At 49.4% G+C, this 72,089-nt stretch overlaps 1 long non-coding RNA gene across 1 annotated transcript; it reads right to left on the reverse strand.

Annotated features, from left to right (window-relative positions):
- Window positions 1-13,779: 13,779 nt before the first annotated feature.
- LOC148453548 (uncharacterized) lies at window positions 13,780-42,785 on the reverse strand. The gene is made up of 2 exons (XR_015874925.1): window positions 42,566-42,785; window positions 13,780-14,059 (listed from the first exon to the last, which is right to left on the reverse strand). It is a non-coding gene; the product is annotated as an uncharacterized LOC148453548 (long non-coding RNA).
- Between the last annotated feature and the right edge of the window lie 29,304 nt (window positions 42,786-72,089).

Raw genomic sequence — 72,089 nt, forward strand, 5'->3', positions numbered from 1 at the left:
AGCTACGCTGCCCGACTAGTGAAAATCTGCAGCAGATCCTGTGGGCCTGTTTTGATGGGGTACCTGGAGCTGCATTGTTAATCTGGCCCTGTCTGTAGGGGCGGGCTGGGATGGGGGCCCTGTTTCCAGTGCCTTGAATGGACCGTGCGCTGCCATTCAGTTCAGTCACTACCTTTTGCTGTGCCCATGTACAGCCCTGCCCACCAAGCTCTGCACAATGTATATTACAGTACTAGAGTTGTATTTACCATGATTCAGACTATTTGCTAGGTATATGGGAAGCTATTATAAGCATTTGCCATTTAATAAAAACAGGAATCTGAACCATTAGACCATAATTAATGGTCTTGGTGACCTTGTACTGGATTATCTGGCATATTTTTGTGTTGCAGAGACAGTTGTCACTTTTCCATTTCTATTGTTTTTGTGTCTCATTTTATCACACGTTTAACAATTATACAGGATCCTGGAGAAAAACTTTTGAGAATCAGCGAGATCTACTGTCTCCTGCTTATTTATCAGGCTGCCATGTTTAAAAATGTTTCTGCTTTGTCAAATCAAAATACATTGAACTGAGTGGGCAAATTATTATAACCACCAAGTGATGTTATACAAAGTAGCTATTCCGCAGGTAATGCTGACGTAGGATGTCCATAAGAACAGAAAGGCGAAGGTCTACAGAGAGTAATGAAGTGCGTCACTCGTGCAATAACGAATAAATTACACGATCTGACAGACTTTGAACGTGGAATGATTGTTGGGGCACAGAGCAGCAATGTGAGTATTGGCACAACGGCTGCACTGGTGAATTGTTAGAGGACGACACTTGTGTACACAGAGTGGACCAGCAGACAAAAAACTGGGTATTAGCACAAGGTCTGTGCTCCTAAACATATCCTGCGTGTACAAGTGGAACGGAGAGTGGACAGAATTGTTCAGTCCCATAGAAAAGCAAGAGAGCATCAAATTACAGATAATCTGATTCAGGGAGCAATTCAAATGGCCTCTCACAGTATATTACATGGCATGGGCTACAGAAGCAGGCGGCCTCTCACAGTGCATTACATGGTATGGGCTACAGAAACAGGCGGCATCTCACAGTACATTACATGGCATCGGCTACAGAAGCAGGCGGCCCCTCACAGTACATTACATGGTATGGGCTACAGAGGCAGGCGGCCTCTCACAGTACATTACATGGCATGGGCTACAGAAGCAGTTGGCCTCTCACAGTATATTACATGGCATGGGCTACAGAAGCAGGCGGCCTCTCACAGTATATTACATGGCATGGGCTACAGAAGCAGGCGGCCTCTCACAGTGCATTACATGGTATGGGCTACAGAAGGCGGCCTCTCACAGTACATTACATGGCATGGGCTACAGAAACAGGCGGACCCTCACAGTACATTACATGGCATGGGCTACAGAAGCAGGCGGACCCTCACAGTACAGTGTATGGGCTACAGAAGCAGGCGGCCTCTCACAGTACATTACATGGCATAGGCTACAGAAGCAGGTGGGCCCTCACAGTACAGTACATGGTATGGGATACAGAAGCAGATGGCCCCTCACAGTACAGTGTATGGGCTACAGAAGCATGCGGCCCCTCACAGTACATAACATGGTATGGGCTACAGAAGCATGAGGCCCCTCACAGTACAGGATATGGTATGGGCTACAGAAGCAGGCGGCCCCTCACAGTACAGTACATGGTATGGACTAAAGAAGCAGGCGGACCCTCACAGTACATTACATGGCAAGGGCTACAGAAGCAGGCGGACCCTCACAGTACATTACATGGCAAGGGCTACAGAAGCAGGCGGACCCTCACAGTACAGTACATGGGCTACAGAAGCAGGCGGCCTCTCACAGTACATTACATGGTATGGGCTACAGAAGCAGGCGGCCTCACACAGTACATTACATGGCATGGGCTACAGAAGCAGGCGGCCTCTCACAGTACATTACATGGCATAGGATACAGAAGCAGGCGGCCCCTCACAGTACAGTACATGGTATTGGCTAAAAAAGCAGGTGGACCCTCACAATACATTACATGGTATGGGCTACAGAAGCAGGCGGCACCTCACAGTACATTACATGGTATGGGCTACAGAAGCAGGCGGCCCCTCACAGTACAGTAAATGGTAAGGGCTACAGAAGCAGGCGGCCCCTCAGAGTACAGTGTATGGGCTACAGAAGCAGGTGGCCCCTCATAGCACATGGTATGGGCTACAGAAGCAGTAGGCCCCTCACAGTACATGGTATGGGCTACAGAAGCACGTGGCCCCTCACAGTACATTACATGGCATTTGCTACAGAAGCAGGCGGCCCCTCACAGTACATTACATGGCATGGGCTACAGAAGCAGGCGGCCCCTCACAGTACATTACATGGTATGGGCTACAGAAGCAGATGGACCTCACAGTACAGTACATGGTATGGGCTACAGAAGCAGGCGGACCCTCACAGTACAGTACATGGTATGGGCTACAGAAGCAGGCGGACCCTCACAGTACAGTACATGGTATGGGCTACAGAAGCAGGTGGCCTCTCACAGTACATTACATGGTTTGGGCTGCAGAAGCAGGCGGGCCCTTCACAGTACAGTACATGGTATGGGCTACAAAAGCAGGCAGACCCTCACAGTACAGTACATGGTATGGGCTACAGAAGCAGAAGGCCTCTCACAGTACATTACATGGCATGGGCTACAGATGCTGAAGGCCTCTCACAGTACAGTACATGGTATGGGCTACAGAAGCAGACGGCCTCTCACAGTATATTACATGGTATGGGCTACAGAAGCAGGCGGACTCTCACAGTACAGTACATGGTATGGGCTAAAGAAGCAGGCGGACCCTCACAGTACAGTACATGGTATGGGCTACAGAAGCAGGCGGACCCTCACAGTACAGTACATGGCAAGGGCTACATAAGCAGGCGGCCCCTCACAGTACATGGTATGGGCTATAGAAGCAGGAGGCCCCTCACAGTACATGGCATGGGCTACAGAAGCAGGCGGCCCCTCACAGTACATTACATGGCTTTTGCTACAGAAGCAGGCGGCCCCTCACAGCACATTACATGGCTTTTGCTACAGAAGCAGGCGGCCCCTCACAGTATATTATATGGCATGGGCTACAGTAGCAGGCGGCCCCTCAGAGTACAGTACATGGTATGGGTTACAGAAGCAGGCAGCCTCTCACAGTACATTACATGGCATGGGCTACAGAAGCAGGCGGACCCTCACAGTACATTACATGGCATGGGCTACAGAAGCAGGTGGACCCTCACAGTACAGTACATGGTATGGGCTACAGAAGCAGGCGGACCCTCACAGTACATTACATGGTATGGGCTACAGAAGCAGATGGCCTCTCACAGTACATTACATGGCTTTTGCTACAGAAGCAGGCGGACCCGCACAGTACATTACATGGTATGGGCTACAGAAGCAGGCGGCCTCTCACAGTACATTACATGGTATGGGCTACAGAAGAAGGCGGCCTCTCACAGTACATTACATGGTATGGGCTACAGAAGCAGGTGGCCCCTCACAGTACAGTAAATGGTATGGGCTACAGAAGCAGGCGGCCCCTCACAGCACATGGTATGGGCTACAGAAGCAGGAGGCCCCTCACAGTACATGGTATGGGTTACAGAAGCAGGCGGCCCCTCACAGTACATTACATGGCATTTGCTACAGAAGCTGGCGGCCCCTCACAGTACATTACATGGTTTGGGCTACAGAAGCAGGCGGACCCTCACAGTACTATACATTACATGGCATGGGCTACAGAAGCAGGTGGGCCCTCACAGTACAGTACATGGTATGGGCTACAGAAGCAGGTGGACCCTCACAGTACAGTACATGGTATGGGCTACAGAAGCAGGCGGACCCTCACAGTACAGTACATGGTATGGGTTACAGAAGCAGGCAGCCTCTCACAGTACATTACATGGCATGGGCTACAGAAGCAGGCGGACCCTCACAGTACATTACATGGCATGGGCTACAGAAGCAGGTGGACCCTCACAGTACAGTACATGGTATGGGCTACAGAAGCAGGCGGACCCTCACAGTACATTACATGGTATGGGCTACAGAAGCAGATGGCCTCTCACAGTACATTACATGGCTTTTGCTACAGAAGCAGGCGGACCCGCACAGTACATTACATGGTATGGGCTACAGAAGCAGGCGGCCTCTCACAGTACATTACATGGTATGGGCTACAGAAGAAGGCGGCCTCTCACAGTACATTACATGGTATGGGCTACAGAAGCAGGCGGCCCCTCACAGTACAGTAAATGGTATGGGCTACAGAAGCAGGCGGCCCCTCACAGCACATGGTATGGGCTACAGAAGCAGGAGGCCCCTCACAGTACATGGTATGGGTTACAGAAGCAGGCGGCCCCTCACAGTACATTACATGGCATTTGCTACAGAAGCTGGCGGCCCCTCACAGTACAGTACATTACATGGTTTGGGCTACAGAAGCAGACGGACCCTCACAGTACTATACATTACATGGCATGGGCTACAGAAGCAGGTGGACCCTCAAAGTACAGTACATGGTATGGGCTACAGAAGCAGGCGGACCCTCACAGTACATTACATGGTATGGGCTACAGAAGCAGGTGGACCCTCACAGTACATTACATGGTATGGGCTACAGAAGCAGGCGGCCTCTCACAGTACATTACATGGCATGGGCTACAGAAGCAGGCGGACCCTTACAGTACATTACATGGCATGGGCTACAGGAGCAGGCGGACGCCTCACTGTACATTACATGGTATGGTCTACAGAAGCAGGCGGACCCTCACAGTACATTACATGGTATGGGCTACAGAAGCAGGCGGCCTCTCACAGTACATTACATGGTATGGGCTACAGAAGAAGGCGGCCTCTGACAGTACAGTACATGGTATGGGCTACAGAAGCAGGCGGCCTCTCACAGTATATTACATGGGCTAAAGGAGCAGGCGGCCTCTCACAGTACATTACATGGTATGGGCTACAGAAGCAGGTGGACTCTCACAGTACAGTACATGGTATGGGCTGCAGAAGCAGGCGGACCCTCACAGTACAGTACATGGTATGGGCTACAGAAGCAGGCGGACCCTCACAGTACAGTACATGTTATGGGCTACAGAAGCAGGCGGCCTCTTACAGTATATTACATGGGCTACAGAAGCAGGTGGACTCTCACAGTACATTACATGGTATGAGCTACAGAAGCAGGCAGAGCCTCACAGTACATTACATGGTATGGGCTACAGAAGCAGGCGGCCTCTCACAGTACATTACATGGCATGGTCTACAGAAGCAGGCGGCCTCTCACAGTACATTACATGGTATGGGCTACAGAAGGAGAAGGCCTCTCACAGTACAGTACATGGTATGGGCTACAGAAGCAGGCGGCCTCTCACAGTACATTACATGGTATGGGCTACAGAAGCAGGCAGACCCTCACGGTACAGTACATGGTATGGGCTACAGTAGCAGAAGTCCTCTCACAGTACATAACATGGGCTACAGAAGCAGGCGGCCTCTCAGTACATTACATGGCAAGGGCTACAGAAGCAGGCGGATCCTCACAGTACAGTACGTTAAATGGCATGGGCTACAGAAGCAGACGGACCCTCACAGTACAGTACAGTACACTCTATGGGCTACAGAAGCAGGCGGACCCTCACAGTACAGTACATGGTATGGGCTACAGAAGCAGAAGGCCTCTCACAGTACATTAGATGGCATGGGCTACAGAAGCAGAAGGCCTCTCACAGTACAGTACATGGTATGGGCTACAGAAGCAGGTGGCCTCTCACAGTACAGTACATGGTATGGGCTACATAAGCAGGTGGACCCTCACAGTACATGGTATGGGCTACAGAAGCAGGTGGACCCTCACAGTACAGTACATGGGCTACATAAGCAGAAGGTCTCTCACAGTACATTACATGGTATGGGCTACAGAAGCAGGCGGCCTCTCACAGTATATTACATGGGCTACAGAAGCAGGTTGTCTCTCACAGTACATTACATGGTATGGGCTATAGAAGCAGGTGGCCTCTCACAGTACAGTACATGGTATGGGCTACATAAGCAGGTGGACCCTCATAGTACATGGTATGGGCTACAGAAGCAGGCGGACCCTCACAGTACAGTACATGGGCTACATAAGCAGAAGGTCTCTCACAGTACATTACATGGTATGGGCTACAGAAGCAGGCGGCCTCTCACAGTATATTACATGGGCTACAGAAGCAGGTTGTCTCTCACAGTACATTACATGGTATGGGCTATAGAAGCAGGTGGCCTCTCACAGTACAGTACATGGCATGGGCACTGCGATGAATACGCATATGCAGATTGCGAAAATCGGCCAACTACGAGCGAACGCTTCTTAGCAACCGGGTCTGAATCAGCTCCTAAGTGTCTTGTTTATTTCTACAACCTCATTGCTTTTTCTCCCATTTTGCATGGGTACCTCTCTCCACCTGTCTGCCCCTGCTCCATCTCCTGTGTGCACCTGTCCACATTGTGTGTGCATCTAAAATCACATGCAATACACCACCCCCACAAACCTATGCCTTGGCTTCCCGCTTCCTCTCACTTATTTACCCCACATCCTAATTTTCCCTCTTACCCTAGATCCTAACCTCCTCTCTTTCGACAACTTAATCCTAACCGCTTTTCTCCCCTACAGAAGCCTAACCTCATCTTTCCCCCCCTATCCTTCCCTCTTCATCCATGACCTAACCTTAATCTCACCTCTTCATCCATGACCTAACCCTAATCTCACCTCTTCATCCAGGACCTAAACCTAATCTCACCTCTTCATCCACGACCTAACCCTAATCTCACCTCTTCCTCTATGACCTAACCCTAATCTCACCTCTTCATCCATGACCTAACCCTAATCTCACCTCTTCCTCCACGACCTAACCGTAATCTCACCTCTTGATCCATGACCTAACCCTAATCTCACCTCTTCATCCACGACCTAACCCTAATCTCACCTCTTCAACCACGATGTCAGGACTGCGACTATTTCAGTACATAAAGATAGATTACTTTTTCCAAAGTTCCTTTGTGGTCGTTGGAGGAGCTATCCTGCTTGCTGGCGTTCTTCACATACATGGAATAGAGAGTTAAAGTGATCATCTGTTTCGAAGGTGTTGTCAGGTTGTGGGATTCCTAGATTGCTCATTATTTCAAACCTGATTCCATTTGGGTCACATGTTCTGAAACTTCCTATGGATCACAGACCTCTAGTATAAAGCCTGTTACTGTGTCTCAGTGTCTGTGCAACGTTACTTTCAGGTCTTTCTTGGACTCCTGCCAGATCTCTGCTGTGCCTGTGGGTTGCTGTGGACTTTGCTATATCTCCGTTCGTGTTCCAGCTTAACTTCTGATGCCAGTTACCAGCCGCACTACAGAGCTCAGCATAGCCATTGCCTAAGTATTGCTTTTTGCTCCACTGCTGTGGTTTCACCTTTTGCTGCACCATTTACTTTGCCTGTTGCCTCTCACTCCTGTGGACATCGAACCCATCTTCGTTACAGTTGTCAACTGCACAGTTACAGATATCATCACCGCATCACAGGGCTCAACCCTGTTCCGGATTCTAGTCACACCGCAGGGCTCAACCCTGTTCTGGAACACCTTCACAGGGCTCAACCCTGCTTCAACCTCATTGCATCACAGGGCTCAACCCTGCTCCGACCTCAAGATATCACAGGGCTCAACCCTGCTCCGACCTCACCGTATCACAGGGCTCAACCCTGCTCCGACCTCACCGCATCACAGGGCTCAACCCTGCTCCGACCTCACCGCATCACAGGGCTCAACCCTACTCCGACCTCACCGCATTACAGGGCTCAACACTGCTTCAACCTCACAGCATCACAGGGCTCACTCTGCTCAGATATCCATCACTACAGGGTTCCACCCAGGTGAAGCTCCTGTATACCATCCTGAGGTGCCTCATACTGGACTCGGGATTCCCTACCATATTAGCTCTTCTGTGTTAAAGACTATATATAGGAGGTTTTCTCCTTTACTCATTATTGCTTATGTGAACCTCAGTGTTGTTGAGACTTTGTGAGACATTGCTATTATATTTCTCCTGTGACTAAATTCCATTTACTTTTATTCCGTGCTATCGAGATTTCATGAAAAGATCATTCCTAAAGCCACCCCAGTTTATGGTGCCTAGTAAGCCTGCCTCCTCCCAGGAGTCTCAAGTGTCGGCAGCCGTGACACACGACCTAACCATAATCTTACCTCTTCATCCACGACCTAAACCTAATCTCTCCTCTTCATCCACGACCAAACCCTAATCTCTCCTCATCATCCACAACCTAAACCTAATCTCACCTCTTCATCCACGACCTAACCCTAATCTCACCTCTTCATCCATGACCTAATCTCACCTCTTCATCCACGACCTAACCCTAATCTCACCTCTTCATCCACGACCTAACCCTAATCTCACCTCTTCATCCACGACCTAACCCTAATCTCACCTCTTCATCCACGACCTAACCCTAATCTCACCTCTTCATCCACAAAATAAGACTAAAAATCCAGCAACAAATCCTGAGCAATTGTAGAAATGTTAATAATCGTATGTGGTTATTTGCACATAAGCATCACAAGTTTCCCTTACTAGGAAAGAGAGAAACAATCTTAAAACATAAAGAGTAAAACAATTTTATTCAAATAATTTCAGTCAACATAATCATGCAAGACAATGGGAACAGCAGCTCAGTATTGTGTCATTCTGCAGAGGCTCAAATACCAGTCACCACTCAAGATGGGATGGGTACGGGATGCCGGCACTATAGACCCTGGCGGTCAGAATCCCGAAGCCAGCGTCCCGACAGGGTTAGGATACCAAATCCTAACCCTCCTTCCACCCCTACCCCGCACCCTAGACCTAACCCTCCCCCCTTACTGCCTAACTCTAACCCTTCCCCTAACCCCAGTACTTACCGTTGGGATGCTGGCGCCGACATTCTAAGTGCCAACACCCGACTGTTGGTATTATGGCCGCATCCCCTCAGGATTTATGTACATAAGAACAGTTCCTGCATCATTCATGTATCACTTTTCTGGATTACAATAATCATTACATCTTGGCCAGATTGTCAGTATAAATGGCCATAACACAGCAGCAATCCAACAAAACCTGTTCCTGCCCCATTTGGAGTCTCTGTTGGGGTATATAATATACTATCCAGGATTAAGTATTTCCAGATATACTATAGCAGTGTTTCCCAAACTAATTTCTCAGGGAGCACTAACAGTGCATGTTTTCCAGGTCTCCCCACAGAATCAAAAGTGAAATAATTAGTTCCACTTGTGGATCTTATAAAAAGTGTCAGCCAGTAATAAGTACACCTGTATACCTGCTAGAAGATCTGGAAACCATGCACTGTTAGTGCTCCCTGAGGAATGAGTTTGGGAAACACTGTACTTTAGTAACCTTTGTGTTTCTCCTATAGGGAAGCCACATGCATTGTCCATCGCAGATTTGGAGCTTGTATCCTCAGTTCATGCACTCAGGGTACAATCCCAGCGGGGACCATGGTAACAGCCACTAATTACTACTAACTGTACCATTATGGAGACCGGACAGCTAAGCACTCAGGGTACAATCCCAGCGGTGACCATGGTAACAGCCACTAATTATTACTAACTGTACCATTATGGAGACCGGACAGCTAAGCACTCAGGGTACAATCCCAGCGGTGACCATGGTAACAGCCACTAATTATTACTAACTGTACCATTATGGAGACCGGACAGCTAAGCACTCAGGGTACAATCCCAGCGTTGACCATGGTAACAGCCACTAATTATTACTAACTGTACCATTATGGAGACCGGACAGCTAAGCACTCAGGGTACAATCCCAGCGGTGACCATGGTAACAGCCACTAATTATTACTAACTGTACCATTATGGAGACCGGACAGCTAAGCACTCAGGGTACAATCCCAGCGGTGACCATGGTAACAGCCACTAATTATTACTAACTGTACCATTATGGAGACCGGACAGCTAAGCACTCAGGGTACAATCCCAGCGGTGACCATGGTAACAGCCACTAATTATTACTAACTGTACCATTATGGAGACCGGACAGCTAAGCACTCAGGGTACAATCCCAGCGGGAACCATGGTAACAGCCACTAATTATTACTAACTGTACCATTATGGAGACCGGACAGCTAAGCACTCAGGGTACAATCCCAGCGGTGACCATGGTAACAGCCACTAATTATTACTAACTGTACCATTATGGAGACCGGACAGCTAAGCACTCAGGGTACAATCCCAGCGGTGACCATGGTAACAGCCACTAATTATTACTAACTGTACCATTATGGAGACCGGACAGCTAAGCACTCAGGGTACAATCCCAGCGGTGACCATGGTAACAGCCACTAATTATTACTAACTGTACCATTATGGAGACCGGACAGCTAAGCACTGAGGGTACAATCCCAGCGGTGACCATGGTAACAGCCACTAATTATTACTAACTGTACCATTATGGAGACCGGACAGCTAAGCACTCAGGGTACAATCCCAGCGGTGACCATGGTAACAGCCACTAATTATTACTAACTGTACCATTATGGAGACCGGACAGCTAAGCACTCAGGGTACAATCCCAGCGGTGACCATGGTAACAGCCACTAATTATTACTAACTGTACCATTATGGAGAACGGACAGCTAAGCACTCAGGGTACAATCCCAGCGGTGACCATGGTAACAGCCACTAATTATTACTAACTGTACCATTATGGAGAACGGACAGCTAAGCACTCAGGGTACAATCCCAGCGGTGACCATGGTAACAGCCACTAATTATTACTAACTGTACCATTATGGAGAACGGACAGCTAAGCACTCAGGGTACAATCCCAGCGGGAACCATGGTAACAGCCACTAATTATTACTAACTGTACCATTATGGAGAACGGACAGCTAAGCACTCAGGGTACAATCCCAGCGGTGACCATGGTAACAGCCACTAATTATTACTAACTGTACCATTATGGAGAACGGACAGCTAAGCACTCAGGGTACAATTCCAGCGGTGACCATGGTAACAGCCACTAATTATTACTAACTGTACCATTATGGAGACCGGACAGCTAAGCACTCAGGGTACAATTCCAGCGGTGACCATGGTAACAGCCACTAATTATTACTAACTGTACCATTATGGAGACCGGACAGCTAAGCACTCAGGGTACAATCCCAGCGGTGACCATGGTAACAGCCACTAATTATTACTAACTGTACCATTATGGAGACCGGACAGCTAAGCACTCAGGGTACAATCCCAGCGGTGACCATGGTAACAGCCACTAATTATTACTAACTGTACCATTATGGAGACCGGACAGCTAAGCACTCAGAGTACAATCCCAGCGGGGACCATGGTAACAGCCACTAATTATTACTAACTGTACCATTATGGAGAACGTACAGCTAAGCACTCACGGTACAATCCCAGCCGTGACCATGGTAACAGCCACTAATTATTACTAACTGTACCATTATGGAGAACGGACAGCTAAGCACTCAGGGTACAATCCCAGCGGTGACCATGGTAACAGCCACTAATTATTACTAACTGTACCATTATGGAGACCGGACAGCTAAGCACTCAGGGTACAATCCCAGCGGTGACCATGGTAACAGCCACTAATTATTACTAACTGTACCATTATGGAGAACGGACAGCTAAGCACTCAGGGTACAATCCCAGCGGTGACCATGGTAACAGCCACTAATTATTACTAACTGTACCATTATGGAGACCGGACAGCTAAGCACTCAGGGAACAATCCCAGCGGTGACCATGGTAACAGCCACTAATTATTACTAACTGTACCACTATGGAGACCGGACAGCTAAGCACTCAGGGTACAATCCCAGCCGTGACCATGGTAACAGCCACTAATTATTGCTAACTGTACCATTATGGAGACCAGACAGCTAAGCACTCAGGGTACAATCCCAGCGGTGACCATGGTAACAGCCACTAATTATTACTAACTGTACCATTATGGAGAATGGACAGCTAAGCACTCAGGGTACAATTCCAGCGGTGACCATGGTAACAGCCACTAATTATTACTAACTGTACCATTATGGAGAATGGACAGCTAAGCACTCAGGGTACAATCCCAGCCGTGACCATGGTAACAGCCACTAATTATTACTAACTGTACCATTATGGAGACCGGACAGCTAAGCACTCAGGGTACAATCCCAGCGGTGACCATGGTAACAGCCACTAATTATTACTAACTGTACCATTATGGAGACCGGACAGCTAAGCACTCAGGGTACAATCCCAGCGGTGACCATGGTAACAGCCACTAATTATTACTAACTGTACCATTATGGAGAACGGACAGCTAAGCACTCAGGGTACAATCCCAGCGGTGACCATGGTAACAGCCACTAATTATTACTAACTGTACCATTATGGAGAACGGACAGCTAAGCACTCAGGGTACAATTCCAGCGGTGACCATGGTAACAGCCACTAATTATTACTAACTGTACCATTATGGAGACCGGACAGCTAAGCACTCAGGGTACAATCCCAGCGGTGACCATGGTAACAGCCACTAATTATTACTAACTGTACCATTATGGAGAACGGACAGCTAAGCACTCAGGGTACAATCCCAGCGGGAACCATGGTAACAGCCACTAATTATTACTAACTGTACCATTATGGAGAACGGACAGCTAAGCACTCAGGGTACAATCCAGCGGTGACCATGGTAACAGCCACTAATTATTACTAACTGTACCATTATGGAGACCGGACAGCTAAGCACTCAGGGTACAATCCCAGCCGTGACCATGGTAACAGCCACTAATTATTACTAACTGTACCATTATGGAGAACGGACAGCTAAGCACTCTAGGACGAGAATTCAATTTTAATTGGATAGTTTTAAAATCAGGTTGCTCTGTCTATGGGGGAGATTCAGTTCCTGGTGAAATGCGCCTTCGTAATGGCAGATAAGACAGTCTGTGTCCATGTTCAGTATCTTTGGTCATTTATTCTCACACTCCATAGGGGAACGCAGGGATAGGAGCAACGATTCCTACTGTAATAAGTGGTAATGTCTGCAGTCACTGCTTCCTGCCAGCACAGCGTCCCCTATATGCAGTATTTCTTATATATTAACATAGAATTTAACTTCCAGATAATAACTATATAATACACTGCTGTAAACTGATGTGTACAATATTACAGGTCTCTCCTATAGGGAAGCCGCGTGCACTGTCCATAGCAATCCATGCAGATTCCCCTATAGCAGAGGTGGGGTAACACTACTAGAGGGGCAGAGAATTCACATTAAGGGATAAAAAAATGTGTATGTGTAATAAGGGGCGACTACTGTGTCATTAGAAAAATGGATATAGCATGTGCCATAGAGGAACAAGCAACATTAAATACTGTACAACATGGATACAATGTAATCAGGAATGTGAAGGAGGCTGCGGTTGGAGGCTGCGGTTGGAGGCTGCGGTTGGAGGCTAAGGATTTGTAAGCTAAGGATTTGGAGTAGGGTCAAGCAAAGTCCTGCTAGTGATTGTGATGTGGTAGGTGGAGGTATTAAGGGCTAATATCTAGGGAAGAGGGGCATTTAGGGACTCAGAGGGGCAGCAAGAAAAGCTGCTAAGAGCGCAGGTCACAGATACCAGAAACAATGACATTCAAAAGGCAATTTTACTAAATAGCAGATGGGGGAGGATAAAAATATTAGCTGGAACTGTATAAGAGAATCCGGAGTAAAGGTTGGAGGCCGGACGCTGGAAAAGGATAGCGGCAGATCGGTGGTCACTCCTTGGCCTTGCCAATTATAGCCAGGATGTAGAGGAAGATGTTAATGATATCCGTATACAGATTGAGAGCAGCAAATACATATTCTTCAGGGCTGAGAGATAACTGCTTGTTACCCAGGATCATCTGCGTGTCCACAGCCAAAAACTAGGGAGAAAGAAACAAATGAATCCATAAAGTTATGCTGAACATTATATCACATCTACTGCGCTGAGCATTATATCACATCTACTGCGCTGAGCATTCTATCACATCTACTGCGCTGAGCATTATATCACATCTACTGCGCTGAGCATTCTATCACATCTACTGCGCTGAGCATTCTATCACATCTACTGCGCTGAGCATTCTATCACATCTACTGCGCTGAGCATTATATCACATCTACTGCGCTGAGCATTATATCACATCTACTGCGCTGAGCATTATATCACATCTACTGCGCTGAGCATTATATCACATCTACTGTGCTGAGCATTATATCACATCTACTGTGCTGAGCCTTATATCACATCTACTGCGCTGATCCCTATATCACATCTACTGTGCTGAGCCCTATATCACATCTACTGCGCTGAGCATTATATCACATCTACTGCGCTGATCCCTATATCACATCTACTGTGCTGATCCCTATATCACATCTACTGCGCTGAGCATTATATCACATCTACTGCGCTGAGCATTATATCACATCTACTGCGCTGAGCATTATATCACATCTACTGCGCTGATCCCTATATCACATCTACTGCGCTGATCCCTATATCACATCTACTGCGCTGATCCCTATATCACATCTACTGTGCTGAGCCCTATATCACATCTACTGTGCTGATCCCTATATCACATCTACTGTGCTGAGCATTATATCACATCTACTGTGCTGAGCATTATATCACATCTACTGTGCTGAACATTATATCACATCTACTGTGCTGAGCATTATATCACATCTACTGCGCTGAGCATTATATCACATCTACTGCGCTGAGCCCTAAATCACATCTACTGCGCGGAGCATTATATCACACCTACTGCGCTGAGCATTATATCACATCTACTGCGCTGAGCATTATATCACATCTACTGCGCTGAGCATTATATCACATCTACTGTGCTGAGCATTACATCACATCTACTATGCTGAGCATTATATCACATCTACTGCGCGGAGCATTATATCACATCTACTGTGCTGAGCATTATATCACATCTACTGCGCTGAGCATTATATCACATCTACTGCGCTGAGCATTATATCACATCTACTGCGCAGAGCATTATATCACATCTACTGCGCTGAGCATTATATCACATCTACTGTGCTGAGCCTTATATCACATCTACTGTGCTGAGCCCTATATCACATCTACTGTGCTTATTACATCTACTGCGCTGAGCCTTATATCACATCTACTGCGCTGAGCCCTATATCACATCTACTGTGCTGAGCCTTATATCACATCTACTGTGCTGAGCCTTATATCACATCTACTGTGCTGATCCCTATATCACATCTACTGCGCTGATCCCTATATCACATCTACTGCGCTGATCCCTATATCACATCTACTGCGCTGATCCCTATATCACATCTACTGCGCTGATCCCTATATCACATCTACTGCGCTGAGCCTTATATCACATCTACTGCGCTGAGCATTATATCACATCTACTGCGCTGAACCCTATATCACATCTACTGCGCTGATCCCTATATCACATCTACTGCGCTGATCCCTATATCACATCTACTGCGCTGATCCCTATATCACATCTACTGCGCTGATCCCTATATCACATCTACTGCGCTGATCCCTATATCACATCTACTGTGCTGATCCCTATATCACATCTACTGTGCTGAGCCTTATATCACATCTACTGTGCTGATCCCTATATCACATCTACTGTGCTGAGCCTTATATCACATCTACTGTGCTGAACCCTATATCACATCTACTGCGCTGATCCCTATATCACATCTACTGTGCTGATCCCTATATCACATCTACTGTGCTGAGCCTTATATCACATCTACTGCGCTGAGCATTATATCACATCTACTGTGCTGATCCCTATATCACATCTACTGTGCTGAGCCTTATATCACATCTACTGTGCTGATCCCTATATCACATCTACTGTGCTGAGCCTTATATCACATCTACTGCGCTGAGCATTATATCACATCTACTGTGCTGAGCCCTATATCACATCTACTGCGCTGAGCCTTATATCACATCTACTGCGCTGATCCCTATATCACATCTACTGTGCTGATCCCTATATCACATCTACTGTGCTGAGCCTTATATCACATCTACTGCGCTGAGCATTATATCACATCTACTGTGCTGATCCCTATATCACATCTACTGTGCTGAGCCTTATATCACATCTACTGTGCTGATCCCTATATCACATCTACTGTGCTGAGCCTTATATCACATCTACTGCGCTGAGCATTATATCACATCTACTGTGCTGAGCCCTATATCACATCTACTGCGCTGAGCCTTATATCACATCTACTGCGCTGATCCCTATATCACATCTACTGCGCTGATCCCTATATCACATCTACTGTGCTGAGCCCTATATCACATCTACTGTGCTGATCCCTATATCACATCTACTGTGCTGAGCCCTATATCACATCTACTGTGCTGAGCCTTATATCACATCTACTGCGCTGAGCCCTATATCACATCTACTGTGCTGAGCCTTATACTACATCTACTGTGATAAGCCCTGTGGCTGGAGGCTGGCCCCACGTGTTTAGTGGCCGCCGTGGCACTGAAGGTGTTAACCCCCGTTCTGCGGCGCCATTTTTAAAGGGCAAGAGGGCGCTAGACACCATATTTACATGTATTAAAGGCGCTAGCACCCGAGTGTTTAAAAATTAAATGTATTTTATTTTTTAGGTTGCAGCAGCCGGGACCCGTTTCCGCGGCTATGTATTAAGCCCCGGTGTGCCGGGGGTAAGGGAGGCCTTTATGTGTGCTCCAGCTATGGGCCACCCCTGGAGACTGCCAGGCTATGTGCCGACTGCTGGGGATCGGGAGCAGAGCTCCTGGCACCTTAGTGTATCAAGGAGCTATTGCAGCTGGGACTCATGTCCTGGACTACAGGGCTGAGTGACACACAGGGTGACCGGCTAGCCGCCCCCGTGTGGTGCTGTGTGCTGTCCGCTAAGGACTGGGAGCTTAGCTTCCGGTGCTCCAGCTACACAGCAGGCAGAAGGGCTGTAAGATGTCTGCCGGGGACCGGGAGCAATACTCCAGGAACTCCAGGAAGCCGCTGCAGCTGAGACAGGTGCCCCTGACTGCGGCGCTATGTGCATACATGCGGGGGACAGGGAGGAGAGCACGCTCCCGGGACCACCAGCGCTGAGCTATATGCTGGGGACTGAGAGCTAAGCTCCCAGCACCATGGTAGCCAAGCCCAGCACTGAGCTACATGCTGGGGACTGAGAACTAAGCTCCCAGCACCTCAGCACCATGGTAGCCAAGCCCAGCGCAGAGCTATATGCTGGGGACTGAGAACTTAGCTCCCAGCACCTCAGCACCATGGTAGTCAAGCCCAGCGCTGAGCTATATGCTGGGGACTGAGAACTTAGCTCCCAGCACCTCAGCACCATGGTAGTCAAGCCCAGCGCTGAGCTATATGCTGGGGACTGAGAGCTAAGCTCCCAGCACCTCAGCACCATGGTAGCCAAGCCCAGCGCAGAGCTATATGCTGGGGACTGAGAGCTAAGCTCCCAGCATCTCAGCACCATGGTAGCCAAGCCCAGCGCTGAGCTATATGCTGGGGACTGAGAGCTAAGCTCCCAGCACCTCAGCACTGTGGTAGCCAAGCCTAGCGCTGAGCTATATGCTGGGGACTGAGAACTTAGCTCCCAGCACCTCAGCACCATGGTAGCCAAGCCCAGCGCTGAGCTATATGCTGGGGACTGATAACTTAGCTCCCAGCACCTCAGCACCATGGTAGCCAAGCCCAGCGCTGAGCTATATGCTGGGGACTGAGAGCTAAGCTCCCAGCACCTCAGCACTGTGGTAGCCAAGCCTAGCGCTGAGCTATATGCTGGGGACTGAGAACTTAGCTCCCAGCACCTCAGCACCATGGTAGCCAAGCCCAGCGCTGAGCTATATGCTGGGGACTGAGAGCTAAGCTCCCAGCATCTCAGCACCATGGTAGCCAAGCCCAGCGCTGAGCTATATGCTGGGGACTGAGAACTTAGCTCCCAGCATCTCAGCACCATGGTAGCCAAGCCCAGCGCTGAGCTATATGCTGGGGACTGAGAACTTAGCTCCCAGCACCATGGTAGCCAAGCCCAGCGCTGAGCTATATGCTGGGGACTGAGAACTTAGCTCCCAGCACCTCAGCACCATGGTAGCCAAGCCCAGCGCTGAGCTATATGCTGGGGACTGAGAACTTAGCTCCCAGCACCTCAGCACCATGGTAGCCAAGCCTAGCGCTGAGCTATATGCTGGGGACTGAGCGCTAAGCTCCCAGCACCTCAGCACCGTGGTAGCCAAGCCCAGCGCTGAGCTATATGCTGGGGACTGAGAACTTAGCTCCCAGCACCTCAGCACCATGGTAGCCAAGCCCAGCGCTGAGCTATATGCTGGGGACTGAGAACTTAGCTCCCAGCACCTCAGCACCATGGTAGCCAAGCCCAGCGCAGAGCTATATGCTGGGGACTGAGAGCTAAGCTCCCAGCACCTCAGCACCGTGGTAGCCAAGCCCAGCGCTGAGCTATATGCTGGGGACTGAGAACTAAGCTCCCAGCACCTCAGCACCGTGGTAGCCAAGCCTAGCGCTGAGCTATATGCTGGGGACTGAGAACTAAGCTCCCAGCACCTCAGCACCATGGTAGCCAAGCCCAGCGCTGAGCACAGTAAATAAAAACACACTGTGGAAAAAACACCAACACATAACTAGAAATAATGTTAAATAAAATGTCTAAAAGTATTTGACCCTGCATAGGCAGCACTGCAGCTCGGGATCTAAGTCTGATGCTGGGCACAGTCATGTAATGTAAATGTATGTAACCTTGTATAGGCAGCACTGCGCTGGGCACATAGATCCCGAGCTGCAGTGCTGCACTGTGTGCTAAGGGCCTGATTCAGACCCGGTCGCAAGCGCTGAGCGCTCGCAACCGGGTCGATGGTGGCCCACAGCGCATGCGCACGTCGGAGCCGGCTCCGTTGTGCGCATGCGCGAGACCCGGCTAGCGACGGGCAATCCGTCGCTCCGGGTATCGCACCAAAGGGGGCGAGCTGTCGATGTTGAGTGACAGCTCGCCCCTTTTGGTGGGCGGGCCGGGGGGGTGGCTGCCCAAATGGAGGCGTTCCCATGAGAACGCCTACCGTTTGGGGGCTCTGATAGAGTCAAAATCACTCCAGGGCTTGTGGCTGGGAAACCCTACCGCAGGGTTTCCGTCGCAAGTCCGATGGTCGCGATGGTCAAGACCATCGCGACCATCTTTTTGGACGCTCGTATATGCTGTGGGTGGTGACCCACAGCTATACGAGCGTCCAGGAGGACGCTCCTTCTTAATGGAGGAGGGCCCTGATTCAGAGCGAGTGCCCTGGTCAGAGCGTCCGGCTCTGAATCAGGGCCCAAGTCTGATGCTGGGCACAGGCATGAAATGTAAATGTATGTAACCTTGTATAGGCAGCACTGAGCTGGGCACATAGATCCCGAGCTGCAGTGCTGCACTGTGTGCTAAGACTGATGCTGGGCACAGGCATGAAATGTAAATGTATGTAACCTTGTATAGGCAGCACTGAGCTGGGCACATAGATCCCGAGCTGCAGTGCTGCACTGTGTGCTAAGACTGATTCTGTGCACAGTCATGTAATGTAAATGTATGTAACCTTGTATAGGCAGCACTGAGCTGGGCACATAGATCCCGAGCTGCAGTGCTGCACTGTGTGCTAAGACTGATGCTGGGCACAGGCATGTAATGTAAATGTATGTAACCTTGTATAGGCAGCACTGAGCTGGGCACATAGATCCCGAGCTGCATTGCTGCACTGTGTGCTAAGACTGATGCTGGGCACAGGCATGAAATGTAAATGTATGTAACCTTGTATAGGCAGCACTGAGCTGGGCACATAGATCCCGAGCTGCAGTGCTGCACTGTGTGCTAAGACTGATGCTGGGCACAGGCATGAAATGTGAATGTATTTAAAATGTATGATTTTAAAAGTAAAGATATGGTAAGAACTTACCCTTCTTATCTCTTTTTCTACAAGGTCCATAGGGTCCACAGGGTGACCTTGGGGTATAGGTGATGCAGATTCATCCGGGCACCTTACGCAGTAAATTCTTCTCCCAGGATGCAACGGTCTCCCTCTATACCCCGCCCCCGTCCAGAGGCACCACAGTTTCATAGCAAGCCAAAGGCCAGAGGAGGATAAAAGAGAGAAGAAAGTCTGGAACACACTAGAATCACATTCTCACACAGGAGACGCAAAACCGGTGACCAGAACGAAGCCTAACTGAAGCACAGGTGCGTCAGGGCGGGTGCCCTGTGGTCCCTATGGACCTCTTAGAAAGAGAGATAAAAAGGGTAAGTTCTTACCATATTTCTACTTTTCTACTTCAAGATCCATAGAAGGTCCACAGGGTGACCATGGGGATTCCCAAAGCAGTACCCTCAAGGACGCGGACTCTCATGTGCAGAAAGGAGAATCCGCCACCCGATGGAAACATCCTGAGTAGCAAATTTATCAAAAGAGTACTAGCTCAAAAAGGTCTGGATAGAAAACCACGTGGCCGCCTTACAAAGCTGTACAGCCGAGGCACCACGAATAGCTGCCCACGAAGGGCCCACAGACCAAGTAGAATGAGCAGTAACAGAGGGCGGGACTGGAAGGCCCTCATGAATGTAAGCCTCAGAGATAGTCATACGAAGCCATCTAGCCAAAGTTTGTTTATTGGCCGGCCATCCTCTCTTGTGGAAACCATAAAGTACAAACGAAGTCTGATTTCCGGAGAGGACTGGTACAATCCACATAAATCTTGAGGGCACGTACCACATCCAATGAGGCCTCCCCTGCCGAGAGGTCTGGGGAATTAAAGGCCGGCACAATAATTGCCTCATTAATGTGGAAACTACAGACCACCTTAGGAAGGAACCCAGGGCGAGTTCGAAGCATTGTCCTGTCCCTGTGAAAAACAAGAAAGGGGGAATGACAAGAGAGAGCCCCCAAATCGGAAACTCTTCTGGCACAAGCAATGGCCAAAAGAAAAACAAACGAACAGTCTTAGCAGTAAGCCATCTGAGGTCCACTGAGCCCAGTGGTTCAAACGAAGGGCCCTGGAGGGCACTAAGGACAACAGCCAAATCCCAAGGCGCTACAGGAGAGACAAAGGGAGGCTGGATATGAAGGACCTGCTGCAGAAAAGTGCGGATGTCAGGAAGAGGAGCAATCCTTCGCTGGAACCACACTGAAAGGGCAGAGATATGGACCTTGAGTGTAGCAAGGTGGAGACCAAGGTCCAAACTCGCCTGCAGGAAAGCAAACACTCTGGATATCCTAAACACCTGGGGTCATAACTTTTTGGATGACACCATTCAAAATAGGTATGCCATACCCTGTGGTAAATTCTAGCAGAAGCAGGTTTACGTGCTCTGAGCATGGTGTTAAACACAGAGTCGGAAAAACCCTTGGACTTTAAGAGGGATGTCTTAAGAGCCACGCCATCAAAGAGAGATGACCCAGATCAGGGTAGAGGCAAGGACCCTGAGACAACAGGTCTGGACGTTGAGGCAACAGCCAAAGAGTGTCGATGGAGAGACTCCGAAGATCTGAGTACCATGGACGTCGGGGCCATGCTGGAGCCACCAGCAGGACCATGCCTCCCTCTTGTTTGAACTTTCGAAGAACACGAGGAAGAAGGGAGATCGGAGGAAACAGGTACACAAACTGGAAAGTCCACTTGACTGACAGAGCGCTCTGGCGTCTCTTGTCCTGGACCCGTACTGTGGCAGTTTGTGATTGTGTCACTTGTCCACTAGGAGCTGAAACACTTCTTGGTGAAGAGACCACTCCCCGGGATGCACGTCGTGATGGCTTAGAAAGTCCGCTTCCCAATTCAGCACTCCTGGAAAGAACAGTGCCGTTATGGCTGGTAGATGGCCTTCTACCCATGTCAGAATGCGTGACACCTCTGTCATTGCCGCCTGACTTAGAGTTCCTCCTTGATGGAAAAGGTAAGCCACTGTCGTGGCGTTGTCTGACTTGCACGGGCTTTCCGTGAAGCAGCAGCCTGGCTTGTTGCATGGCCCTGAAAACTGCCCGCAGTTCCAATATATTGATTGGAAGTGCAGATTCCTCTGCGGTCCACCTTCCCTGAAAGAGTGTGGACCCGTCACTGCGCCCCAACCCCGAAGACTGGCGTCCGTCGTCAGAAGGACCCAGTCCGAGATCCAAAAGGGACGCCCCCTGGTGAGGTGGATCGTCTGTAGCCACCAAGTCAGAGATAGACGTACCTCTGGAGAGAGCATAATCGTTTGAGTCTGTATATGAAGGGGAAATCCATCCCACTTGGAGAGGATCGATTGCTGCAGAGGCAAGGAAAGAAACTGGGCGTACTCCACCATGTCGAACATCGGCCCTATAGATCCCAGTAACTGCATTGCTAAGTGGACTGACAAGGCATCTGCGTACACGCGTCTACAAAGTGGAGATCTTTTCTGCTGTCAGAAAAATCCTTTGCAGTTGTGAATCCAACAGGGCTCCCAGATGGAGCATCCTTTGAGATGGGATCAGGGAGGACTTCTTCCAATTTATCAACCACCCGTGTACCTGGAGCACAAATATCGTTAGCTGCAGGTGGTGGTGAAGTACCTCTGAGGACCCTGATAGTAGCAAGAGGTCGTCCAGGTATGGTAACAGGCAGATCCCCTGCAGCCACAAATACCGCCATGACCTTTGTAAACACCCAAGATGCAGTGGCAAGGCCAAATGGCAGAGCCTGAAACTGGAAATGTTGTTGTGGCACAGCGAACCTGAGAAAACATTGGTGAGCTGAAATAATTGGAATATGCATGTATGCATCCTGACTATCCAGGAATACCATAAAATCCCCAGGTTCCATAGCCAGTATCACTGACCGTAGGGTCTCCATTCTGAGGGAGACCCGTTGCATCCTGGGAGAAGAATTTACAGCGTAAGGTGCCTGGATGACACTGCATCACCTATACCCCAAGGTCATCCTGTGGACCTTATATGGATCCTGAAGTAGAAATGTACAGTCAGGTGCATAAATATTGGGACATTGACAGAATTTTCATATTTTGGCCTGTTCACCACCACAATGGCTTTGAAATGAAAGAAACAAGATGTGCTTTACCTGCAGACTTTCAGATTTAATTTGAGGGTAATTACATCCAAATCAGGTGAACGGTGTAGGAATTACAACGGTTTCAATATGTGCCTCCCACTTTTTAAGGGGCCAAAAGTAATGGGACGATCAACTCAAAAGTTATTTCATGGACAGGTGTGGGCTATTCCCTCGTTATTTCATTATAAATTAAGCAGGTAAAAGGTCTGGAGTTGATTCTAGGTGTGACATTTGCATTTGGAATCAGTTGCTGTCGACTCTCAATATGAGATCCAAAGAGCTGTCGCTATCAGTGAAGCAAGCCATCATTAGGCTGAAAAATCAAAACAAACCCATCAGAGAGATAGCAAAAACATTAGGTGTGGCCAAATCAACTGTTTGGAACATTCTTAAAAAGAAAGAACGCACCGGAGAGCTCAGCAACACCAAAAGACCCGGAAGACCACCGAAAACAACTGTGGTGGATGACAGAAGAATTATTTCCCTGGTGAAGAAAAACCCCTTCACAACAGTTGGCCAAATCAAGAACACTCTCCAGGAGGTAGGTGTATATGTGTCAAAGTCAACAATCAAGAGAAGACTTCACAAGAGTGAATATAGAGGGTTCACCACAAGATGAAAACCATTGGGGAGCCACAAAAACAGGAAGACCAGATTAGAGTTTGCCAAACAACATCTAAAAAAGCCATTACAATTCTGGAACAACATCCTATGGACAAATGAGACAAAGATCAACTTGTACCAGAGTGATGGGAAGAGAAGAGTATGGAGAAGGAAAGGAACTGCTCATGATCCAAAACATACCACCTCATCAGTGAAGCATGGTGGTGGTAGTGTCATGGCGTTGGGATGTATGGCTGCCAATGGAACTGGTTCCCTTGTATTTATTGATGATGATACTGCTGACAAAAGCAGCAGAATGAATTCTGAAGTGTTTCGGGCAATGTTATATGCTCATATTCAGTCAAATGCTTCAGAACTCATTGGACGGTGCTTCACAGTGCAGATGGACAATGACCCGAAGCATACTGCAAAAGCAACCAAAGAGTTTTTTAAGGCTAAAATGTTATGCAATGGCCAAGTCAATCCCCTGACCTGAATCCGATTGAGCATGCATTTCACTTGATGAAGACAAAACTGAAGGGAAAATGCCCCAAGAACAAGCAGGAACTGAAGACATTTGCAATAGAGGCCTGGCAGAGCATCACCAGGGGTGAAACCCAGCGTCTGGTGATGTCTATGCGTTCCAGACTTCAGGCTGTAATTGCCTGCAAAGGATTTGCAACAAAGTATTAAAAAGTGAAAGTTAGATTTAGGATTGTTTAGTTTGTCCCATTACTTTTGGCCCCTTAAAAAGTGGGAGGCACATATAGAAACCGTTGTAATTCCTACACCGTTCACCTGATTTGGATGTAATTACCCTCAAATTAAATCTGAAAGTCTGCAGGTAAAGCACATCTTGTTTGTGTCATTTCAAAGCCATTGTGGTGGTGACTAGAGGCCAAAAAAATGAAAACTCTGTCAATGTCCCAATATTTATGCACCTGACTGTATATTTTGTAAGTAAAATTCACTGGGATTTCTCTGGAGGGCCAGGGGATCCAGAGTTCTCAGTGGGCTGCTGGGTCCCCCAGCCCCTTCCAGAAATAAAATGTCCTCCTATGCAGCCTCATGCCTGGAAGTGGTATGAGGAGGTGCATGGAGAGCTGGCTAATGCAGCCAACTAACTGTGGCAGGGAGCTCCAAAAGAGCTTCCCTTCTGTGGCCAGGAGACTCGGCCCGGGGACCATGCTTGCCCACCTCTGGAGCTCACAGCGCAGCCCGTGCTGCGGCGCCATTTTTAAAGAGAAAAATAGGCGCTAGGCGCCCTGGTTTACATTGTATTAATGGCACTAGGCGTTTATTTGTATGCTGACGTGGCCTGGAACCTCTCCAGTGTTTGCAGCAATAGGTTACCCCCAGGCGTGCTGCACCGGGGGTGGGGGCTGCATCTAAGCACCGCAGCCACAGTTCATATCCGACGGCTGCGGCAAGTGCTGATGTAAGGAACCGCTGAGGGCTCCATGCTTGGCCCCCGGCGCCCCAGCTACATAGGGCTGAGGACCGCACGCATGGTGACCTGGCTACCCGGCTCCCTGTACAGTGGCTGCATGCAGACGTGTGTGCCGGATGCTGGGGATTGGGAGCTACCTCCCGATACCCGATCACAGCAGCGAGGTGATGCCGCTGTTAACCCCTCAGTGTGCGGCACAGGGGGGACGGTGCACAAAGAGCCGCTGTAGATGGGACATGATTGCTGCAGGGCTGTATGCGGACTGCTGGGGACCGGGAGCTCCTGGCGCCCAGGCACTACATATCTGTGAGCTTGCCCGCTGGGGGACAGGGAGAGCCCGCTCATCGGACCCCCATTGTTGAGGCAGAGACAGTAGGTTTAACCCTTGGTGCACCGCGCAGCACCAAGGGAGAGCCCCAGCAGTCCCAGACTGCAGGGCTAAGGGAGCTTGGTGCTGAGCACCGGGCACTGTGTGCTGGGGTCCGGGCACTGTGTGCTGGGGTCCGGGCACTGTGTGCTGAGCACCGGGCACTGTGTGCTGGGGTCCGGGCACTGTGTGCTGAGCACCGGGTACTGTGTGTGCTGGGGCTCGGGAGAGGAGCTGTCGGCACCGCCAGCAGTAAAGTGAGTAAAAGCCCAGCGCTGAGCACCGGGTACTGTGTGTGCTGAGCACCGGGTACTGTGTGTGCTGGGGTCCGGGAGAGGAGCTGTCGGCACCGCCAGCAGTAAAATGAGTAAAAGCCCAGCGCTGAGCACCGGGCACTGTGTGTGCTGGGGCCCGGGAGAGGAGCTGTTGGCACCGCCAGCAGTAAAGTGAGTAAAAGCCCAGCGCTGAGCACCGGGTACTGTGTGTGCTGGGGTCCGGGAGAGGAGCTGTCGGCACCGCCAGCAGTAAAGTGAGTAAAAGCCCAGCGCTGAGCACCGGGTACTGTGTGTGCTGGGGCCCGGGAGAGGAGCTGTCGGCACTGCCAGCAGTAAAGTGAGTAAAAGCCAAGCGCTGAGCACCGGGTACTGTGTGTGCTGGGGTCCGGGAGAGGAGCTGTCGGCACCGCCAGCAGTAAAGTGAGTAAAAGCCCAGCGCTGAGCACCGGGTACTGTGTGTGCTGGGGTCCGGGAGAGGAGCTGTCGGCACCGCCAGCAGTAAAGTGAGTAAAAGCCCAGCGCTAAGCACCAAGTATAACAAAGATACATTGTTAAACAAAACATATAAATGTGTTTAAAATGTTTGTGCAGATCTGAGCTAGGAAAGCAGGTCCTGGGCTGCAGTGTGTAACAGCCTGATGCTGTGCGCAGGCATATAGTGTAAATATATATATATTTTACAAATATTTAACATGATTTCTCTGGGAGACCAGGGGATCCAGAGTCCTCAATGGGCTGCTGGGTTCCCCAGCCCCATACAGAGAAATAAATTGTCCTCCTATGCAGCCTCATGCCCGATAGTGGTATGAGGAGGTGCATAGGATGCTGGTCAGGGCAGCCAGCTGATATGGCCAGGAAACCCTGCCCGGGGACCTTGCGCGCTCACCTCTGGAGCTCAGATTCAGGCAGAGGTGGCAGGCTTGGTCCCTTAGCAGATTCCTGGAAGTCAGTTTTGGAGGGAAACCGCCCCCGGCCATAGACAAGCCGACTATTGGGTGGCGACTAAAACACCAGGTAGGCTCGGGCATAGGGGAGTGACCACTCCCCTCCCTGTCCATAGGGGACAAGGTTAAACGTGCATGTGGCCCACACATGAATGGTCTCAGGATGCTTTACTGTTGGCATGACACAGGATGAAGACACTTGGAGAATGGCCTGGTGTCAAGAAGGGCAGCAAAGAAGCCACTTCTCTCCAGGAAAACATCAGGGACAGACTGACATTCTGCACGAGGTACAGGGATTGGACTGCTGAGGACTGGGGTAAAGTTATTTTTTCTTATGAATCTCCTTTCAGATTGTTTGGGGTAACTGGAAAATGCTTGTCCGGAGAAGGAAAGGTGAGCGCTACCATCAGTCCTGTGTCATTCCAACAAAAAAGCATCCTGAGACCATTCATATGTGGGGTTGCTTCTCAGCCAAGGGAGAGGGCTCATTCACAATTTTGCCTAAGAACACAGCCATGAATAAAGAATAGTACCAACACATCCTCCAAGATCAACTTCTCCCAACCATCCAAGAACAGTTTGGTGATGAACAATGCCTTTTCCAGCATGATGGAGTACCTTGCCATAAGGCAAAAGTGATAACTAAGTGGCTCGGGGAACAAAACATTGAAATTTTGAGTCCATGGCCAGGAAATTCCCCAGACCTTAATCCCATTGAGAACTTGGTCAATCCTCAAAAGATGGGTGGACAAACAAAAACCCAGAAATTCTGACAAACTCCAAGCATTGATTAGGCAAGAATGGGCGGCCATTAGTCAGTACGTGGCCCAGAAGTTGAGTGACAGCATACCAGGGCGAACTGCAGAGGTCTTGAAAAAGAAGGGTCAGCACTGCAAATATTCACTCTTTGCATAAACTTAATGTAATTGTCAATAAAAGCCTTTGACACTTATGTAATGCTGTAATGTTACCTCAGTATACCATAGTAACATCTGACACTTATGTAATGCTGTAATGTTACCTCAGTATACCATAGTAACATCTGACACTTATGAAATGCTGTAATGTTACCTCAGTATACCATAGTAACATCTGACACTTATGTAATGTTACCTCAGTATACCATAGTAACATCTGACCCTTATGTAATGCTGTAATGTTACCTCAGTATACCATAGTAACATCTGACACTTATGTAATGTTACCTCAGTATACCATAGTAACATCTGACCCTTATGTAATGCTGTAATGTTACCTCAGTATATCATAGTAACATCTGACCCTTATGTAATGCTGTAATGTTACCTCAGTATACCATAGTAACATCTGACACTTATGAAATGCTGTAATGTTACCTCAGTATACCATAGTAACATCTGACACTTATGTAATGTTACCTCAGTATACCATAGTAACATCTGACACTTATGAAATGCTGTAATGTTACCTCAGTATACCATAGTAACATCTGACACTTATGTAATGTTACCTCAGTATACCATAGTAACATCTGACACTTATGTAATGCTGTAATGTTACCTCAGTATACCATAGTAACATCTGACACTTATGTAATGTTACCTCAGTATATCATAGTAACATCTGACCCTTATGTAATGCTGTAATGTTACCTCAGTATATCATAGTAACATCTGACCCTTATGTAATGCTGTAATGTTACCTCAGTATACCATAGTAACATCTGACACTTATGTAATGCTGTAATGTTACCTCAGTATACCATAGTAACATCTGACACTTATGTAATGCTGTAATGTTACCTCAGTATACCATAGTAACATCTGACACTTATGTAATGCTGTAATGTTACCTCAGTATACCATAGTAACATCTGACCCTTATGTAATGTTACCTCAGTATACCATAGTAACATCTGACACTTATGTAATGCTGTAATGTTACCTCAGTATACCATAGTAACATCTGACACTTATGTCATGCTGTAATGTTACCTCAGTATACCATAGTAACATCTGACACTTATGAAATGCTGTAATGTTACCTCAGTATACCATAGTAACATCTGACACTTATGTAATGCTGTAATGTTACCTCAGTATACCATAGTAACATCTGACCCTTATGTAATGTTACCTCAGTATACCATAGTAACATCTGACCCTTATGTAATGTTACCTCAGTATACCATAGTAACATCTGACAAAAAGGTCTAAAAACACTTAAGCAGCAAACTTTGTGATAACCAACACTTATGTCATTCTCATAACTTTTGCCCATGGATGTATCTATCTAATATCTATCTATATATCTATCTCATGTCTATCTATCTCTCTCATATGTATCTCATGTCTATGTATCTCATGTCTATGTATCTCATGTCTATGTATCTCATGTCTATGTATCTCATGTCTATCTATCTCATGTCTATCTATCTCATGTCTATCTATCTCATGTCTATCTATCTCATGTCTATCTATCTCATGTCTATCTATCTCATGTCTATCTATCTCATGTCTATCTATCTCATGTCTATCTATCTCATGTCTATCTATCTCATGTCTATCTATCTCATGTCTATCTATCTCATGTCTATCTATCTCATGTCTATCTATCTCATGTCTATCTATCTCATGTCTATCTATCTCATGTCTATCTATCTCATGTCTATCTATCTCATGTCTATCTATCTCTCGTCTATGTATCTCATGTCTATCTATCTCATGTCTATCTATCTCATGTCTATCTATCTCATGTCTATCTATCTCATGTCTATCTATCTCATGTCTATCTATCTCATGTCTATCTATCTCATGTCTATCTATCTCATGTCTATCTATCTCATGTCTATCTATCTCATGTCTATCTATCTCATGTCTATGTATCCCATGTCTATCTATCTCATGTCTATCTATCTCATGTCTATCTATCTCATGTCTATCTATCTCATGTCTATCTATCTCATGTCTATCTATCTCATGTCTATCTATCAATCTCATATCTATCTATCTCTCATTATTATCTATCTATCTCATATCTATCTATCTCTCATTATTATCTATCTATCTCTCTCATATCTATCTCATGTCTATCTCTCGATGCATCTATCTCTCATATCTATCTATCTATCTATTATCAATCTATCTATTATCAATCTATCTATTATCAATCTATCTATTATCAATCTATCTATTATCAATCTATCTATTATCAATCTATCTATTATCAATCTATCTATCTATTATCAATCTATCTATCTATTATCAATCTATCTATCTATCTATCTAATATCTATCTATCTATCTATCTATCCCGCACACACACACTAAACTATTCTGGGTGGAGGGTCAGAACATGTGGCAGGAAGCCAGCTCACAGAACAGGAACTACACATCAGACTGCAATCTCCGTTATGCATAGGACAAGGGCATAATTCCCCCAAACGCATTGTTGGATGTCTGATGATAAGTATGGGATGTTTATAACTGCAAGATGGCTTGTTACATGGATATGGCACATTAAATTAATTATTTTGCATGATTTTGGAGTGCTGGTCCTTTTCCTCATTTGGAACCCATGTTGGATACAAATGTCCTGAAGAGTCCAAGTGTATGAAGTGCAGGGATCAGAGGGTAATTTTAGGCTGAGTAAAGCTTTATAAACCCTTGACCCAGCATGCATTTGTCAGGTGGGGGTGGTGACCTTACCCCCCACCCCACGACTGCTCACTGGCTGGCTGGGCTGATGTGTACTATCTCCCACATAGCGTTACTCTGTGTTTATTCGCTTGATATTAGCTGGCCTCATGCCAGTTCATATCTTAATATGCACGGCGAATGCGCACTTTGATAGAGCCACTGAGCACATGCCGTCCGGTGTGTGCAGCAGTGATCACGGTGAGTGAAATAAACATGCGAATCCCAGGGACCCCACACTTTAAAAAATAAGAGTTATGGTAGTCTTACCATTGAGAATTATTTTCCATAGGGTCCACAGGGATAATGTGGCTGGAGTGATCCAGGCACCAAACAGTTAAGCTTTCAGCTCCCAGGATGCCTCACGGTCCTCCCCCACATATACCCCCCCGCCCACAGACACAGGCATTCAGTTCTTTAAACAAGCCCAGGTAGGAGAAGGAAAGAGAAGAACAATCGTACACCAGAAACACTCTCAGAAAGAAAAATTACCCAATGAAGCCAGGTGGGTCAGGGTGGGCGCCCTGTGGACCATATGGACTTAGAAGATAAAAAGAGTTATCAATGGTAAATCTTCCATAACTCTTATTTTCTTCTTCAGGGTCCATAAGGATCCACAGGGATACCATTGGGATGTCCTATAGCAGTTCCCCTAAGGATGGGGGACGCTCCTGAGCATAAAGGACAAAGGAAGCATCCTGAGAGGCAAACGTATTACAGGCGCAAAACCTATGAAAAGTGTGGACAGAAGACCACGTGGCTGCCTAGCACAATTATTCAGCAGAGGCACCATGACTAAACGCCCACGATTGTCCCACAGACTGGGTAGAATGTGCTGTTACCGTGCTTAGGACAGGGAGATCAGCCTGTGTGTACACCTGAGAGATAGTCATAACCACCTAGCCAGAGTCTGCTTATTAGCTGGCCATCCTCGTTTGTGAAAACCATATTGTACAAAAAGAGCATCTGACTTCCTAACAGAGTTTGTACGCTCCACATATATATGGAGAGCACGTACTACATCCAGGGAGACTTCACCAGCAGAAAGGTCTGAAGACTGAAAAGCTGGAAACACAATCTCTTCATTCACATGAAAAACAGGACACTACCTTAGGAAGGTAACCCTCCCTTGTACGGAGAACAGCTCTATCGTGGTGAAAAATCAAATATGGGAAGTCCACAAGAGAGCTGCCAAAATCAGAGACACTGCGTGCAGAAGAGATAGCGAGGAGAAAAAGTTACGACTGTAAACCATTTCAAATAAAAAAAAAAAAAAAAAGAGTCAAGAGGTTCAAATAGAGGAGCTTGTAGCCCCTTGAGAACCAAAGATAAATCCCAGGGTGCTACCGGTGGGACAAAGGGTGGCAGAACTCGGAGAAGCCCCTGAAAGAAAGTTCTAACATCCGGCAAAGAAGCAATCTTTTTCTGGAACCAAACTTACAGTGCAATGCACTCTCAGGGTGGCCAGGCGGAGACCAAGGTCTAAACCAGCCTGGAGAAAAGAAAGTACCAGGGAAACCCTAAAAACCTCAGGGTCATACTTTCTGTGGGAACACCATTTACCAAAAGACTGCCAAACTCTGTAATAGATGCGGGCAGAGGAAGGTTTTCATGCCCTAAGCATTGTTTGAATCACAGAGCTGGAGAAACGTTTGGCTCTTAAGATGGAAGACTCAAGAGCCACACGTCAAAGACAGACGGGGTAAGTCCGGATGTAGGTAGGGACCCTGCGCTAACAGATCCAGCCATAGAGGAAGAGGAAACGGAATGTCTATGGATAGATTCCTTATGTCTGTGAACCAATGACGTCTGGGCCATGCAGGAGCCACTAGTATTATAGTTCCGTCTTCCTGCTTGAATTTCCTGAGGACCCTTGGGAGGAGGGAATTCGGAGTAAAGAGCTACGCCAGTTTGAAGTCCCATCTTACTGCCAGTGCATCTACCAAGGCGCCTGAGGGGTCTCTGGTCCTGGAACCGTGGTTGTGATGTGATGCCACAAGGTACGGACCTTGTGGTTGTGACGTGATGCCATGAGGTCTATGTCCAGTAGGCCCCATTTGTTCACTAGGAGTTGTAAAACCCCCGGGTGGAGAGCCCACTCTTCGGCGTGTATGTCCTGATGACTTAGGAAATCTGCTTCCCAGTTGAAGACTCCCGGGATGAACATTGCAGAGATGGCCGGAAGATGACGTTCTGCCCAGATCAGAATATTTGTCACTTCCCTTATGGCTGCATGACTGTGTGTGCCTCCTTGATGCTTGAGACTGTGGGCGCGTTGTCAGATTGGATCTGGACCGGCCTGCCCTGGAGCAGGTCCTGTGCCATGAGTGCTTTGTATACTGCTCGAAGCTCCAGAATGTTTATGGGAAGATGACTTTCCTGCTTTGTCCATCTTCCCTGAATGGTGTGATGCCCTGTCACCACCCCCCCATCCGCGAAGACTGGCATCCATGGTGAGTAGCACCCAATTTGGAATCCAGAATGGGCGCCCTTTGTCTAGATGATCCTTTTGTAGCTACCACAAGAGAGAGATGAACCTAAAGAGTGAGAAGGATCCTCTGGGACTTTATTAGATGATACTGTCCGTTCCACCGGGAGAGAATCAATTTTTGCAGAGGCCTGGAGTGGAACTGAGCATATTCCACCATGTCGAAGATGGATACCATTGTCCCCAGGACCTGCATAGCTGATAGAATGGATACCCTTCGATTGTGTAGCATTTTGTGGATTCCCAATGATAGGGCCACAATCTTGTCCTCTGGTAGAACAGTTGACTGTGTCAATATCAGAAGGTCGTCCAGATATGGTAGTATTCTGATTCCCTGACGCCTGAGTGAGGCCGTCATAACCGCCATTATTTTGGTGAATACCCGAGGGGCCGTTGATAGGTCAAAGGGCAGTGTCTGAAATTGGTAATGTTGTTTTGCAGGACAGCAAACCGCAAAAATTGTTGGTGGGATGGCGTAATAGGCACATGCAGATACGCATCCTGAATGTCCAGGGAAGCATTAAAGTCCACAGGTTCCATTGCCATAATAATTGACTGAAGAGTCTCCATACGGAACTTAGGTACACGGATTAACTTGTTGAGGGTTTTCAGGTTTAGGACAGTTTCCAATTAATTTTGCATACACGTTAAAGTTTTGCATGCCGGACTTTGCCTACATTGCGTATTTTAGGTGCGGAAACTTATCTTGCACGTAACCGCTATTCGCCCTATTCAATTTCAAAAGACGCGAAAATGGCGACATGCGATGTCAGAACAGGCGAAAAGTGGTGTCAGAATCGAGGAAATCATCCTGAACCCCCCAAAAAGATGTAGAAACTTTGGGGATCAATATAGTAGTGCCCGATTAGCTGTAATAAAACTGTTTGGGGTACTTAAGTTCACACGATTGCCTCCAATTAGCTTCTTTGCACAAGTGGTGAAGAATGGCATAAAGCAGTATTTTTTGGAGAAAATAAATAGTCCTGTCAAATTTGGGGTACCAAAATAGAGTGGACTAATAACCCCTTCCTTGTTGACCCACAGGAACCGGGATTATCACCCCGGCCCGCAGCAGGGAGTAAATAGTCTCCTGGAGGGCAAAGGCCTTAACAGAATCTGAAGGGAGAGTTGTGCAAAAAAAACTTCTTGGGAGGATGCCTCCGGAAAGTGAGAGCATACCCCCTGAGGGACTACTCGGACCCAGGCGTCTGTTGGTGTTAGATGCCAGTAGTCTGCAAATTGGAGAAGTCGGCCCCCACCCTGGGATCCCCCAGGAGGCGGCCCGCCCCATCAGGCAGAGGGTTTGTCGTTGAGCTTAGAAGCTGGACGTCTAGCCGGTCAGGACCTTTTCGTTTGCTGCTTAGTTGTTCTGAAAGAACTAGACACAGCCTGGAGGAATTCTGACCTTTTGCTCGACCCTGAGGATGAAAGGACCGAAAAGAAGACTGCCTAAATTTCAACGTAGCTGTCGATGGCAATCCTGCAGATTTTGAAGATCCAGAGTAGCTATTATCTTTCCTAATGCTGCTCCAAAATGTATATTCCCAAAAAGGTAAGGATTCCAGAGCCTTCTTTGACCTTGTGTGTGCTTTACAGGACCTTACCCAAAGGGCCCTACGAGCAACAACTGAAGCTGCAAATGCTTGAGAAGCCAGGAGCCCAGCATCTATTGCAGCTTTTCCCAAATAGAAGGCCGCTTCCCGTATGTAGGAGATATAGGTCAGCTGTTCTCTGGTAGCATTTGGTAGAGTATCTTCCAATGCCCTCGTCCATTGTTCAACAGCCTTGGATACCCAAGCCTCAGCCAAATACTGCTTTAAGAGAAGATGCTGACGGAATAGGCAAAGTAACGTTCCTGACTAAATATGTCACATGAGTATCCACAATATGAGGGATTTCCCACTTTGTACATTCAGAAGCTGTGAAAGGATAATATGAGATATGGTAAGAACTTACCCTTGTTATCTCTATTTCTACGAAGTCCATAGGGTTCCACAGGATACCTTGGGGTATAGGTGTGACGTCAATCGCAGGGCACCAAAGAGTTAAGCTTTCAGCCTCCCAGGATGCACTAGGTCCCCCTCCTATACCCCGCCCCCGAGCCAAGGCACCTCAGTTAGTTACCAAGCCATAGGCCGGAGGAGGAGAAGGAAGAGAGAGAACAAAGATCTGGACACATACAAGAATCACATTCTCACCAGAGGGAGACGGAAAACCGGTGACCAGAGCAAAGCCCATCTGCAGCACAGGTGCGACAGGGCGGGAGTCCTGTGGAACCCTATGGACTTCGTAGAAATAGAGATAACAAGGGTAAGTTCTTACCATATCTCATATTTTCTACTTCAGGGTCCATAGGGTATCCACAGGATACCTTGGGGATGTCCCAAAGCAGTATCCTTTAAGGGTGGGGACGCTCCTGTGCAGAAAGGAGAATCCGCCGCCCGAAGGAAGCATCCTGAGAGGCGAAGGTGTCAAACCTGTAATACCTCACGAAGGTATGGGCAGAAGACCACGTAGCAGCCTTGCAGATCTGAACTGCCGAGGCACCACGTCGAGCTGCCCACGAAGGACCCACAGACCTAGTGGAATGAGCCTTCAGAGAAGGAGGGACCGGTAGGCCTTCATGAAGATAAGCTTCAGAAATAGCCATACGGATCCAGGCTGCCAAAGTTTGCTTTGAAGCAGGCCAACCCTTTTTACGGAAGCCAAAGAGGACAAAGCGTCCGACTTCCTAAACGAAGAAGTGCGGTCAACATAAGTCCTTAAGGCCCGCACAACATCCAAAGAGGCCTCACCCACGGAAAGACCCGGTGAGTTAAAGGCCGGAACAACTATTTCCTCGTTAATATGAAACTGGGAAACAACTTTGGGAAGAAACTCGGGCCGAGTGCGGAGCACTGCCCTGTTCCCATAAAAAAAACAAGAAAGGGGGTCTACAAGAAAGAGCCCCTAACTCAGAAACACGTCTGGCCGAAGCAATGGCCAGAAGGAACACAGTCTTAGCTGTTAGCCATTTAAGATCCACTGAGCCCAGTGGTTCAAACGGCGGTCCTTGGAGAGCCCTCAGGACCACAGCCAAATCCCAAGGCGCCACAGGTGGAACAAAGGGCGGCTGAATGCGGAGAACACCCTGCATAAAGGTGCGCACATCCGGGATTGTAGCAATCCTACGGTGAAACCAGACAGATAGGGCCGAAACCTGTACCTTCAAAGAAGCAAGGCGAAGCCCATGATCTAGTCCCGCTTGCAGGAAGGCGAGAATCCGAGACAGACGAAACTCCCGCGGTGCATAACCTCTCGGTCGACACCACTGGAAGAACGTATGCCACACGCGATGGTATATCCTCGCGGAAGACGGTTTCCGAGCTCGTAACATGGTACGCACCACAGAGCTGGAAAACCCCCGGGACCTCAGCATGGCCATCTCAACAGCCACGCCGTCAAAGACAGCCGAGTCAGGTCTCCCCATCATCAGACGTCCCTTCGTCATCCTCATAAGGAGCGGACAGAGACGCCACCGGCCTTTTATGAGACCGCATCACAGACTCCCCTTGCAACACATCCGACAAGTGCTGTACAGAACTCGTCAGGGAGTTAACCCACGCTGGCTCCTGAGAACCCGGGAGCGGGGAAATAGGGAGACTGTGGGGTACCACCAATTGTCGTGGGAACCCCTGCATGGGTGACGACACCACAGACTGCTGGGACAAACCCATCGGAGTAAACGCGGGCTGCGGAGCTAACTGGCCCACTAAAGCTGTTAACGCCTGAGCGAAACAAGCCCAGGGCGGCTCCTGTACCGGTGCTGTAACCGTAATAGGCCGCGCCATGGACAAACACTGCCGGCAAAGGCCCTCCGCGCTACCCTCCCCCTCCGCTAACGGTACTTTGCACGTGGTACACTGTAGCCGGAGGGGAAAATCACTTTCAGACATGATGGCACCACGTATGTGACCTCTCTCACCAATTAAGTATTAAATAGGCGAGAGACCACCCTGCAGCACCGCACCGCAAGGGCTTTAGCAGAAAGAACAGGGACAGTAATAAAGCTGACAGTTTAGAGAAGAAAAGATTACAGGCAGCAGCGCTAGCACAGTCACATACAATGCAGAAAAATAACAATTCCTGCACTAACAGCGCTGATCACTCAACTACACAGACACAGGGCCTGGTAGGACACAGCGCTGCATACACAGACCTGACCACAGCGGAGGAGAGGTATGCGGGGGGACCCAGACCACGATGCTTCCTTCCAGCGCTTCCAGCAGCGTTCACCATGCGTTCTGGAGAAGATGGCCGCCGAGGAGCAGAGAGGAGGCTGGCCTGGGGGAGGAGCGCTGCCACAGGACCAGTCGGCAGCATGCAGAGAGGGCTGTGTGCAGCGGGGGAGGCGCCGGCTGTGAGACAGGGAAGGCGCGCTCCCCTGGCATGCATTTAACCCCTGGGACGCCGCAGCGCTACCGCTCTGCTGCGGTCCGCTGTCCCAGGGGGTAGTGGAAGCGCAGGTTGGTCGCCTGGCTCCACGCTGCAGCCAGTCCCCAGGGAGCCCCCTGCCTGGGGACTTAGGACCATGTGATCAGCGGGGACCCACCGCGGGACCCCGCTGCTTACCTCTGTCCCCCTTGAATCCGGCCATGGTCCGGAGCATCTGGGGTCACCGCTAGCTGTGACCCCAGACGCCCACCAGCATCCCCGGATCAGTACCGGCGTTCTGGTACCGGCGGGGTGTAGGGAAGACAGCATGGACGTCAGGACTGACTGTCCATGCTGTTCATCCAGTTGTGCAGCCACAGCTGCATGAAGAATAAGCTTCAGGGGCTCTTCTAGCCCCCACTCCAACAGGTGCACCCGACTCCGGCCGGGCACCAAACTAAACTGAGGTGCCTTGGCTCGGGGGCGGGGTATAGGAGGGGGACCTAGTGCATCCTGGGAGGCTGAAAGCTTAACTCTTTGGTGCCCTGCGACTGACGTCACACCTATACCCCAAGGTATCCTGTGGATACCCTATGGACCCTGAAGTAGAAACAATGATGCTTATCTTTTTGTAACATGGAACCGTTTATCCGGGTTACCCCATGCCTCTTCCATAAGTTCAGTGAGCTGCTCAGATTTAGGAAACTCAGCTTTTACCACCTTCTGGTGTCTAAACACTGGAGCCTTCTGTCTAGGAGCCAGCTCATCATCCTGTATATTTTAGGATTGATTTAACCACCCTCACCAAAGAAGGAACATCCACTGTAGAAGGACGGTCTTCCTCTCTCGAGCTAGACCCTGGAGAAGAGCCCGGCACATCATCTGATTCCTCTGATGATGCTCCTGAATCTATATGCTGAGCAGACTGATAAAAAGACTACCGGTCTGCTCGCAACAGTCGACTGAGCCATACTATGACTTGAGTGGGCATAAGCATCCACCCAGGAAAGATGTATAGGAGGGGCAAAGATAGCATGCTGTGGGTATCCCATACAAGGAGACAGTGTGGGAGTAGCCAAACGATCCACTAGCTGCGTCATCACCTGAGACAAGGAGGACACCCAAGATGGCTCCTGTACAGGGGCAGTAAGACTGGACTGGTGAGGTGGTTCTTTATAACAGACAGCACACAAACCATCCTTTATAAAGTCCTGAGAGGACTAGGTCACCAAACAGGATTTACATGAAACCAGCACAGGAGCCTCCGCCTCCTGTTTCCCTTTACATTTTGACATATCAATTATAAAGGTAACAGGGCAATGTAATGTGACAGCCTTCACAGATAACAAGTAAATGAAGTACCAAAGAAAACCCCTGCCCACCTGTAACACACACCTGTAACAGAGGGATGAGGAGAAAACACACACCTGTAACACACACCTGTAACAGAGGGATGAGGAGAAAATATACACCTGTAACAGAGGGATGAGGAGAAAACATACACCTGTAACACACATCTGTAACAGAGGGATGAGGAGAAAACACACACCTGTAACAGAGGGATGAGGAGAAAACACACACCTGTAACAGAGGGATGAGGAGAAAACACACACCTGTAACAGAGGGATGAGGAGAAAACACACACCTGTAACAGAGGGATGAGGAGAAAACACACACCTGTAACACACACCTGTAACAGAGGGATGAGGAGAAACACACCTGTAACACACACCTGTAACAGAGGGATGAGGAGAAAACACACACCTGTAACAGAGGGAAGAGGAGAAAACACAGATCTGTAACACACACCTGTAACAGAGGGATGAGGAGAAAACACACACCTGTAACAGAGGGAAGAGGAGAAAACACAGATCTGTAACACACACCAGTAACAGAGGGATGAGGAGAAAACACACACCTGTACCACACACCTGTAACAGAGGGATGAGGAGAAAACACACACCTGTAACAGAGGGATGAGGAGAAAACACAGACCTGTAACACACATCTGTAACAGAGGGATGAGGACAAAACACAGACCTGTAACACACACCTGTACCAGAGGGATGAGGAGAAAACACAGACCTGTAAGAGTGATGAGGAGAAAACACACACCTGTAACACACACCTGTACCACACACTTGTAACAGAGGGATGAGGAGAAACACACCTGTACCACACACCTGTAACAGAGGGATGAGGAGAAACACACCTGTAACACACACCTGTAACAGAGGGATGAGGAGAAACACACCTGTAACACACACCTGTAACAAGAGGGATGAGGAGAAACACACACCTGTAACACACATCTGTAACAGAGGGATGAGGAGAAACACACCTGTAACACACACCTGTAAAAGAGGGATGAGGAGAAAACACACACCTGTAACAGAGGGATTAGGAGAAAACACAGACCTGTAACACACACCTGTACCACACACCTGTAACAGAGGGATGAGGAGAAACACACCTGTAACACACACCTGTAAAAGAGGGATGAGGAGAAGCACACCTGTAACAGAGGGCTGAGGAGAAAACACATACCTGTAACACACACACCTGTAACAGAGGGATGAGGAGAAACACCTGTAACGCACACCTGTAACAGAGGGATGAGAAAATACACACCTGTAACACACACCTGTAACAGAGGGATGAGGAGAAAATGCACACCTGTAACAGAGGGATGAGGAGAAAACACACACCTGTACCACACACCTGTAACAGAGGGATGAGGAGAAACACACCTGTAACACACAGCTGTAACAGAGGGATGAGGAGAAACACACCTGTAACACACACCTGTAACAGAGGGATGAGGAGAAAACACACCCGTAACATACACCTGTAACAGAGGGATGAGGAGAAAACACACACCTGTAACACACACCTGTAACAGAGGGATGAGGAGAAAACACACACCTGTAACAGAGGGATGAGGAGAAAACACAGATCTATAACAGAGGGATGAGGAGAAAACACAGACCTGTAAGAGGGATGAGGAGAAAAACACCTGTAACACACACCTGTAACAAGAGGGATGAGGAGAAACACACACCTGTAACACACACCTGTAACAGAGGGATGAGGAGAAACACACCTGTAACACACACCTGTAACAGAGGGATGAGGAGAAAACACACACCTGTAACACACACCTGTAACAGAGGGATGAGGAGAAACACACACCTGTAACACACACCTGTAACAGAGGGATGAGGAGAAACACACCTGTAACACACACCTGTAACAGAGGGATGAGGAGAAACACACCTGTAACACACACCTGTAACAGAGGGATGAGGAGAAAACACACACCTGTAACAGAGGGATGAGGAGAAAACACAGATCTGTAACAGAGGGATGAGGAGAAAACACAGATCTGTAACACACACCTGTACCACACACCTGTAACAGAGGGATGAGGAGAAAATACACACCTGTAACACACACCTGTAACAGAGGGATGAGGAGAAAATGCACACCTGTAACAGAGGGATGAGGAGAAAACACACACCTGTAACACACACCTGTAACAGAGGGATGAGGAGAAACACACACCTGTAACACACACCTGTAACAGAGGGATGAGGAGAAAACACAGATCTGTAACAGAGGGATGAGGAGAAAACACAGATCTGTAACACACACCTGTACCACACACCTGTAACAGAGGGATGAGGAGAAAATACACACCTGTAACACACACCTGTAACAGAGGGATGAGGAGAAAATGCACACCTGTAACAGAGGGATGAGGAGAAAACACACACCTGTAACACACACCTGTAACAGAGGGATGAGGAGAAACACACACCTGTAACACACACCTGTAACAGAGGGATGAGGAGAAACACACCTGTAACACACACCTGTAACAGAGGGATGAGGAGAAACACACCTGTAACACACACCTGTAACAGAGGGATGAGGAGAAAACACACACCTGTAACAGAGGGATGAGGAGAAAACACAGATCTGTAACAGAGGGATGAGAAAACACAGACCTGTAAGAGGGATGAGGAGAAAAACACCTGCAACACGCACCTGTAACAGAGGGATGAGGAGAAAACACAGATCTGTAACACACACCTGTAACACACATCTGTAACAGAGGGATGAGGAGAAAACACACACCTGTAAGAGGGATGAGGAGAAAAACACCTGTAACACACATCTGTAACAGAGGGATGAGGAGAAAACACGCCTGTAACACACACCTGTAACAGAGGGATGCGGAGAAAACACAGACCTGTAACACACACCTGTAACAGAGGGATGAGGAGAAAACACAGACCTGTAACACACACCTGTAACAGAGGGATGAGGAGAAAACACACACCTGTAACAGAGGGATGAGGAGAAAACACACACCTGTACCACACACCTGTAACAGAGGGATGAGGAGAAACACACCTGTAACAGAGGGATGAGGAGAAAACACACACCTGTACCACACACCTGTACCAGAGGGATGAGGAGAAAACACACACCTGTAACACACACCTGTACCAGAGGGATGAGGAGAAAACACACACCTGTAACACACACCTGTACCAGAGGGATGAGAAAACACAGACATGTAACACACACCTGTACTGTAGAGGGATGAGGAGAAACACAGTGATAGTTATAACTGACAGTCAGAAAATAAAAGGCAGTATCAACACAGCAGCAGCAAACAGTCACACACCATGCATATATTAAGTTGCCATAGACCCTGTATCAACTACTGAAACGCGAGGTTTGGCAGGATATAGAGCACTATATACCTGAATCTGTGGAGAGGTATACAGGGAGAAAGGCCCATAACCTCCTGAGACCAAAGCGCTTCAGCAGAGCACCAATAATGGACTGTGAGCGTCTCATATACACGAGGAGGGTATGAGGAGCGACCCAGACGTGGGAAAACCATTAATGGATCTACGTCTGGGTCGGGGGAGAAGCTGCCGGGGGAGACCCTACCTCCACTAAGCTGCAGCAACCGGCCGGGTACGCTGGCCTCATGGCAGCGGCTTCATGTTTATCTCCAGCGCCGGAAGAAAGGACTGCCGCGAGGAATCACCTTACCTGACATCTCCGTGTGTCCGGTAGCAGTCCGGGCCCCAGCATCACTGCTAGCAAGCTCTGCCGTGACCCGCTGAAATCACCAGAGATATTACTGGTGTTGCGGGCCGGCAGAGGTAGACTGAGTCGCAGTTCATGAGTCTTACTAACTCAGAAAAATGAGCAGTCCCGTTACAGAGGTGCATCTGAATCCTGCCGCACAAAACAAACAACTGAATGCCTGTGGCCGGGGGCTCATATGTGGAGGAGGACCGTGAGGTATCCTGGGAGCTGAAAGCTTAACTGTTTGGTGCCTGGACCACTACAACCACATTATGCCCATGGTATCCCTGTGAATCTCTATGGACCCTGAAGAAGAAAACTGGGGTCCTACTGCACAGTTTCTGGGTCCCATCACAATTTATGCTTTTGAGTTCTGCATATGCCATCAGACCACCCCACATGCCCTACATATACTGTACACTATTGAAAGTCACACTCCTATTTTCAGTACAGATAATGCTTATAAATACATTGCCTCGATCTCACATAGCCAACATATGTAGTGCTGGGGGCAGAGAGGGGTAAGGGCAGGCAGAAGTTGGGACAGTGCTGCAGGTGGCAGCTTGGGCAATGCTGGGGTCAGATAGCAGTTGGGGTAGAGTTGGGGGTTGAGGCACAGAGAAGTTGGGGTAGAGCTAGGGGTAGAGGCATGCAGTGCTGGGGGTAGGAAGGGGATAAGCGCAGACAATATTTGGGGCAGAACTGGGGGGGCAGGAGCGGGTTAGGGGCAGGCAGTACTGGGGGTAGGTAGGGGGTAAAGGTAGATAGCAGCTAGGACAGTACTGGGGTCTAAGGAGGGGGTTAGAAGCATGCAATACTGGGGGCAGTGCTGGAGATAGGGAGGAGGTCAGGATAGAAGCTCGGCCAGTACTGGGGGTAAAGGTAGATAGCAGTTGAGGCAGTGGTTACCTCCTTCCTACTACTGGGAGCCCCTGGCCCGGTCACTGATGTTCAGCCACAGCTTGTCCCTCAGCAGCCAGGTGTAGACCTCCAGCTCCCTCCTGTCCTGGGCAGTACCCACCTCCCCGGCCTCCTGAGTGCAAAAAGCAGGCTGAAGGAGTCGGGGGACGGACCACAGGTTGCTGGTGGAGGCCCGGCACCACCAACAACGCTGCTGCTGCAGCCAAGAAAAATGCCCAATGCAGAGCCTGGAGAGCACGCTGGCTAAATGTCATTGCAGAGAGGCTTGCTGGAGGCCAGGGAGGGAAGGATGGAGGTCCCAGGCATCGATTGGATGAGATGCTGCTGGCGGCGATTGGTTGGGAGACGTTGAGGATGTTATTGGCTGCTGCGAGACACACACAGCGCTTACAGCAGGACCACCAACTGTCACCCCACGTGCTGCCAAACATCACTGGCAGTTCGTGTGGTTTCCTTATTTGAATAGTGAGGGAAGGGAATGTGTTACTACACAGGTATGGGAGGGGATGTGTTACTACAGAGATGAGAGTGGAATGTGTTACTACAGGTATAGGAGGGGAATGTGTTACTACACAGGTGAGGGAAGGGAATGTCAAATGTGTTACTACGGGGAGAGGGAAGGAGGTGTGTTACCACACGGGTGAGGGAGGGAAATGTGTTACTACAGGGGTGAACGGGAGTACTGCGTTACTACAAAGGTGAGGGAAGGGAATAAGTTACTACAGTTGTGAGCGAGGGTAATGTTTTACTACAGGTGTGAGAGATTGCATTTCTGCACAGGTGAGGGAGGGGAATGTCAAATGTGTTACTACAGAGGTGAGCGAGGATAAGGTCTTACTACAGAGGTGTGGGAGTGGAATGTGTTAGTACACAGGTGAGGGAGGGTAACGTATAACTATAGCAGTGAGAGAGAGAATGCATTACTATAGAGGTGAGGGAGTGGAATGTGTTAGTACACAGGTGAGGGAGGGTAACGTATAACTATAGCAGTGAGAGAGAGGATGCATTACTATAGAGGTGAGGGAGTGGAATGTGTTAGTACACAGGTGAGGGAGGGTAACGTATAACTATAGCAGTGAGAGAGAGGATGCATTACTATAGAGGTGAGGGAGAGGAATGTGTTAGTACACAGGTGAGAGAGGGTAACGTATAACTATAGCAGTGAGAGAGAGGATGCATTACTATAGAGGTGAGGGAGTGGAATGTGTTAGTACACAGGTGAGGGAGGGTAACGTATAACTATAGCAGTGAGAGAGAGGATGCATTACTATAGAGGTGAGGGAGTGTAATGTGTTAGTACACAGGTGAGGGAGGGTAACGTATAACTATAGCAGTGAGAGAGAGGATGCATTACTATAGAGGTGAGGGAGAGGAATGTGTTAGTACACAGGTGAGAGAGGGTAACGTATAACTATAGCAGTGAGAGAGAGGATGCATTACTATAGAGGTGAGGGAGTGGAATGTGTTAGTACACAGGTGAGGGAGGGTAACGTATAACTATAGCAGTGAGAGAGAGGATGCATTACTATAGAGGTGAGGGAGTGGAATGTGTTAGTACACAGGTGAGGGAGGGTAACGTATAACTATAGCAGTGAGAGAGAGGATACATTACTATAGACAGACAGACAGATCGCGGAAGGATATCTGATGATAGGACAAAAGGATGTAAGAATGTAGTTGCAATGTCTCATACTCCACAGCGATTAACGTACTTTTTAGCCCCTTTGTTTCCCTATCCTTCTGCTGGCATTACTGTGCTGGCAGTGGAAGACTCATGGCATGGAGCACAGGTAGGGATTGGATATAGGCATTACTGTGCCGGTAGTGGAAAGGACTCATGGCATGGAGCACAGTGAGGAATGGATATAGGCATTACTGTGCCGGCAGTGGCAAGGACTCATGGCATGGAGCACAGTGAGGAATGGATATAGGTATTACTGTGCCGGCAGTGGAAAGGACTCATGGCATGGAGCACAGTGTGCAATGGAATCACATACCCAGGGATACTAAACTACCATCTGCAGTCCCTGTCTTTAGCTAAGAGGTGATACTCTGCCAAGGTAATTTGCAGAACGACTCGCCAGTCGTGTGTGGACAAGTTCGCGATCACGCCTGTGTGGAGGTATTTGTTCTCCTGAGTGGACTAATTATTCGCTATCCCTCTTGTGTGGAAGCATGGATAGTTTTCCTGTGTGGAACTCTCAATGCATCCGGTGTGGACTTATACATAGTAACGCCTGTGTGGACAACTTGCTACTTTTCCTGTGTGGAATCTCTAAAACCTGTGTGGAACTATTTGTCCTTCATCCCATCTGCTGTAGAACTATATCCTCTGGAAGGGACTGAGGACCTCATTCAGAGTCGGTCATTGCGGCCGCACGGTCGTACGCCACCGATGTTCGCTAAACTGCACATGCGTAAAATTCGCAATGCGCGTGCGCAAACTAACTATTACGATCAGAAATTGCTCTCTCCTTGACCACAGCCAGGTCGTTAGTTTGAGTGACAGGATGAGGCGTTTGTGGGTGGTAACAGGGGAAGGTGCTTGAGAACTGGGGAGTGTAGATCCGAACGCAGGCGTGCCTGACTAAGCAAACGGCGTTTTATGGGAGTGCATAATTAACTAAGTAGTGTCATGGCACATGTAACATGGGAGGTTTATACACTGACTTGATCATAGTGCTTAAGAGAGGGTATGGTCAACCTTAAGCGCTACGACCAGCTCTGATGGTTCCCGATGGTCTCGATTGATCCTTATATGCCCGGAAATGACGTGTAATGCGAACGAGAAGTGGGCGTATTTTTAGTCTTACGGCCGCATCCTCCCCTCGCTTGTCCAACTAACGATCCCATCTTAACGACGCAACTTGCGAGTGCATCATTTGCATAACTGGCCCCTTTTCCCTTACGACCGAGCGGCCGCAACGACCGACTCTGAATGAGGTCCTGACTCTGTCTGAGCTGCTCCCTCGCTACATGTACACGTTCCTGAGTATTATCCATTTCTGTGTGCTGAGAAAAACAACACATGACTTCGGCTTCATCTGCTCGGTGTCTGGATGATTAGAAGAACCTCATATCCTCACAATAGGTTACATATAGTGGGGGAAGTGTCCAGCAGTTGTGGTCAGGATTTGCACAGTACCAACATTCATGGCACAAACATGGTCATTAAGATGAAGGTTATTAATACACAGGTAAAGCAGCAGACTAGATGGACCTGTAGGATTCTTTCTGCCCTTCCATTCTAGGATTCAAGTTGTCCCTTAGGTTGGAAAAAGACAAACCATCTATACTGTATTATCGCTGTTTATACAGATTTTATTTACAGGAACATCCATGGAGATTGTCCTGCATTTGTCCTACACTCAGATGTGTATAGATTCTCCCCCATCACGTACAGGTGCCGGTGTGGGCAGGCCGGGAGAGGAGATTGTCCTACACTCAGATGTGTAGATTCTCCCCCATCACGTACAGGTGCCGGTGTGGACAGGCCGGGAGAGGAGATTGTCCTACACTCAGATGTGTAGAGATTCTCCCCCATCACGTACAGGTGCCGGTGTGGGCAGGCCGGGAGAGGAGATTGTCCTACACTCAGATGTGTATAGATTCTCCCCCATCACGTACAGGTGCCGGTGTGGGCAGGCCGGGTGAGGAGATTGTCCTACACTCAGATGTGTATAGATTCTGTCCCATCACGTACAGGTGCCGGTGTGGGCAGGCCGGGAATGGAGATTGTCCTACACTCAGATGTGTAGAGATTCTCCCCCATCACGTACAGGTGCCGGTGTGGGCAGGCCGGGAGAGGAGATTGTCCTACACTCAGATGTGTATAGATTCTCCCCCATCACGTACAGGTGCCGGTGTGGGCAGGCCGGGTGAGGAGATTGTCCTACACTCAGATGTGTATAGATTCTGTCCCATCACGTACAGGTGCCGGTGTGGGCAGGCCGGGAATGGAGATTGTCCTACACTCAGATGTGTAGAGATTCTCCCCCATCACGTACAGGTGCCGGTGTGGGCAGGCCGGGAATGGAGATTGTCCTACACTCAGACGTGTATAGATTCTCCCCCATCACGTACAGGTGCCGGTGTGGGCAGGCCGGGAATGGAGATTGTCCTACACTCAGATGTGTATAGATTCTCCCCCATCACGTACAGGTGCCGGTGTGGGCAGGCCGGGAATGGAGATTGTCCTACACTCAGATGTGTAGAGATTCTCCCCCATCACGTACAGGTGCCGGTGTGGACAGGCCGGGAGAGGAGATTGTCCTACACTCAGATGTGTATAGATTCTGTCCCATCACATACAGGAGCCGGTGTGGGCAGGCCGGGAGAGGAGAAGCTCTGTCATTACACAGCACAGTGGGCAATAGTCCGTATTCAGCACCCACAGGGTCACACGGATAAGAGGAGCTAAACCAGATTACACATAATCCCTTCCAAGTTTAGGCTTCTCACCATTCACCACTGATCTGACCTAGACCAGTACATGCAGAAATGTGCAACCACTGAGACATATATAGATATACAGCAGGTCATCTTCTGCAAGAAGGAAGATGTACAACATTGTGTGTGTGTGTTGGTACAACATTGTGTGTGTGTGTGTTGGTACAACATTGTGTGTGTGTGTGTGTGGGGGGGGGTACAACATTGTGTGTGTGTGTGGGGTACAACATTGTGTGTGTGTGTGGGGGGGGGGTACAACATTGTGTGTGTGTGTGGGGGGGTACAACATTGTGTCTGTGTGGGGGGTACAACATTGTGTCTGTGTGGAGGGGGTACAACATTGTGTCTGTGTGGGGGGGGTACAACATCGTGTCTGTGTGGGGGGGGGTACAACATTGTGTCTGTGTGGGGGGGGTACAACATTGTGTCTGTGTGGGGGGGTACAACATTGTGTCTGTGTGGGGGGGGTACAACATTGTGTCTGTGTGGGGGGGGTACAACATTGTGTCTGTGTGGGGGGGGTACAACATTGTGTCTGTGTGTGTGTGGGCGGTACAACATTGTGTGTGTGGGGGGTACAACATTGTGTGTGTGTGTGGGGGGGATACAACATTGTGTGTGTGTGTGTGGGGGGTACAACAGTGTGTGTGTGTGGGGGGGGTACAACAGTGTGTGTGTGGGGGGGGTACAACATTGTGTATGTGTGTGGGGGGGTACAACACTGAACACTGTGTGTGTGTTGGGGGGTGTACAACATTGTGTGTTTGTGCGCGGAGGGGTGTGCAGCATTTAGTGTGTGTGGGGGTGTACAAATCGTGTGTGTGTGTGTGTGTGGGGGGGGGGTGTACAACATTGTGTGTGTCTGTGTGGAGGGTGTACAACATTGTGTGTGTGGGGGGGTACAACATTGTGTCTGTGTGGGGGGGGTACAACATTGTGTCTGTGTGGGGGGGGGTACAACATTGTGTCTGTGTGGGCGGTACAACATTGTGTGTGTGGGGGGTACAACATTGTGTGTGTGTGTGGGGGATACAACATTGTGTGTGTGTGTGGGGGGGTACAACATTGTGTGTGTGTGTGTGTGTGGGGGTACAACATTGTGTGTGTGGGGGGGGTACAACATTGTGTATGTGTGTGGGGGGGTACAACACTGTGTGTGTGTGTTGGGGGGTGTACAACATTGTGTGTTTGTGCGTGGAGGGGTGTGCAGCATTTAGTGTGTGTGGGGGTGTACAAATCGTGTGTGTGTGTGGGGGGGGGGTGTACAACATTGTGTGTGTCTGTGTGGAGGGTGTACAACATTGTGTGTGTGGGGGGTGTACAACATTGTGTGTGTGTGTGGGGGGGGGGGTGTACAACATTGTGTGAGTGTGTGGGGGTAGGTACAAATTTGTGTGTGGGGGGGTACAACATTGTGTGTGTGTGCAGGGGTGCCGAGAGGGGGGATGGGGAGCGGGTACACTTTACCTGGGCCCGGGCTTCGAGACGGGCCCGGCGGGAGCCCAGGTCTGGCGCCACCCCCCCTCACTTCCTCTCGAATCCCTCCCTCGCAGCAGCCACAGCAATCTCCTCTGCCTGAGGGGGGCAGCGATTACACTGATCGTGCCCCGCTCTGGCTTTGTGCCTTTCTTCTTCTTCTTCAAGGGGGCATGGACACGCCTCCCGCGATTAGGCCATGCCCCCTCTTTACCGGGGCCCGACGGCGCACTCTGTGTGGGGCCACAACATTGTGTGCATGGGGGGTACAACATTGTGTGTGTGTGTGGGGGGGGTACAACATTGTGTGTGTGTGTGTGTGTGTGTGTGTGTGTTGGGAGGGTACAACATTGTGTGTGTGGAGGGGGTACAACATTGTGTGTGTGTGTGTGTGTGTGTGTGTGTGTGTGTGTGTGTAGGGGTACAACATTGTCTGTGTGTGGGGGGTACAACATTGTCTGTGTGTGGGGGGTACAACATTGTCTGTGTGTGAGTGGGGGTGGTACAACATTGTGTGTGTGTGTGGGGGGGTGCAACATTGTGTGTGTGTGGGGTACAACATTATGTGTGTGTGGGGGGTACAACATATTGTGTGTGTGTGTGTGGGGGGGAGGGGGTACAACATATTGTGTGTGTGTGTGGGGGGGGGGAGGGGGTACAACATATTGTGTGTGTCTGTGTGTGGGGGGAGGGGGTACAACATATTGTGTGTGTGTGTGGTAGGGGGGAGGGGGTATAACATATTGTGTGTGTCTGTGTGGGTGTGTGTGTGGGGGGGAGGGGGTACAACATATTGTGTGTGTGTGGGAGGGGGGAGGGGGTATAACATATTGTGTGTGTGTCTGTGTGGGTGTGGGGGGGGAGGGGGTACAACATATTGTGTGTGTGTCTGTGTGGGTGTGTGTGTGTGGGGGGGAGGGGGTACAACATATTGTGTGTGTGGGAGGGGGGAGGGGGTATAACATATTGTGTGTGTGTCTGTGTGGGTGTGTGTGGGGGGGGAGGGGGTACAACATATTGTGTGTGTGTGGGAGGGGGTAGGGGGTATAACATATTGTGTGTGTGTCTGTGTGGGTGTGTGTGTGGGGGGGAGGGGGTACAACATATTGTGTGTGTGTGGGAGGGGGGGGGGTATAACATATTGTGTGTGTGTCTGTGTGTGGGTGTGTGTGTGGGGGGGGAGGGGGTACAACATATTGTGTGTGTGTGTGGGAGGGGGTATAACATATTGTGTGTGTGTCTGTGTGGGTGTGTGTGTGGGGGGGAGGGGGTATAACATATTGTGTGTGTGTGGGAGGGGGTATAACATATTGTGTGTGTGTCTGTGTGGGTGTGTGTGTGGGGGGGAGGGGGTATAACATATTGTGTGTGTGTCTGTGTGGGTGTGTGTGTGGGGGGGAGGGGGTACAACATATTGTGTGTGTGTGGGAGGGGGGAGGGGGTATAACATAGTGTGTGTGTGTCTGTGTGGGTGTGGGGGGGGAGGGGGTACAACATATTGTGTGTGTGTGGGAGGGGGGAGGGGGTATAACATATTGTGTGTGTGTCTGTGTGGGTGTGTGTGTGGGGGGGAGGGGGTACAACATATTGTGTGTGTGTGGGAGGGGGGGGGGGTATAACATATTGTGTGTGTGTCTGTGTGTGGGTGTGTGTGTGGGGGGGGAGGGGGTACAACATATTGTGTGTGTGTGTGGGAGGGGGTATAACATATTGTGTGTGTGTCTGTGTGGGTGTGTGTGTGGGGGGGAGGGGGTATAACATATTGTGTGTGTGTGGGGGGGAGGGGGTATAACATATTGTGTGTGTGTGGGGGGGAGGGGGTATAACATATTGTGTGTGTGTGGGAGGGGGGAGGGGGTATAACATATTGTGTGTGTGTCTGTGTGTGTGTCTGTGTGTGTGGGGGGGAGGGGGTATAACATATTGTGTGTGTGTCTGTGTGTGTGTCTGTGTGTGTGGGGGGGAGGGGGTATAACATATTGTGTGTGTGTGGGGGGGAGGGGGTATAACATATTGTGTGTGTGTGGACGACAAACATTTATAACCAATGAGAGATCCATTGAAAAAAAAACATAACTGATATTTTTTATATTAATGTCTCCAATTGTAACATGCAGAGGAATATACTGCGCTATATCAGAAAGTGCTAATAAATAAGTAAGTAGCTGTCACAATTAGAAGTCCCATAAATATAACAACGTGGAAAAGAAACAAATACATAAAAATAACCAGAGAAATAAAGAGTTGTTCTTATTATTAGCAGAACAATAGTAATTACACAGAAACCTATGAGGCAGCATAATAAGGTAAAGCACCAGGGCCATAGTCTCCAGAGACTCTCATGCTCGGACTACAGAATACTGAGAATTATTATTATTCTATACGTAGCTACACATAGTCAGGGATGTAAAATATATCACACAGGTCACTTTATACATTATATCGGGACATAAGCAATCATATTATTCCTAGCTCTTCAGTGCCGTACACAGCTATATATAACCAGTAACATTTTATTTCTCATTAAGGAAATGCAGGGTAACATAATTAGTGGCTTATTATTGTATATCCACCTACATAGAAGAGTCTACATATCCCTGCCCCCTGGGCTCAGTGTACCCACCCTAGTGCCCAGTCATGTAATCCTAGACTGGGCCTTTCAGATGCTGTAACAAGACTTTTCCCAGAAAGTTTCCTACAGGACCATTCTTCCTGTTGAGGGTGACTTGTTCCTCACACATTACCTTAGAGATCAGCTGATTTATGCAACTCATTTAGGGAACAAGGTTACATCAATGCTTGGTATAAGACGAAAGATACAGAGCAATTAATTACGCATTTCAGAGAAGTGACCTTTACATGGCCTTAAATAGACTTTGATCTATCGTTCTCAGCAATCAAAATTTGGCAACTTCAGTTCATGAATCTATCATGGGCACACAGGATGAGATCTCCTCAGACAGCCGCAGTACTAATCAGAAATGGGGAATACAGGATGAGATCTCCTCAGACAGCCGCTGTACTAATCAGAAATGGGGCACACAGGATGAGATCTCCTCAGACAGCCGCAGTACTAATCAGAAATGGGGAATACAGGATGAGATCTCCTCAGACAGCCTCTGTACTAATCAGAAATGGGGCACATACAAGATGAGATCTCCTCAGACAGCCGCAGTACTAATCAGAAATGGGGAATACAGGATGAGATCTCCTCAGACAGCCACAGTACTAATCAGAAATGGGGCACACAGGATGAGATCTCCTCAGACAGCCACAGTACTAATCAGAAATGGGGCACACACAAGATGAGATCTCCTCAGACAGCCACAGTACTAATCAGAAATGGGGCACATACAAGACTAGATCTCGTCAGACAGCCACAGTACTAATCAGAAATGGGGCACACAGGATGAGATCTCCTCAGACAGCCACAGTACTAATCAGAAATGGGGCACACACAAGATGAGATCTCCTCAGACAGCCACAGTACTAATCAGAAATGGGGCACATACAAGATTAGATCTCGTCAGACAGCCACAGTACTAATCAGAAATGGGGCACACACAAGATGAGATCTCCTCAGACAGCCACAGTACTAATCAGAAATGGGGCACATACAAGATTAGATCTCGTCAGACAGCCACAGTACTAATCAGAAATGGGGCACATACAAGATGAGATCTCCTCAGACAGCCGCTGTACTAATCAGAAATGGGGCACACAGGATGAGATCTCCTCAGACAGCCGCTGTACTAATCAGAAATGGGGCACACAGGATGAGATCTCCTCAGACAGCCGCTGTACTAATCAGAAATGAGGCACACAGGATGAGATCTCCTCAGACAGCCACAGTACTAATCAGAAATGGGGCACACAAGAGGGGAATCACAGATTTTTGACAGATAGAATAGTGGGTGGTTACTCATCCCTCGTTCATAGGGGACATAAGGAGTACACTGGGGTATAGTATGACAGATGGAGTCTGGGCACCTAACAGTTAAAATTGTGCAGCCCAGGTTCCTCCTCCCTTATACCCGGCCCCCAACCCAGGCAGGCCAGTCAAGTTATCAAGCCTAATGCAGGAACGGGAAGGAGAATGAAGACTGGCACACACACAGATACAAACACCCAAAGAGACAGGGAAACCAGAAAGCGAGGAAAAATCCCCCGCCAGGCAGGTGTGTCAGGGTGGGTGCCCTGTGTCCCCTATGGAGTTCGAAGAAAAGGATTTAACAGGTAAGACATAAATCTCCTTTTCTTCTTCACTCTTCCATAGGGGACACAGGGAATACGCTGGGGACATCTCAAAGCAATCCCCCTAAGCTGAGCTGCACTGAGTACCTGTCATCCAAAGGCCATATCCACGGAAGGCGAAGGTATCAAAACATACAGAAAACAGAAAAGAAGACCACGTGGCCACCTTGCAAAGCTGCTCTGCAGAGGCACCACGATGAGCTGCCCAAAAGGTACCAACAGATCTTGTAGAATGAGCAGTCACCACAGCTGGGGCAGGAAGGTCCACTGCCGCGTACGTGTGGAAGATGATTAAGTGGAGCCACCTGTCGAAGGTCTGCTTCGTCACCAGTCAGCCTCGCTTGTGGAAACCATAGAGGATGAAAAGGGAATTCGACTTTCGGATAACCCTGTTATGGTGCATACACACGGTCAGATTTTCTGTCAGATCTGAACAATAACGATTTTAAAAATAGTTCATATCTGAAAGAAAATCTGACATGTGAGCCTGCACGATGAGCGTTCCCGCTGGTCAGATAACGATATCTGATATCTGATGTGTTTGCAGTCAGATTTGGACGATTCCATTCATTTTAATACAGTCTAAAATCGTTCAAATCGTTGGTAAAATCATTCATCTGACATATCCGACTGTGTGTATGCACCATTACGTTCTACATAGATGTGGAGAACCCTCACAACATCCAAAAAGGCCTCTTCCGCCGAATCCTCCGGAGACTGAAAAGCTGGAAATACAATCTCCTGATTGAGAAGGAATATAGAAACCACCTTCGGAAAGTAGCCAAGTCGAGTCCGAAGAACGGCCGGGTCCGAATGAAAGACCAGAAAAGGAGAGGGACGCAACAGAGCACTCAAGTCCGTCACTCTCCGAGCCGAAGTAATAGCCAGAAGAAAAATAGTCTTCCACGTGAACTAACGAAGGCCCACCGAATTCAAAAGGCTCGAAAGGAGGTGACTGAAGCAGCAGGGACAAGTCCACGGAGCCACTGGAGGAACAGACGGAGGCTGCAAATGGATAACTCCCTGAAAGAATGTACGAACATCCGCATCAAGGCAATTTGTCTCTGAAAGAGAACCGAAAGGGCCGAGACCTGTACTGTACCTTCAAGGAAGACATATACGAAGACCCAAATCCAGGCCGGCCTGTAAAAAACGAAAGAACTCGAGAAAGCCTAAAGGATCTGGGGATAAATCCTCTGGAAGAACACCAGGAGAAGCAAGTGCGCCAAATCAGATAATAAACTTTGGCGGATGAAGGTTTCCGCGTATTCAACATGGTGCGAATGACTGACCGCGAAAAACCTTTAGCTCCCAAGACAGATGTCTCAAGAGCCACCCCGTCAAGAGTCAGATCCGGGAGGACGCACAGGCTCTGAGACAGCAGATATGGCCATGGAGGAAGACGCAGCGGAGCGTCGATGGAGAGGCTCAGAAGCCCTCCGCAGCCAAATAGAACGTCTCTTAGAGTAAGGAAGGGCCTCAAGAGCATTCTTAGATCCCGAGTCAGCGTGCCAGAAGCACAGTCAGAGGGTCCTTCTGGCTGACACAGAAGCCGACACCTTGGAAGTTAAGACGCCGGTGTCAAGAGCCGCTTCATCCAGATTGGAAGCAGCCTGTTTGATATTGGCAACCAGAAGTAATAGCTAGTTGCCATAGGCCCCCCGAAGTAAGGCCTTCCTCCAGGGCATCAGCCCAAGCCCCAATCTCCTTAGCCACCCATGCAGACGCCATGGCCGGACGTGGGATAGCACCTGCATGAGCATAAATTCCCTTAAAGAAATTTTCCAACTTCCTGTCCATTGGATCCTTGAAGGAAGCCGTATTTGAAATAGGAAGGGTAGAACGCTTGATAAGACAGGCAATGCGCACGTCAACAGTAGGAGAAGATTCCCATATGCTACGCTCCTTGGCAGGGAGTGGGTAAAAGGACGCAATGTGCTCGGAGACCCGAAACCGCCTGTTAGGAGCGGTCCAAGCCTTTGCTAGTATATCTTAAAGCGGTTTAGATTTAGGAAACTCCACTGAGACCTTTTTCTGATGTTTGAAAACCGGCGCCTTGGGTCTAGAAGCCGGTTCCTCGTCCTCAATGGAAAAGACCGATCTGACTGCCCTAACTAAGACAACAACATCTACTTGAGGGAGAGGCTCCTCCTGAACAGACGAGGATTCATCCTCAGAGGCACTGGAAGAATCCTCCTCTTGGTCCGAGGAGATTTCCGAATCAGAAACCTCAACCGTCTGGGGGATAGATTACTCACGCCTAGACGGTCTGCATCCAGAAGTACGGTCCCTATCCAGCATCTGCTGAAAGGAGGCAGACACCCCTGTGCTAAGCCCTGCACCGATTGTTAGAAGGTGCTTATCCATGGGGATTCCAGCACAGGCAGCTGCAGATGAGGCTGCATAATAGGTGGGACTTGGACTCCCAAAGTAGGAAAGACAGGCGCAAGAGCTGCAAGGCGATCCACCAACTGCGACATTACCTGTGACAAGTTGGCCGTCCATGTCGGTTCCTGGCTGGAAGCAGTAGATAGGAGTGTCGCCGGGTCCGAGACCCTCAGCCAGCTCCCCCCACGTGGCTGATGGCGGCCGTGGCATTGAAGGGGTTAACACCCATGCTGCAGCAGCATCTTTAAATGGTATACGCCCTAGGCGCCATATTTAAATTGTAATAGGCGCTGGGCGCCATCTGTTTAAAAGAAACGTTGTTTAAAATGTATTAGCTTCCACGGGTCGGACCCTCTCCGGTGGCCGTGGCAGCACAATGTGGTAAAGTAAAGGCCAGAGCTGAGAGCCCTATGCTGAGGACTGGTAGTGTCCCAGGACTGCAAGGCTGGTAAAGTAAAGCCCAGCGCTGAGAGCCCTATGCTGAGGACTGGTAGTGTCCCAGGATTGCAAGGCTGGTAAAGTAAAGCCAGCGCTGAGAGCCCTATGCTGAGGACTGGTAGTGTACCAAAACTGCAAGGCTGGTAAAGTAAAGCCCAGCGCTGAGAGTCCTATGCTGAGGACTGGTAGTGTCCCAGGACGGCAAGGCTGGTAAAGTAAAGCCCAGCGCTGAGAGTCCTATGCTGAGGACTGGTAGTGTCCCAGAACGGCAAGGCTGGTAAAGTAAAGCCCAGCGCTGAGAGCCCTATGCTGAGGACTGGTAGTGTCCCAGGATTGCAAGGCTGGTAAAGTAAAGGCCAGCGCTGAGAGCCCTATGCGGAGGACTGGTAGTGTCCCAGGACTGCAAGGCTGGTAATGTAAAGCCCAGAGCTGAGAGCCCTATGCTGAGGACTGGTAGTGTCCCAGGACTGCAAGGCTGGTAAAGTAAAGGCCAGCGCTGAGAGCCCTATGCTGAGGACTGGTAGTGTCCCAGGACTGCAAGGCTGGTAAAGTAAAGCCCAGAGCTGAGAGCCCTATGCTGAGGACTGGTAGTGTCCCAGGACGGCAAGGCTGGTAAAGTAAAGCCCAGCGCTGAGAGCTGGGCACAGAGTTTAAAAGTACCAACATACATCAAAATATGCAATGTTAAATAAAATTTATATTTTTAAATGTAATTGCACTTGCCTTGTTCTCTGGAAGTCCCAGGGGATCCAGGGCTCTGGGTGGGCTGCTGGATTCCCCGAGCCACTTCCAGGGAAATGGGACTGCCGTCCTATGCAGCCTCATGCCTGATAGTGGTATGAGGAGGTACATAGACAGCTGCTAATGCAGCCACCTAAGTGTTTTCAGGGAGCTCCAAAGGGCTCCTACTCGGTGGACGAAGATGCTGCAAGGGGACCTCGGCTGCCCATCTCTAGAGCCTGGATTCAGGCTAGAGATGGTGAGCTGGGTCCCTGGAAGTATTTTTTGGTGGGAACCTTCCCCAACCCTAGACGAGCCAACTCCTGGGTGGCGACTAAAACACCAGGTGGGCTCAGGCACAGGGGACAATGTTAAACGTGCATGTGGCCAGCACAGGCACTTATATTGATTGGTTGAAAACCACAGGGTGGACTTACCCCCTGTAGTAGTGTGTATTGGAACAGCATAAAAGAAGGGTACGTGAGCCCTGTATGTGAGTATCTTTACTGCTGTAACATCTCTGTATGCTGTAACCCCTTGAAGCTGAGGGGGAAGGATCTTTTTCAAGACTATTGAGCAATAAACATATTTTGCCTATACGACTGTATCTGAATACTGCGACCAACAGAATTGCGCAAATGCTATTCCGTTCTCCGGCTGTTCTGGATTGAGCCCAGGTGCCTCCAAGCTCAGGCCCTCTGCCAGCTACCGTGCAGAGCCTGGTCCATTGCGAGGGATCAGGAGGATTCAGCCGACACCAATCAGGAGGTGCAGCCACAGCTCGTCGACGCAAACACAGCAGAAGCGGTTCCAGGTGCCGAGGTAGGAGCCTGGCTGTATGCAAAAAGCGGTTCCAAACGCCGATGGTAGAGTGTGGTGGTTGCAGCATCTTTACACGCCCACGGCGCAGTAGAAGGAATCAGTAACAGGTGGTTACTGACGGTAAGTGAGAATTACTGATACCGCAAGATCCAGTGGGAATCAAACCCAATCAGTGATAGGCCGGCAAGTGAGGTTATCCGGTCACAGGGACATCTCGGTGCATGACTGAGCAACACTGAATACAGAGACCATCCTGGACCGCATCCTGCGGGGAAAGACCAGCAGAACAGTGTCTACATCTACATAGCAAAAGAGCCTCCATCTCCTTGGGCGCTTTGTTCTTAGAAGACATGTTACCTTTTTCCAAGAAAAGTCCCACACACCTAGTTATATATCAGGGGTGCACAATAGGGAACAGTGCGCCGAGTGGAGGGGCCACACAAATTATACAATGAGTGGGGCAACAGGGGGGAAGTTATCACATTTCACAGCTATAGTAAGAAAGACAATAGTGTGACAAATGTGAAGAAACATAGGTATACAGGGAGACGGGAGCCAGCCTCTGATACAGACTGTATATAACCTGACCTGAGGGGAGGTATACAGGGAGACGGGAGCCATCCTCTGATACAGAATGTATATAACCTGACCTGAGGAGAGGTATACAGGGAGACGGGAGCCAGCCTCTGAAACAGACTGTATATAACCTGACCTGAGGGGAGGTATACAGGGAGACAGGAGCCAGCCTCTCTGATACATACTGTATAACATGACCTGAGGGGAGGTATACAGGGAGACAGGAGCCTCTCTGATACAGACTGTATAACCTGACCTGAGGGGAGGTATACAGGGAGCCAGGAGCCTCTCTGATACAGACTGTATAACCTGACCTGAGGGGAGGTATACAGGGAGACGGGAGCCAGCCTCTGATACAGACTGTATATAACCTGACCTGAGGGGAGGTATACAGGGAGACGGGAGCCATCCTCTGATACAGAATGTATATAACCTGACCTGAGGAGAGGTATACAGGGAGACGGGAGCCAGCCTCTGAAACAGACTGTATATAACCTGACCTGAGGGGAGGTATACAGGGAGACAGGAGCCAGCCTCTCTGATACATACTGTATAACATGACCTGAGGGGAGGTATACAGGGAGACAGGAGCCTCTCTGATACAGACTGTATAACCTGACCTGAGGGGAGGTATACAGGGAGCCAGGAGCCTCTCTGATACAGACTGTATAACCTGACCTGAGGGGAGGTATACAGGGAGCCAGGAGCCTCTCTGATACAGACTGTATAACCTGACCTGAGGGGAGGTATACAGGGAGACAGGAGCCATCCTCTCTGATACAGACTGTATAACCTGACCTGAGGGGAGGTATACAGGGAGACAGGAGCCAGCCTCTCTGATACAGACTGTATAACCTGACCTGAGGGGAGGTATACAGGGATTCAGGAGCCTCTCTGATACAGACTGTATAACCTGACCTGAGGGGAGGTATACAGGGAGACGGGAGCCTCTCTGATACAGACTGTATAACCTGACCTGAGGGGAGGTATACAGGGAGACAGGAGCCAGCCTCTCTGATACAGACTGTATAACCTGACCTGAGGGGAGGTATACAGGGAGACAGGAGCCTCTCTGATACAGACTGTATAACCTGACCTGAGGGGAGGTATACAGGGAGACAGGAGCCAGCCTCTCTGATACAGACTGTATAACCTGACCTGAGGGGAGGTATACAGGGAGACAGGAGCCTCTCTGATACAGACTGTATAACCTGACCTGAGGGGAGGTATACAGGGAGACAGGATCCTCTCTGATACAGACTGTATAACCTGACCTGAGGGGAGGTATACAGGGAGACAGGAGCCTTTCTGATACAGACTGTATAACCTGACCTGAGGGGAGGTATACAGGGAGACAGGAGCCTTTCTGATACAGACCGTATAAACTGACCTGAGGGGAGGTATACAGGGAGACAGGAGCCAGCCTCTCTGATACAGACTGTATAACCTGACCTGAGGGGAGGTATACAGGGATTCAGGAGCCTCTCTGATACAGACTGTATAACCTGACCTGAGGGGAGGTATACAGGGAGACAGGAACCTCTCTGATACAGACTGTATAACCTGACCTGAGGGGAGGTATACAGGGAGACAGGAGCCAGCCTCTCTGATACAGACTGTATAACCTGACCTGAGGGGAGGTATACAGGGAGACAGGAGCCTCTCTGATACAGACTGTATAACCTGACCTGAGGGGAGGTATACAGGGAGACAGGAGCCTCTCTGATACAGACTGTATAACCTGACCTGAGGGGAGGTATACAGGGAGACAGGAGCCAGCCTCTCTGATACAGACTGTATAACCTGACCTGAGGGGAGGTATACAGGGAGACAGGAGCCTCTCTGATACAGACTGTATAACCTGACCTGAGGGGAGGTATACAGAGAGACAGGAGCCTCTCTGATACAGACTGTATAACCTGACCTGAGGGGAGGTATACAGGGAGCCAGCCTCTCTGATACAGACTGTATAACCTGACCTGAGGGGAGGTATACAAGGAGACGGTAGCCAGCCTCTCTGATACAGACTGTATAACCTGACCTGAGGGGAGGTATACAGGGAGACAGGAGCCTTTCTGATACAGACCGTATAACCTGACCTGAGGGGAGGTATACAGGGAGACAGGAGCCTCTCTGATACAGACTGTATAACCTGACCTGAGGGGAGGTATACAGGGAGACGGTAGCCAGCCTCTCTGATACAGACTGTATAACCTGACCTGAGGGGAGGTATACAGGGAGCAAGGAGCCTCTCTGATACAGACTGTATAACCTGACCTGAGGGGAGGTATACAGGGAGACAGGAGCCTCTCTGATACAGACTGTATAACCTGACCGGAGGGGAGATATACAGGGAGACAGGAGCCAGCCTCTCTGATACAGACTGTATAACCTGACCTGAGGGGAGGTATACAGGGAGACAGGAGCCTTTCTGATACAGACCGTATAAACTGACCTGAGGGGAGGTATACAGGGAGACAGGAGCCTCTCTGATACAGACTGTATAACCTGACCTGAGGGGAGGTATACAGGGATTCAGGAGCCTCTCTGATACAGACTGTATAACCTGACCTGAGGGGAGGTATACAGGGAGACAGGAGCCTCTCTGATACAGAATGTATAACCTGACCTGAGGGGAGGTATACAGGGAGACAGGAGCCTCTCTGATACAGACTGTATAACCTGACCTGAGGGGAGGTATACAGGGAGACAGGAGCCTCTCTGATACAGACTGTATAACCTGACCTGAGGGGAGGTATACAGGGAGACAGGAGCCTCTCTGATACAGACTGTATAACCTGACCTGAGGGGAGGTATACAGGGAGACAGGAGCCTCTCTGATACAGACTGTATAACCTGACCTGAGGGGAGGTATACATGGAGACGGGAGCCAGCCTCTCTGATACAGACTGTATAACCTGATCTGAGGGGAGGTATACAGGGAGACAGGAGCCTCTCTGATACAGACTGTATAACATGACCTGAGGGGAGGTATACAGGGAGACAGGAGCCTCTCTGATACAGACTGTATAACCTGACCTGAGGGGAGGTATACAGGGAGACGGGAGCCAGCCTCTCTGATACAGACTGTATAACCTGACCTGAGGGGAGATATACAGGGAGACGGGAGCCTCTCTGATACAGACTGTATAACCTGACCTGAGGGGAGGTATACAGGGAGACAGGAGCCTCTCTGATACAGACTGTATAACCTGACCTGAGGGGAGGTATACAGGGAGACAGGAGCCTCTCTGATACAGACTGTATAACCTGACCTGAGGGGAGGTATACAGGGAGACGGTAGCCAGCCTCTCTGATACAGACTGTATAACCTGACCTGAGGGGAGGTATACAGGGAGCAAGGAGCCTCTCTGATACAGACTGTATAACCTGACCGGAGGGGAGATATACAGGGAGACAGGAGCCTCTCTGATACAGACTGTATAACCTGACCTGAGGGGAGGTATACAGGGAGACAGGAGCCAGCCTCTCTGATACAAACTGTATAACCTGACCTGAGGGGAGGTATACAGGGAGACAGGAGCCTCTCTGATACAGACTGTATAACCTGACCTGAGGGGAGGTATACAGGGAGACGGGAGCCAGCCTCTCTGATACAGACTGTATAACCTGACCTGAGGGGAGATATACAGGGAGACAGGAGCCAGCCTCTCTGATACAGACTGTATAACCTGACCTGAGGGGAGGTATACAGGGAGACGGGAGCCAGCCTCTCTGATACAGACTGTATAACCTGACCTGAGGGGAGGTATACAGGGAGACAGGAGCCAGCCTCTCTGATACAGACTGTATAACCTGACCTGAGGGGAGGTATACAGGGAGACAGGAGCCTCTCTGATACAGACTGTATAACCTGACCTGAGGGGAGGTATACAGGGAGACAGGAGCCTCTCTGATACAGACTGTATAACCTGACCTGAGGGGAGGTATACAGGGAGACAGGAGCCTCTCTGATACAGACTGTATAACCTGACCTGAGGGGAGGTATACAGGGAGACAGGAGCCTCTCTGATACAGACTGTATAACCTGACCTGAGGGGAGGTATACAGGGAGACAGGAGCCTCTCTGATACAGACTGTATAACCTGACCTGAGGGGAGATATACAGGGAGACAGGAGCCAGCCTCTCTGATACACACTGTATAACGTGACCTGAGGGGAGGTATACAGGGAGACGGGAGCCAGCCTCTCTGATGCAGACTGTATAACCTGACCTGAGGGGAGGTATACAGGGAGACAGGAGCCAGCCTCTCTGATACAGACTGTATAACCTGACCTGAGGGGAGGTATACAGGAGCCTCTCTGATACACACTGTATAACCTGACCTGAGGGGAGGTATACAGGGAGAAAGGAGCCAGCCTCTCTGATACATACTGTATAACCTGACCTGAGGGGAGGTATACAGGGAGACAGGAGCCTCTCTGATACAGACTGTATAACCTGACCTGAGGGGAGGTATACAGGGAGACAGGAGCCAGCCTCTCTGATACAGACTGTATAACCTGACCTGAGGGGAGGTATACAGGGAGACAGGAGCCTCTCTGATACAGACTGTATAACCTGACCTGAGGGGAGGTATACAGGGAGACAGGAGCCTCTCTGATACATACTGTATAACCTGACCTGAGGGGAGGTATACAGGGAGACAGGAGCCTCTCTGATACATAATGTATAACCTGACCTGAGGGGAGGTATACAGGGAGACAGGAGCCAGCCTCTCTGATACATACTGTATAACCTGACCTGAGGGGAGGTATACAGGGAGACAGGAACCTCTCTGATACAGACTATATAACCTGACCTGAGGGGAGGTATACAGGGAGACAGGAGCCAGCCTCTCTGATACAGACTGTATAACCTGACCTGAGGGGAGGTATACAGGGAGACAGGAGCCTCTCTGATACAGACTGTATAACCTGACCTGAGGGGAGGTATACAGGGAGACAGGAGCCAGCCTCTCTGATACAGACTGTATAACCTGACCTGAGGGGAGGTATACAGGGAGACAGGAGCCAGCCTCTCTGATACAGACTATATAACCTGACCTGAGGGGATGTATACAGGGAGACAGGAGCCTCTCTGATACAGACTGTATAACCTGACCTGAGGGGAGGTATACAGGGAGACAGGAGCCTCTCTGATACAGACTGTATAACCTGACCTGAGGGGAGGTATACAGGGAGACAGGAGCCTCTCTGATACAGACTGTATAACCTGACCTGAGGGGAGGTATACAGGGAGACAGGAGCCTCTCTGATACAGACTGTATAACCTGACCTGAGGGGAGATATACAGGGAGACAGGAGCCTCTCTGATACAGACTGTATAACCTGACCTGAGGGGAGGTATACAGGGAGACAGGAGCCTCTCTGATACAGACTGTATAACCTGACCTGAGGGGAGGTATACAGGGAGACAGGAGCCTCTCTGATACAGACTGTATAACCTGACCTGAGGGGAGGTATACAGGGAGACAGGAGCCTCTCAGATACACACTGTATAACCTGACCTGAGGGGAGGTATACAGGGAGACAGGAGCCTCTCTGATACAGACTGTATAACCTGACCTGAGGGGAGGTATACAGGGAGACAGGAGCCTCTCTGATACAGACTGTATAACCTGACCTGAGGGGAGGTATACAGGGAGACAGGAGCCTCTCTGATACATACTGTATAACCTGACCTGAGGGGAGGTATACAGGGAGACAGGAGCCTCTCAGATACACACTGTATAACCTGACCTGAGGGGAGGTATACAGGGAGACAGGAGCCTCTCTGATACAGACTGTATAACCTGACCTGAGGGGAGGTATACAGGGAGACAGGAGCCTCTCTGATACATACTGTATAACCTGACCTGAGGGGAGGTATACAGGGAGACAGGAGCCAGCCTCTCTGATACAGACTGTATAACCTGACCTGAGGGGAGGTATACAGGGAGACAGGAGCCTCTCTGATACACACTGTATAACCTGACCTGAGGGGAGGTATACAGGGAGACAGGAGCCTCTCTGATACAGACTGTATACCCTGACCTGAGGGGAGGTATACAGGGAGACAGGAGCCAGCCTCTCTGATACAGACTGTATAACCTGACCTGAGGGGAGGTATACAGGGAGACAGGAGCCTCTCTGATACAGACTGTATAACCTGACTTGAGGGGATGTATACAGGGAGACAGGAGCCAGCCTCTCTGATACAGACTGTATACCCTGACCTGAGGGGAGGTATACAGGGAGACAGGAGACAGCCTCTCTGATACAGACTGTATAACCTGACTTGAGGGGAGGTATACAGGGAGACAGGAGCCTCTCTGATACAGACTGTATAACCTGACCTGAGGGGAGGTATACAGGGAGACAGGAGCCAGCCTCTCTGATACAGACTGTATAACCTGACCTGAGGGGAGGTATACAGGGAGACGGGAGCCAGCCTCTCTGATACAGACTGTATAACCTGACCTGAGGGGAGGTATACAGGGAGACAGGAGCCAGCCTCTCTGATACAGACTGTATAACCTGACCTGAGGGGAGGTATACAGGGAGACGGGAGCCAGCCTCTCTGATACAGACTGTATAACCTGACCTGAGGGGAGGTATACAGGGAGACATGAGCCTCTCTGATACAGACTGTATAACCTGACCTGAGGGGAGGTATACAGGGAGACAGCCTCTCTGATACAAACTGTATAACCTGACCTGAGGGGAGGTATACAGGGAGACAGGAGCCAGCCTCTCTGATACAGACTGTATAACCTGACCTGAGGGGAGGTATACAGGGAGACGGGAGCCAGCCTCTCTGATACAGACTGTATAACCTGACCTGAGGGGAGGTATACAGGGAGACAGGAGCCTCTCTGATACAGACTGTATAACCTGACCTGAGGGGAGGTATACAGGGAGACAGGAGCCTCTCTGATACAGACTGTATAACCTGACCTGAGGGGAGGTATACAGGGAGACGGGAGCCAGCCTCTCTGATACAGACTGTATAACCTGACCTGAGGGGAGGTATACAGGGAGACAGGAGCCTCTCTGATACAGACTGTATAACCTGACCTGAGGGGAGGTATACAGGGAGACAGGAGCCTCTCTGATACAGACTGTATAACCTGACCTGAGGGGAGGTATACAGGGAGACAGGAGCCTCTCTGATACAGACTGTATAACCTGACCTGAGGGGAGGTATACAGGGAGACAGGAGCCAGCCTCTGATACAGACTGTATAACCTGACCTGAGGGGAGGTATACAGGGAGACAGGAACCTCTCTGATACAGACTGTATAACCTGACCTGAGGGGAGGTATACAGGGAGACAGGAGCCTCTCTGATACAGACTGTATAACCTGTCCTGAGGGGAGGTATACAGGGAGACAGGAGCCATCCTCTCTGATACAGACTGTATAACCTGACCCGAGGGGAGGTATACAGGGAGACAGGAGCCTCTCTGATACAGACTGTATAACCTGACCTGAGGGGAGGTATACAGGGAGACAGGAGCCTCTCTGATACAGACTGTATAACCTGACCTGAGGGGAGGTATACAGGGAGACAGGAGCCTCTCTGATACAGACTGTATAACCTGACCTGAGGGGAGGTATACAGGGAGACAGGAGCCATCCTCTCTGATACAGACTGTATAACCTGACCCGAGGGGAGGTATACAGGGAGACAGGAGCCTCTCTGATACAGACTGTATAACCTGACCTGAGGGGAGGTATACAGGGAGACAGGAGCCTCTCTGATACAGACTGTATAACCTGACCTGAGGGGAGGTATACAGGGAGACAGGAGCCAGCCTCTCTGATACAGACTGTATAACCTGACCTCAGGGGAGATATACAGGGAGACAGGAGCCAGCCTCTCTGATACACACTGTATAACGTGACCTGAGGGGAGGTATACAGGGAGACAGGAGCCATCCTCTGATACAGACTGTATAACCTGACCTGAGGGGAGATATACAGGGAGACAGGAGCCTCTGATACAGACTGTATAACCTGACCTGAGGGGAGGTATACAGGGAGACAGGAGCCTCCCTGATACAGACTGTATAACCTGACCTGAGGGGAGATATACAGGGAGACAGGAGCCTCTCTGATACATAATGTATAACCTGACCTGAGGGGAGGTATACAGGGAGACAGGAGCCTCTCTGATACAGACTGTATAACCTGACCTGAGGGGAGATATACAGGGAGACAGGAGCCTCTCTGATACATAATGTATAACCTGACCTGAGGGGAGGTATACAGGGAGACAGGAGCCTCTCTGATACAGACTATATAACCTGACCTGAGGGGAGGTATACAGGGAGAAAGGAGCCTCTCTGATACAGACTGTATAACCTGACCTGAGGGGAGGTATACAGGGAGACAGGAGCCAGCCTCTCTGATACAGACTGTATAACCTGACCTGAGGGGAGGTATACAGGGAGACAGGAGCCTCTCTGATACAGACTATATAACGTGACCTGAGGGGAGGTATACAGGGAGACAGGAGCCAGCCTCTCTGATACAGACTGTATAACCTGACCTGAGGGGAGGTATACAGGGAGACAGGAGCCTCTCTAATACAGACTGTATAACCTGACCTGAGGGGAGGTATACAGGGAGACAGGAGCCTCTCTGATACAGACTATATAACGTGACCTGAGGGGAGGTATACAGGGAGACAGGAGCCAGCCTCTCTGATACATAATGTATAACCTGACCTGAGGGGAGGTATACAGGGAGACAGGAGCCAGCCTCTCTGATACAGACTGTATAACCTGACCTGAGGGGAGGTATACAGGGAGACAGGAACCTCTCTGATACAGACTGTATAACCTGACCTGAGGGGAGGTATACAGGGAGACAGGAACCTCTCTGATACAGACTGTATAACCTGACCTGAGGGGAGGTATACAGGGAGACAGGAACCTCTCTGATACAGACTGTATAACCTGACCTGAGGGGAGGTATACAGGGAAACAGGAGCCAGCCTCTCTGATACAGACTGTATAACCTGACCTGAGGGGAGGTATACAGGGAGACAGGAACCTCTCTGATACAGACTGTATAACCTGACCTGAGGGGAGGTATACAGGGAGACAGGAGCCAGCTTCTCTGATACAGACTGTATAACCTGACCTGAGGGGAGGTATACAGGGGGACAGGAGCCAGCCTCTCTGATACAGACTGTATAACCTGACCTGAGGGGAAGTATACAGGGAGACAGGAGCCAGCCTCTCTGATACAGACTGTATAACCTGACCTGAGGGGAGGTATACAGGGAGACAGGAGCCTCTCTGATACAGACTATATAACCTGACCTGAGGGGAGGTATACAGGGAGACAGGAGCCATCCTGTGATACAGACTGTATAACCTGACCTGAGGGGAGGTATACAGGGAGACAGGAGCCTCTCTGATACAGACTGTATAACCTGACCTGAGGGGAGGTATACAGGGAGACAGGAGCCAGCCTCTCTGATACAGACTGTATAACCTGACCTGAGGGGAGGTATACAGGGAGACAGGAGCCTCTCTGATACAGACTGTATAACCTGACCTGAGGGGAGGTATACAGGGAGACAGGAGCCTCTCTGATACAGACTGTATAACCTGACCTGAGGGGAGGTATACAGGGAGACAGGAGCCTCTCTGATACAGACTGTATAACCTGACCTGAGGGGAGGTATACAGGGAGCCAGGAGCCTCTCTGATACAGACTGTATAACCTGACCTGAGGGGAGGTATACAGGGAGACGGTAGCCAGCCTCTCTGATACAGACTGTATAACCTGACCTGAGGGGAGGTATACAGGGAGACAGGAGCCTCTCTGATACAGACTGTATAACCTGACCTGAGGGGAGGTATACAGGGAGCCAGGAGCCTCTCTGATACAGACTGTATAACCTGACCTGAGGGGAGGTATACAGGGAGACAGGAGCCAGCCTCTCTGATACAGACTGTATAACCTGACCTGAGGGGAGGTATACAGGGAGACAGGAGCCAGCCTCTCTGATACAGACTATATAACCTGACCTGAGGGGAGGTATACAGGGAGACAGGAGCCATCCTGTGATACAGACTGTATAACCTGACCTGAGGGGAGGTATACAGGGAGACAGGAGCCAGCCTCTCTGATACAGACTGTATAACCTGACCTGAGGGGAGGTATACAGGGAGACAGGAGCCTCTCTGATACAGACTGTATAACCTGACCTGAGGGGAGGTATACAGGGAGACAGTAGCCAGCCTCTCTGATACAGACTGTATAACCTGACCTGAGGGGAGGTATACAGGGAGACAGGAGCCTCTCTGATACAGACTGTATAACCTGACCTGAGGGGAGGTATACAGGGAGACGGTAGCCAGCCTCTCTGATACAGACTGTATAACCTGACCTGAGGGGAGGTATACAGGGAGACAGGAGCCTCTCTGATACATAATGTATAACCTGACCTGAGGGGAGGTATACAGGGAGACAGGAGCCAGCCTCTCTGATACATAATGTATAACCTGACCTGAGGGGAGGTATACAGGGAGACAGGAGCCATCCTCTCTGATACAGACTGTATAACCTGACCTGAGGGGAGGTATACAGGGAGACAGGAGCCTCTCTGATACAGACTGTATAACCTGACCTGAGGGGAGGTATACAGGGAGCCAGCCTCTCTGATACACACTGTATAACCTGACCTGAGGGGAGGTATACAGGGAGACAGGAGCCTCTCTGATACAGACTGTATAACCTGACCTGAGGGGAGATATACAGGGAGACAGGAGCCAGCCTCTCTGATACACACTGTATAACCTGACCTGAGGGGAGATATACAGGGAGACAGGAGCCTCTCTGATACAGACTATATAACCTGACCTGAGGGGAGGTATACAGGGAGACAGGAGCCAGCCTCTCTGATACAGACTGTATAACCTGACCTGAGGGGTGGTATACAGGGAGACAGGAGCCTCTCTGATACAGACTGTATAACCTGACCTGAGGGGAGGTATACAGGGAGACAGGAGCCTCTCTGATACAGACTGTATAACCTGACCTGAGGGGAGGTATACAGGGAGACAGGAGCCTCTCTGATACAGACTGTATAACCTGACCTGAGGGGAGGTATACAGGGAGACAGGAGCCAGCCTCTCTGATACAGACTGTATAACCTGACCTGAGGGGAGGTATACAGGGAGACAGGAGCCAGCCTCTCTGATACAGACTGTATAACCTGACCTGAGGGGAGGTATAGAGACAGGAGCCTCTCTGATACAGACTGTATAACCTGACCTGAGGGAAAGTATACAGGGAGACAGGAGCCTCTCTGATACAGACTGTATAACCTGACCTGAGGGGAGGTATACAGGGAGACAGGAGCCAGCCTCTCTGATACAGACTATATAACCTGACCTGAGGGGAGGTATACAGGGAGACAGGAGCCATCCTCTTTGATACAGACTGTATAACCTGACCTGAGGGGAGGTATACAGGGAGACAGGAGCCTCTCTGATACAGACTGTATAACCTGACCTGAGGGGAGATATACAGGGAGACAGGATCCTCTCTGATACACACTGTATAACCTGACCTGAGGGGAGGTATACAGGGAGACAGGAGCCTCTCTGATACAGACTGTATAACCTGACCTGAGGGGAGGTATACAGGGAGACAGGAGCCTCTCTGATACAGACTGTATAACCTGACCTGAGGGGAGGTATACAGGGAGACAGGAGCCTCTCTGATACAGACTATATAACCTGCCCTGAGGGGAGGTATATAGGGAGACAGGAGCCTCTCTGATACAGACTGTATAACCTGACCTGAGGGGTGGTATACAGGGAGACAGGAGCCTCTCTGATACAGACTGTATAACCTGACCTGAGGGGAGGTATACAGGGAGACAGGAGCCAGCCTCTCTGATACAGACTGTATAACCTGACCTGAGGGGAGGTATACAGGGAGACAGGAGCCAGCCTCTCTGATAGATAATGTATAACCTGACCTGAGGGGAGGTATACAGGGAGACAGGAGCCAGCCTCTCTGATAGATAATGTATAACCTGACCTGAGGGGAGGTATACAGGGAGACAGGAGCCAGCCTCTCTGATACATAATGTATAACCTGACCTGAGGGGAGGTATACAGGGAGACAGGAGCCAGCCTCTCTGATACAGACTGTATAACCTGACCTGAGGGGAGGTATACAGGGAGACAGGAGCCTCTCTGATACAGACTGTATAACCTGACCTGAGGGGAGGTATACAGGGAGACAGGAGCCAGCCTCTCTGATACATAATGTATAACCTCACCTGAGGGGAGGTATACAGGGAGACAGGAGCCAGCCTCTCTGATACAGACTGTATAACCTGACCTGAGGGGAGGTATACAGGGAGACAGGAGCCAGCCTCTCTGATACACTGTATAACCTGACCTGAGGGGAGGTATACAGGGAGACAGGAGCCTCTCTGATACAGACTGTATAACCTGAACCTGAGGGGAGGTATACAGGGAGCCAGCCTCTCTGATACACACTGTATAACCTGACCAGAGGGGAGGTATACAGGGAGACAGGAGCCTCTCTGATACATAATGTATAACCTGACCTGAGGGGAGGTATACAGGGAGACAGGAGCCTCTCTGATACAGACTGTATAACCTGACCTGAGGGGAGGTATACAGGGAGCCAGCCTCTCTGATACACACTGTATAACCTGACCTGAGGGGAGGTATACAGGGAGACAGGAGCCTCTCTGATACAGACTGTATAACCTGACCTGAGGGGAGATATACAGGGAGACAGGAGCCAGCCTCTCTGATACACACTGTATAACCTGACCTGAGGGGAGATATACAGGGAGACAGGAGCCTCTCTGATACAGACTATATAACCTGACCTGAGGGGAGGTATACAGGGAGACAGGAGCCAGCCTCTCTGATACAGACTGTATAACCTGACCTGAGGGGTGGTATACAGGGAGACAGGAGCCTCTCTGATACAGACTGTATAACCTGACCTGAGGGGAGGTATACAGGGAGACAGGAGCCTCTCTGATACAGACTGTATAACCTGACCTGAGGGGAGGTATACAGGGAGACAGGAGCCTCTCTGATACAGACTGTATAACCTGACCTGAGGGGAGGTATACAGGGAGACAGGAGCCAGCCTCTCTGATACAGACTGTATAACCTGACCTGAGGGGAGGTATACAGGGAGACAGGAGCCAGCCTCTCTGATACAGACTGTATAACCTGACCTGAGGGGAGGTATAGAGACAGGAGCCTCTCTGATACAGACTGTATAACCTGACCTGAGGGAAAGTATACAGGGAGACAGGAGCCTCTCTGATACAGACTGTATAACCTGACCTGAGGGGAGGTATACAGGGAGACAGGAGCCAGCCTCTCTGATACAGACTATATAACCTGACCTGAGGG

Source organism: Taudactylus pleione, unplaced genomic scaffold (assembly GCF_031769625.1).
Source record: "Taudactylus pleione unplaced genomic scaffold, aTauple2 ptg001135l, whole genome shotgun sequence".
Taxonomy (NCBI): Eukaryota; Metazoa; Chordata; class Amphibia; order Anura; family Myobatrachidae; genus Taudactylus; species Taudactylus pleione.